Raw genomic sequence first — 72,089 nt, 5'->3', positions numbered from 1 at the left:
TGTTTTAACGTGTATTCAAAGAGGCCTTGTAAATTTTGGTGCTCAACAAAACTACAATATTTTAACTACCAGAGGTAGAGGTACTCCAACTATTGGAGTACCTCCAAGATTCTAATATTCCTCTTTTTTCAGAAACGCCATTGCTTAAAAAAAAATGCTTTTTTTGGCTGACTGTACGAGAGATAAAGACGCTTTTTCCTTAAAGGTAACTCACATATAGATTGCAACATCAGAATTTAAAACCATCTACAAAAGTCTTTAGAGGCATCTCGAAGTTTTCATTCGAAATTAACGATGATAGATTCTTTTTGTAGATCTAATGTCGAAGATGAAACCATTCCCTAATTATCTTTTTTGCTATTTTTTAATAGTAAGCGTACTTTTTACAGAATACAATACAGATCAAGATTACAAGGTAAACATATTTGAATAGTAATTTCTACTATTACTCCTGTGTCATTGTATTGCCATATGTATTGCGTTACAAGAAAGTGAAAATATACTCACAGTCTATCGCAATAGCTGTAAAAAGCGTAGATTTCCTCCCTGCCTTAGTGATAATTGATGTTGACCAGTATAATATCGAACATGACTGATGACAATTCTAACATGGTCTTTCCTCAAAGTGGCAAAGCGGGCGTGAAACAAAATAAACACCCAGGAGCAAAATTTCAACACAATTTACCATCGCGTTCAAGGCCTTCTTGATAGTTCCGTATCAGATCAATTGAGGCTTTTGTTGTAAGCTTCATTACCGAATCGTCAACATCTGATGAGATCCACGAGGCTGTGGTTCCGTATGATAGAAAATAATATAATTCAGCAACTTAAATGTTGGAGAATTGTTTGAGGTTAAGGTGTGTTGGAATCAGGAATTCTATCTTATCTTACTCTCCTTGCTTGACATGGAGCTTTGTAGAGGTATACGAGTGTCTCTATAGATCAGGATTTTAGCAGTCTACCAATAAAGCCAAGACCGAAATTTCCGTGATTCGGAATCCATCTAAACTGTAGAACTCATCGGTTGTCATTAGAAATTGGGGAGTTAATTTAAGTAATTACGGTATATTGTTAGAAAACGGCGACTTAGCAAGAAACAATAACGTTTCCTACTACTTAAGGTATTTATCATTAATGAAATCTATATTGAAGTATCTATTTGTGTAGGCTACTCCTGGAACTTACTGGTACTTACTTACTGGTACTGGAACTTACTTGGTAGACGATAAGACTGGCCTACAAGTATAAAGTCTTAATTATCTCTATTCTTTCAATTTCACTATCAATATCAGAACGTATTCAGATTTATCATAATCATAATTCGATATTATTCCTTAAAAATAGACCAAGCATTACTTAAATAATCAATTATTTAAGTTAATTTTTTGCGCCAATTAAATAATTTTGCCCATTTTGAACCAAAATGGTATTATCCATAAACAACTAACAATGCTGGGTTATACAGTAAATGAGTCATCTCTAAACTAAATTAATCTTGAGTATATACCACTAAAACCCTTTGGTCTCTGTATATTCTATTCTTTAGTATTTTTAATTGCGTGTGAATAAAATTTATATGAGTTTGGCTTCTGTAAGAGACAAAATTTTCATTCAAAAATACACCGAACGAAGAGAGCACATCTGATGAGGTCGAGATCAAGATAGATTTGACATTTGGGAAGTGGCTTTGAAGAATACTGCTTTTAAGTTATATACGTTTGTTTATATACCATAAATTTATATGCGTTTCATTTGAGCATTTAATAATCAACAGTCTTTAGGAAACTATTTCTTCTTTTAAACACTGGCATCGCATTGCTTTCTTGGTTCTTAGGCTACTATTTTATAGAATTGGAAAGGATGTCTTCAACGAGTTTTCGAAGGAATGAATCTATAATTTAGATCTATTTCAATTGAGCATTTTAAAAACTGCTTAGTGTAGCTTATATCAAAACTGACTTTGACAGTATATTGTTCATATCTACAGAAATCACTGTAGCGTCTATCGCCAGAAGCGTGAAGAATTTAAGAGCCCGAGGGGAGGTTCACTGTATAAGGAATCTCACCTTCACTACCGAACAATCTCGGCTGACAACCCTGTAAACAATGCGCACTGAACTAGTTGTTTACTTACGCAAGCACCCCTCGACTATATAAACAACCCTTGTAAACAGCCTCCACTTTACCTCCACCGCTTCACCATGCTATTCTCTCTGTCAATATTCGCTGTAAGTTAGCATCTGTATTGTTTAAATTTTTAGATAGTATAGATTATCATTACGTTTATATATTGTAGATAGGTCATAATATATCTACGATACAATATAATATAAGCGTATAAATTTTGACATTTTTTAAATTCTGTACTTTGATCGTTGTGAAGCCAATATTTAATTTTGATAAATATGTTTATACAGGTAGATCACATTTTTTATAGCTACATATAAACATTATTAATTCTTATAAGTGAATAATTTTGAGTTGACAAGCATCAGCAAATCATAAACTTGTCGACTATTTTGCCGACAGTGGCAACTACCAGTATCTTTATCTACTTGTCCGACTGCGATATAACTACTATTTAAGAGTCTGACAGTTGGTATTAATTTCGTTAAACTAAAAAAATTATATCTGAAAAAGGGTAGTTTGATATTCGTAACCATTTTAATAACCTCAAATTGTGACCACCTCCAACACTAATTCTACTAACGATCGAATTCTGTCTTTAGGTTCATTTTTCTTTTTTTTTAAGAAAAACTAGTTTGAGTAATCATACAATTAAATTGGCTCTCGTCTCTTAGTCTATAAGAAAAGATTATTCCGTAGGTTGTCGTAAACTTCGATTTCACGCGTGATAACGTATGGATTGACTAAGCTACATTTTTTTATATTGTTATATTATATCATAACATTTTTTTGTCACAGTAAAAATTACAAAAGGTTGTTTCTGTGCGTCCTGGTAACAGATGAGTTTAAAACACCAGACAATTTAATTATTAAAACCTTACTGGATTGCAACTCCTTTCGACCCTGTAGGATTCGATGCATTCGGACCTCATGGACAGTATCTTATTTCGGCACTGGCGGACTGTTATTCGACACAATGTTACACTCACAAAAATTCGACGTTATAGGAATATTTATTTTTGAATTTTATGCTGCTTTCAATTTTAGAGTCTGGTGGGGTATTATCGGTGATATCGGACGTCTTCATTTTCGGTGTTACGGGACGAAAATAGTTTTCTGTCCTGACGAATTCAGTCCTATCGAACTCACCCCTGGCCGGCGGCGGCCTGTTCTGTTTGTCTGTATATGGTAAAAGGTCAACAATTACCCCAGAATTGAAGGGTTGAGTGGAAGAAAGGGGTAAGTCACATTTTGCCACTTTTGAGAAAAATGGACCTAAAGTTTTTAAGTTATAACTTTTGTATTTTTTTTTTATTTAATTCAGCTCTGAAAACGGCATTGGGAGGGAAAGATACATACATTTTTTGTGGCAACTCCTGGTAAAAATTCAAATACTCCTTCCTACTAAATTTTCAACTTATCTACCACTTACCCCCCTTTTTCACTTAAAAAGGGGGTACTTAGGAATGGAAGAAGGGGTTAAGTACTGTAAAATAATACTAAGATATATTATGTAAAATACAGAACTTTATTTGAAATGTTACCTTATGGAATACCTTTAGATAAGATTGTTGCACAACACAAACAGTGTAAATACTCTTATGAAAAGGTTAACTTATCAGTCTTTTCGTGTTGGTAATAAAAACTGTAACTAAAATCTAGTTTTTAAAATACAAAAAGGCTCAATATCATTACTATTTAAAAGCTTAAATGAAACTTAAATGGAGAACACCCTTATCTCAATGATAAACTTTAAACTGTAACTAATAGGCTACTCTTATTAAAAGGTAATATCTAAGTCTTTCTTTTGGTATAAAACGGTAACTAAAATAAACTAAAACCTAGTCTCATTCAAAAAGGTACAATACTATTATTGTTTAATGCTTGAAAGAAGTTAAAAGAGAACAGTGTATTTTAAGTCGTCTTTCCTCAGCGATAAACTTTACACAGTAAAAAATACTGTTGTTAAATACATCTAAGTATTTATGCCTTCTCTTGTAAGCTATTTTAAAAACAATAACTTAAGTCTACTTATAAAAAATTACAATCTTATTATTATTTTTAAAGGCTTTGAAATAGGTTAAGAGATATTAGTCTATTTTATTAATTAATCAGTTTTTCTCATTGGTTCAATGTAAAACTCTTTGTCACTTTTCTTTACTCTGTTTCTTTCACTGGTCACTCTTTATTTTATCTGCCCTTCCTCATTTTCTTCTGATTCTTTCTCCCAGTACCTGTTTTCTTGTTCTTCGATTACTCTCTGATAAAACCACTTATATTCCTCCTTTAACATATTTAAGTTGTGTTTTCAAATTTTGAGTTTCTTTTTGGTTACAGTCCCATACCGTTTTTCCTTACTTTCAATGTAAACAATCTTAAAAACATTTTTAGACAATGTTCGATGATCATTCCCCTTCTTATTATTAGCTTTCGTGCCTTTTCTTTCCTGCTTTATCAGGGACACCTTTTTAAATGATGTGTTTTCATCATAGGGTCTCTTTGTATAAGTAACAACCGAATTCGTCAACCCTTATCCACTTTATTCCGTCACGGAATCTGACATTCTCTTCCAGAAAGATCCTTTTTACTTTGTTTTTAGGCCCAGTTTGTCAGAAAATCCTTCAAAATCTCTAAAATGAGATGACATGTCTACAACAAAGTTTTTCTTGGCTGATTTAGATATGATTTCTCGGTACTGATTTGGCACATATACATTTTCGTATTTTCTGAGTTCTTTTTCGATGCAACCAAAATCACAGTCCTGAATCCAGATAGCTATGGCCAACTTCCGGAAATTTATTTTTTTGGCCACCATGTACTGATAAAGTAGGATCAGTAAGAAGTTTTTATTTTGTCCTGTGCAAGAATCCGACCATATTAATTAAGTGGTCACAATATATTAAGCTTGTATCTAGTTCGAATAAGGTGAGCAAGGAGCTTGCCACTTCATTACTGCCCCGATTCGCAACATCTTCTGTCCAAGTGCAAAAGTCAGTTTTTTTCTGTCTCTTTAGTAATAATATGTACTCCTGACATTTCAGCTAAAATACTTCACTGCTTTACAAAAATTGGTGTTTACATTCACATCTAACCTCAGACCACAGATGATGACAAACCAACAATAATCATATGTTCTTAGTGGATAAAAGTACATAATTTATAGAGTACTGGATAAAAGGGGTAAGTTGCGCATAGAGTAATGGAAAAAAGGGGCAAGTGCGCAAAAGAGTAAGTGATGAAGGGGGTAAGTGCACTTTTAAGTGGAAAAAGGGGGCATGTGAAGCACTTACCTCCTTCATCCACAAACTTTGAGTTCAGTTTCTGCACTTACCCCCTTCATCCATACATCTAACTCAATTTCGAAAAAAATGTTACTTACCCCCTTCTTCCACTCAACCCTTCAATTCACAATTCCCTGACAAAGTATAAATATGAAACAAGGAAATGTTCGGCAGAAGAGAATAACGGGAATGTGAGGAGTAAAACAGAAGCGCAAAACTTCAAAGGTCAGTTTCTTTTACTCGTACTCAAAAACAATAATGTTTGGAGCTGAAAGATGTTGTGTGAATGAATTTCAGCACTCACACATTAGTTAATATTGTACTTGTATTTATTTATTAGATTGTTGTTTCTTAATCCAAAATTTTACAGAAAAGTCTAATTATAGTCTGTACTTTGTAGTAAAATACGTGTAAACACTTTAGTCTAGTTTATTGTTCTTTTATTCGTTCGTAATACGAGCAGTAAATTCATTGTAGATTTGATTCGAAATAATAACCAACTTAGCAAGCATCTGTAAGCAGGCTAGTTTCAAACTTGAAAACAAATTCGAAAGTAAAATACCTACCAGCTGGCTGGAAAGATGCCATCACGGTAGAGACGTTTATTGGACAACTTCTGTTTGTTCTCCTTTTATAATATTTGTTCAGTTTATACAGATAGTCGGTGTAATAACTGTACGTAAACAGCTGAAAGTGCTGTACAAATAGTTTGCTTACTGATAGCACCGAAAATATTTCCATTTTTGTTTGTATGAATGAGTATGTATGTAAGTAAGGGCCGTGGCCTAAAAGTTGGTCAATTTAGACCAGTTTTGGCATGAAGGTACTTATGGTTGGTGAAAACCTTGAGCAGTAATTTACTTGTTCACAATCTCCTATTTATGAACTCCTTAAACCATTACATTTTTGTTTAATATTTCTGTCCCATTAAATGATACAATCTGCATCTCTCTCTAAATATTTTTTACGATATAAGTAATTACAATTTATTTTTCAGTCAAAAGAAACTAAAACCGAGGTAAAGAACTATATGCAGTAGATACAACCAATAAAAATTAGCGCCAGTCAATTTGTTTAACTTCTGAAGATAAAATTTACATTTTTACATATTTTAAGGTAAATCAATCTTAACTTTTGTTTCAAAAATCCAATTTTTATTGAAAACACTGTTAAGCCTTTTGTCATTGACTAAATCTGTATCATTTATATAACCTATTAAATGGTTGAAATGGCATAAATCACGTGTACACGAAAATACGAGAATTTAACCTACGCCTATTCACTGCCATGTTTAGTCTCTCCCTTGTTTTAAACTGACGGTCAAGCACGGAAAATGAGTTCATGTGTTCAAACAAAAATTAAATCGTGATAAAACTCCAAATAGGAATCAAGAGTACGGATACTACGTGACCAAAACGCTCTTTGCAACTGTCTTCCTTGCCAGTACCACAGTGCAGCCCTTTTTAGAATACAAATCTTGTTTTAAAAGTAGGAACACAATATTTGTATACTACTCCAAAACTCAATCCTGATCTACTAATCCAAAATAAATAAAATTCCAAAATTCTCACTAAATTGAACATCTGCTAGACAGCTACAGAATTATTAATTTTAAATAAAATATTTTGCTGCACTGAGACAAGACATATAACATAAACAACAAGAGAGCGAAGATGGATCCCTCAGGTACTCTAGATCTGACAAACGAGAAATTAAACAGATTAATTCTTATTTCCTTTTGAATATGAACGGCTCTATAAAGACGGCCAGTTAGATGAGAGTGACACCTTTTAAATATTCTCACTAATACACTCTTTTTATAATTGTACGATAACATTATTAAAGGTCCTGGCTCATGTCGGGATCAGTTTAAATCGAAGGCTGTAGCATCTGAAGTATTGAGATCTGGTTGAAACCCGTACTGATGAAAATACAGCACTCAAATCTATTCAAAAAGCTATGGATTCTGTCATGGGCAGTTTTATCGTTTTATGTTTGAAAATACATATATGTATTAGGTGATGTAGAAATGTGTTATTCGTGGGTAAGATGCCTCAAAGAAACCGATGTTGAATAAAGTATGTCAATACAGTAGCTAGTTTTAATAATATCAGAAATATATTTTGAACACAATTTTAATAAAGAAACAAGTACGAAGGGTTGACTTATTTGAAGAAAGCTTTTGGTTTTGTTTTTACTATGAAGACTACATTGAAGTGAAAGACAGCCGGTCACTGAATTTGGCAATGATACACCTCAGTCTCTTTAAATTACGGAGTGTTCCTTAAGGTAGTTGCCTTGGACCAATCCTGGTTAACTTGTATACATCTGATTTCCCCAGCTATGTGCAATATTGATCCGCTCATTTTAATGTGGAATATTGCCAACTACACTTGTTCTTTGAGTCTGGACTGTAATGACCATTGATCGGGCCAACTCTGATCTTCAAAACGTCAGTAAATAATCGGTAAATAATGGCCTGAAGTTAAATGAGAGCTAGTGTTCAGTTATCCATATAGCCCCACACAATATGCTACAGGCAAGTCGTGGTCACGCTCGATGGTGGAAATCTGCCGTGGAAGTAGGGTTATTCCGATATAAGTAAAGTATCGATACTTTTGTTCCGATATCAAGTACATTTGTTACTCTTGTTTCAATACTTACTTGGTATCGGAAGACAGTACTTGGTATCGAATCATATGAGTACTTTTGCCTGTTGTTAAGTGTTGTTTTAAAATGTTTAAACACTTTCGCACTTGCAACTTGAATTTTTATTGTAGATTGCTTTAATTGAGTTGTTTACCAAAAATTAATTTTAAAAATGGCTCCAAGGAAATTTCTTAACAAACACTCTTGTACAATGGGAGGAGATGAGGTATGTTTTCCCGTGGTTGTACAAAGCCAGAAAATCTCTTTTGGTTACTGCACCCTCTGGGCCTTGTGAAAGTATATTCTCCAAAGCTTGTGGTTTACAGTAAAAAAGGAATAGGCTTTCAAGCAAGCACTTAGATATGCTTTTGTTTCTCGGAGGATTGTCAGCCGATGAATGGTTCAAGTAATTTATGTGTTTAAATGATTATACATACAATTTGTAACTTATGGGTGTTTTAAAGACACATCTATTAAATCTGTTTTGCCCCTCCTATTATACTGTCACTAATTATTAAGATGTTTTCCTCACAATAACATGCACTACACCAACTGTTAGTTGGATAAGTTAATGTCTTTAACCTAAAACTAATATTAATAATTCTTTGGGGTTGTTGTTTGATATAGTGTATGTATCAACAACAGTAAGAAGATAACTCTATAACACGAAATTTACCACTAATGACTACAGATGGACGTGGATTGACTCTTTGTACTCGATACTATCAGGTATCGATACTTTCCATCCAATACCTGAGTAGTATCGAGTACTTTTTACCGATACCGATACAAGTACTAGTATCGATACTTTCGTGTTATCAGAATAACCCTACGTGGAAGTCAAGATTAAGGTCCTTGAAGTCGCGCTTGATTGTAACCTTGTGTTTTCTGATATCACTATCGCCGCACAAAGTGCACTTGGCAGGCTGAGGTACGTGTTTAGACCACTGCTGCCAAAACTTCTGCTCATTCACTCTCTTGCCCTATCGGCATTCTATGCTTGTGGCCAATGGCGCATTGTAGTGGGTACAACGGTTATCGCAAGCAACGTCGAGCGTGGCTTCTGCTTGGATGGGTGACCGCTGAGCGACCCTGTCCTTGCGAGAAGCCCGCCTGCCCGGCCATTGGTGGTGGTTCGGAAGTCACCTTTAAGCCGTTGGTCCCCAGGTTAAGTGTTAGAGAGGGCTTCTTAGCCCTAACTTCGCCTGGTAAAATAAGACTTCTTTACTTTACTTTACATTCTATTACTGCTATACGGCCTATGAGAACAGCATCTCGACGGGAGACATTGTTCAAATTCACTACTGTAAAATTCTGCCGTCCTGTACCTTTTTAATTTCCACCTTTCTGATCACAAGTCTCCGCGATGTCACATAGTCCTAACGGAAGTGGTGTGTTGATTTTGACATAATGCTTGATCCATAAAGCTCTTATTCTGAGAGAGCCACATTACCTAAGTGAGATTCTCTTGTTTCGTGGTGAGGTTTCTCGTCGTAACACCATTCCTCAAGTTAGAGAGCTTCGCTTTCCTAAAATGATACTTGAAATAGAGGGAAGGGAATTGCATACTTAGGCCCCTAGCTATCTAATAATCTTCCCTTACAGATTAAAAGTATTCTTTCTGTTACAAATTCTAAAGCCAAATTGAAAGAATTGTTAGAACTAATACACATTTAGATGTAAGTTTCTGTATTGTAATTGTGTTGCTGTGATTTGACCGGACTTGACTCGAGAAGCAAATTGTAAACATTAAAATACGCTTCCGATAATAAATGGATTTATTTATTGAAATATTTGTGTAAATAAGTTGCTCTTTACAGGTTCACTTTCTGTTGGAAAAGAGAAAAATTTTAATTGACCTTGTCAGACAGGCAAGCGAACTGAATTTTAGATTTTAAGAAGCAAGCAGTAAGATTTGTTTTAATGTTACCAAAAATATCTTATTTCGTTAGATCTGCAAACATGCATTTGCCAGAAAAAAGTCGATTTGTATGATAATTTTGTGAAATTATATTTAAGTCTCTTGCCACAAGCTTTTTCATGAAGAGGGCAAAAGGCAATCGTATAATCTCAACATAAGACAACAGTAATGTTCAAATTAGGAATAGTGGCAGGCAACATAACATAATTTAGTGTAGAACTACGCTGCTTCGATGTCTTACTTAACTTTAATTTTCCAATTAAAATTGCTTCCTCCGAGGATCTTTGAAGTTCTTTAAAATGAACATTATATCTTGTTTCAGCCCTCTTACAATTCTGATGCAACAATCTATAAAATGATTTCTCATTATAATAAATTATGATTGTTAATAGCTGGAGTGCTGCAGATAAGAGCAGGAATGTTGAGCTTTAACCTGGGTTGGACCGAGTCACAATTGTATTTTAATACAATCTATGATCTAGCTCATTAAAATACTCACACATAGTGATGCCATTCACGTTTTTATATGTGTTCAAAAAACTACGCAAAATTCATTTCCTAAGAAACACAGACAGTTAACAATGTTTTTACAAAACACCTATCTCCCCCAAAGTGTGATTATTTTTATGTACCGTAAAAGTGGGTTACTTTGTCCCACTTTTTCCAAACTTTTTTCAGTTGTAAAAATATATATAATAGGTTTTGACATTTGAAGATAGTGTTTATATAGCTCAAACCTTTCTCTAAATATATATATATATATAACAAGAATTTGGAATAAAGTTGCCCCGGGTTATGATAAGTTTGTCCCACTCTTTATATTCCTATCTTATGACATAAGGAAACACAACTAGAGCAAAGTAAACGACCGATTTGTATAAATAAAGTTCTTTCGATGTCAGACCATTTGTAGAAAATTATGTCCTTTTACTTTGGCCACTTCCAATATCTTGGTGTAGGATGCATGCAATTCACAATACCACCCATTTCAAATACACTCACAACCAGTCCAGGATACTGTTTTTCATTCAAAATAACCACTACGAATTTTCCTTCTTCTATAACATTTTGTAGAGGCTGGGATTGCTCAGTCATATATGAAGTTGAAGTCGATGGTTCGTAGTTTTCCTCAAAAGTGTCTTTAGGATTATTGTCTAAACCAGAACTGCCGTTTATTGGCTCAAGCATTTTCCGCTGGCGAGTCTTTGTGGGTTGTGATATACTCGTATACACTTCCTCATCTAACTGAGTACTAAATCACTGTGCCCAGATGAGTGTGTGGTGACACGAACGCACACGGTAGTCTACATCTAACGGTTGTATTACAGTAGGGGCCACGAAAGAGTGCAGTTGGCACAACACGTCAATTGCGCTGTTGTCAACTTTGCAAACCTCAAACTAACGTAGTTAATTAGTTAGCTCAGTCCTCATTGGCTGCCCCAAGGCCACGCGCCAAATAGACTCCTCCCTCAACTGTACTCTGGTGCCTACTGTAGTTGTATTTACTTTTAAAATGTAACTGTAATTTTTTTAAGCCAGCATTGACGCGCATTGCCGAGCGCGGCAGCTCGCGCATTAGGTTGATCTAAACTGTTCTTAGTGAGGTGCCTGTGGACTCTTCTTTGTGTGACTGTTCTTTTTACAACCAACCGTTATTTGTTAATATGTTTTTATTTTATTAGAATAGTTTGTTGTTACTTAGTTTCTCAATGATTATTAGTTAATAGTGTTCATTAAAGAAAACTGTGGGCCTCGTAAAAAGCGGGCGCGCTCTGTCATTTACCATTTTTCCAAGAGCCAGCGCACATCCCTGTCGGGGTCATATAACAGAAATTACGCCCCATGATAGTTTATACTTCAAGCTGGTTTATACTTGCCAGTAGAACCTGTTCTGGGCACAGCAAAACTGATGTGTGCCTCAAAACTGAGCTATCTCTGGGTACGAAAGAGCGGCATATCACTAACCGCAAATGTTTGAGACAACATGACTGGTTTACAGGATTAATTTACTGCGGTGGGGGTGGATGTTGGAGTACGTTGAGCTGCCTTAATTTTAAAGAGTTTTCGAGCCTAAAAATGAGTGAGTATTGTCTCCCCTGCCCCTTCCTCTGGAAGAGGCTGTAACATAACTAGTCTCACTTCTTCCAAGATGATAAGACTGAGATATTACTCGTTATTCCTCTTTATGGAGCCCCTAGCACAAACCTTACTCTTCCTGATCGCCCTATCACTCCAGAAGCAGTACAGAAGTCCTATTTGGAATAAATGCAACTTCTCCTCATCTTCTCGTCCTTATGAAAAGATACATTACACGGAAAGCTCAATTCCTTTATAATTCAGTGGTTTCTATTGTATGTGTAATTTCATTCACGAAGTCGTTCGCTGGCTAATTTTCACTGACTTTTCTCTGATTTTAACGATTGAAATCAATCTTAAGCTCTAGAACATAGACACGAATGTTCTATCCAGAGGATCTGTGACACTCTCACATGTAATGTCTAGGTCGCTATGCTGTGTAGCACGACGACCGCACAGATCCCAGCGTCAGAATACGGCCTCCCAGGAACGAGAGTGGAAGAGAACTCTGACACACAACCCTCCAGCGAGGGTGGGGACATCTCGCCGGTGGTCATCCTACCAGAGAATACTCGAGTCTCGCTGGTAGACGACAAGGGACAATACTCCCATGGGTGAGCAAATACCCTAAAGTATGCAATTATTAATCATTAAGGACCTAACTCGTTGTTAATTAAAAGTCCTATAGCCTTTAAACTTGGTACATTACTGATTTTGGGGTTAAAAGTTCAAAAGGGTTTCGATAATCAATTTTTACTAATCTGGGGGAAAAACTGTGTTCAGTTTGGTATTCTGTTACATTTTATCGGATCCTTCGATACTCCATTTATTTATTTATTTATTTATTTAAGAATTCAATTGCATGAAAAAAGTTGCTTTTCTAAGGTACATTAAACTTTACTTAAAATCTGGGAACGGTGGGACCAATGTTACTGCTTGTAATCTCGTAACATTGAGCCAGGGTGGCCATTCGAATTATAACATGAAACTGTGTATTATAATTTCTCAGTGAGACTAGCAAGATAAAGTACTTCTACAGCGTAATAAATTGTTAAAACCATTGAATTGCCTATTCACAGACTAATATTTTCATTGTTTTCTCACTTTTCACTTTTAAAGGTTAAAAAACAACTGAATTTATTAATTGTTACAGGTTTTCAGACAAGGAAGGGACTCAGGTCAGCGAACAAGGAAGCCTCCTCTCGACTAACGATGGCTGGGAGTACGTTATAGTCAAGAAAGGCTTCTACTCATACAAGAGTCCTGAGGGAAGAACTATCAGGGTGAACTACATTGCTGACGAAAATGGTTTTCATGTCCTGGATGATTCTCAGCTGTAGATGCACAGTTATTAGTTCAATAAGAACAGATCTAAGGCTACCATCATCACTATAGTGATGAATCTTTCTTGCACTGGAAACGGAACGGTGCAGAACAGTATATGCATTCGTTGAATTCTTTTCAATTTTTATTCTAAGGATAGAAAAGTATGTGTTTGGTAATTCGTGAAGCTTTATCCTGCATGCTAGTACATGAATATGGCATAGCACGTTTCATTTTAACTATTTTTTTTGTTTTAATTAGAATTAGTAACTTTAGGTTATAAATGTATATGCTTAAGAGTGATAGAGTATAAGTCATTTCCTTTCCATTATTTTCATCATCATACAGTTTAGTACCTCATTACCAGTTCCTTCCTTTTAAAATTTTTGTTGTAAAATTAGTTGTTTTAAGTACATTACTGGTTTTGTAATTTTAAATTTATCTTGTATAATTATGATATAGTTGTTACCTTTTCTGGAGTATTGTTAATACTTTTTAATAATAAAACTTACTGTTACATTTTATTTTTTTAAAGTTCATTTCTTATTGTGTTTCTATTGTATATATATATATATATATATATATATATATATATATATAAACAAAATTAAAATATATTTATAAGGTTATAGAAGTCTATTAAATCAATTTTTTTAACCAGACTTTTTTCTGTTTTTTTATTTTTATATAATGATGTCTAGATGTGTATTAGAGTGACATTATGTGTGTATGTACCTCTTCACCTTTTCCCCAAACTGTTTGTTGTTTTCTCAGGCAAACATTATTTAACACTTTGTACACCTTAGTGTCAAATAAAATCAGAGATAAAGAATGCCCACTGTGACCACTTTTACCAATAGACCTACTTTTTCATCTTGGACTCTTACCATTAGTGTTTAATAAGATGAGCAAATCAAGGCAAAGAAGACGACTGGCTTTTATTTGTTTTGAAACAGAAATTTAAGGGAAGGCACTGTGTTATATCATGAGAAATAAACTGAAATAACTGTGTATCGAGGGATCCAACAAAATGTTATATGATAAACAGATGGACAGACTCTCTCACCTTTTGAACCCACAATTATTAATGGCATTCTAAATTGAACCATGAGGATCCTATATACCAAGCTTCATACTTTAGGACAGTTCTATCAAGAGTTACCTCATACATGGATGGACAGACAGACGGATTGCCCTTTGACCTAATAATCATAATCCCAATAATAGGCTTCTTTCTTGTACTAAGAGGATCCTATGTATAATAAGTTTCAAGTCTCTGGAACCTTTCTACTATAAGTTACCGCTCAGATGACACAATTTTAAGACATTTCTGCTGTTGTTGGGTCTTTAATAATATGATTAACCAATTGGAAGCTATAATTAGAATAACAATGTACTATTATTAGCTTATTGGCAATTTTACCACATTTTATTCATCAAACAATTCTATCTACCAATTATGAGTTATATCATCGATTAAACAATTTTTTCATTTCATATCTATAAAATGCTACTTCAACAGATACAGTTTTAATTTTTATCGTCTTCTAAGGGCAAAATACACGCTTAGACATACATAAATCAAAATCACTTAAATTGTTACTTCAAAATGATACCCTCAAAGCAGTGAAGTTTACTGGAATCACTTAAAGACATAATACCCCCAAGTTACAATCCCAAACTACAGTACATTAGCCCAATCTGAAAGCTGACAGTATGGATTGAATAAATCCCTGGATAAAAAATGGTAGGAGATTTTCAGCCAACTGACACTATAGATACAGATCTTAGGATGAGGCTGATCCGTGTTTTCCCTGGTCATAAGAACAATGGTATGATAGAAATCAACTTTACTCTAATTCATAAAAATGGCTTGTTTAAGGTATGACAGATTCAAATTGTCCATAAGTTAAAAGAGAATCCATCCTAGACTTAAAACAAAATCTACGGAATTAAAGGAGCACTCATCTTGTTTGTAACCTAGAGCATTAAATTCAAGAATCTTCAAAATGTATTTCATTAAGTGAATTTTCACAAACAGCATTTTTAGATATGTGTTGAGAATACAGGAAGAGAGAAGTATTCGAATAAAAGTACCTGTCTCCACGTACAAGAATCTCAATCCAGGCACTTTCAGAAAACACCTCCAGATCAGACCTCCTGGTGTAGTTGGTATAGTATTTCCTGCAGCCTTGTAAATAATTATCTGAGTGAAGGAGAGTGATACATGACCATCAATCTTAAAATTACTACACAATGAAATAGTAAAATTTTGGTTCTGTTTGTTTTTATTTTGGTACAATTTAACCTTCTAACCCCTGTAAACGAGTATACTCGCAAGCAGAGCACTTGCCATCAACGATACAATAGAGTATTCTCGCACCGTGCTATCGGCACTCTGGCAAAGTAACATGAGCTATCTTGCCGTGCCAGTCAGCTGTCTGATGTGACTGGAAGTGAGATCTTATACTATGTAGGGAGGGGGTGTTAGCTGGAGGGGGAGTGCCAAAACTTGAGAGGGAGGAGCAGGAATGACTTTGTCATTAAATCTGTCCTCTACATTGTTATTTTTTTCATGGCAATGGATCACAATATTGACAATGAGAATGAAATTGACCGTATATTGGTCATACAAGGTTTTGAGTTGGGAATTTATTATGATTTTTCAGAAGACGATGCAGATGTTGGTGATGAGTTTTATTGACTTAATTTATTTACTCAACAACACTTCCCAAGTTTTATCCCGCCAACTGAAAAAAGTAAACCCAACGAGATGTCTCGTATGCAGCACAACCACAAGGCGAGTAAAACGAAATGTGAATCCCGCTAACGTGTGTGAGATTTGCAAAGTCACTTTATGTTATGTTCCATGTTTTTCAGAATATCATAAACTAAAATACTTCTAGGATTGTATTCTAAAATTGCCATATAATAAAACAACTGTGGAATAAACTGTCTTATTTATATCCTGATAAAAATAGACCAATAAACTTTCGATGATTTCTTTAGGGGTTTAATTTAAATACACTAGACAATAATGAAAAAAAGTAAAAAAGTAATAAATAACATATATAGTTATCGAAGGTAAATTAAAAGACCTTGGTGCCATGGCCATCACCATGCCACATGCAGGTTCAGCTAAGGAAAACTCAGCGGCACTGGCACGGTCAGTTACACAATCTACAGCAGTCAAAGGGTTAAGAAGGTTTTGAGTATACAAAAATTGGATTACACATTTTTGTACAAAATAAGAAAAGAATTATACATTTTGACCAATAGAAAACAAAGTTATGACATTTTTTATCACAATATATAAATTGCTATTGGTATTTTAGGATAACACCTCAAAACACAATGGCACCAATAGAATTCCAAAAAAGGTCTGGCAGTAAATGGTCACTAAAGGGATTCGTGATGAAAATTACTTGACCAAAACCATTTCAAGACCTTAACTCAACTACCTTACTAGGAACATTCTATGAACCACAAATAATCATACCATCAGAAAGGTACTTATTCAGGTTTTAAAAAATTAATTCCTTGGAGCCACTCTTTTTTATTTGTTTAATAGACAAAATCAATAAAGCGTAACAATAAACTGTTTCACAACACAATCACTATCATCGATAGAACAACAAGCTAACACTAACTTATGTAAATCATGTTTGGTGTCAAATGCTTACACAGAGACATGGCTCGCATATGGCTGTATACGAAACCATTTCGTGTCAATATTAAAAATACTTTTGTGCAACTATATATATATTATATACAGTAAATAGTCTAGGAATGATTGTTAGCATTTACTTATACACTACAGTATTATGTTCCCATTATACCTATTGGTCCTCATAATAGTAACTTTACAAGAGGTTGAAAAAATATTGCACATGTTTTTCAAAGAGCAAAATAATTAGTAGCGATGGAAGTAAAAATTATTTAGTTAAATTAAATAAAAGTTAATATCACACATGACATTATCATGTCTAAACAATATCTGATCATAATTATATACTAATTATATATAAACCATTATTAATTATTTTTAAACTACTTAACATTTCAATAATATTTATTTTATCTACTGTAAGTATTGGTTAATGGAGAAAGAATCATAATAATTGTATATATATATATATATATATATATATATATATATATAATATTTTTTATTTAGTTTCATATATTTTACCTGACTTAACCCCTTAAGTTTCAATTTTTGTAGCTGTGTGTAGTAACTCTCTTCGAGTTTATTTTTTAATCATGTAAAATTATTTACAATGTTGGTAATGCTATTGTTTTATAGTTATAATGTAGTAGAAATGTTTGCTAAATTTTTGTGAATTTGCCATTAGAGATGTAGCAGTTAATTGGACCCATCCAAATCGTCAAACTATTCAAAACTGTTGTCATACTGCTTAATTAAAACACACAGTGAACACGCTATGAGTGTTTTCCCGTTACGAAAACTGACCATATATTTTGTTTATAGTTTCATACTTACCAACTGCAATGCAGTAGCAATTCAAATAATGATATTGTTGAGTTATTTCAGTTCAAGCTAGTCTCTGGTTTATTGAATTTCAGGCATAGCGTACAGATAGGTTATTGTTACATACAAAGCTGATTCACCGGTCTCAAACCTAGTATTGCAGTTAAGGGATTAAAATTGAAATCAACTCCTGCCCTCAACCTGAAGATAATAGTCTAAGATGTAACTAAATTATACCATTTTAATTTTAAATTAAACTTTATTCTTTCATTACGGTCTAGAATATTTGTTTCTCTAAATATTAAGCAATGACTTTGAAAATGTACTTACATTAAAATTTACACTTTATTTTAATTATTTATTTGAAAACAATATTTTTACATAAACAACGATACGGTTTTGAAAAAATTCAAAAAGTATGTGAATCATTGAGGTTTAATTTGAAGTGTAACCAGTCTTGAGTAGAGTAGAGTGTTGCAAAATACCAAGCGAATACGACACAGAAGGGTGGTAGGTTTAGTAAAGTAGTAAATGAACAAGAAAAAAAAGCAGAATTCATGACTGGAAAAGTAATAGGAAGCATAGTGAATAAGGATGTACCACTTGGACGTAAAAGTGATGAGATCTATACTATTGTATGAAACTGGCTCGGAAAATGGGACGAAGAGTGTGAGCACGTATTGACTTATTTGAGGAGCAGCACTGGATTGACAAGAACAGACAGAATAAGTAACAAAGTCACATGAAGAATAGTTGGTGAAGACCTAGTGATACAAAGGGTTGAAAGGAAGTGACTTGGTCCAAAGTATGGGAGAACAAAGGTGCTAAGGAAATATGATACATGTATATAAAGAGGGAGACCAAGAGAATGAACTAGGCATAGTTGGTTTAAGTTGGAGGTAAATGAAGGTATGCAGACGAAGGATCGGCTGAGGATGATAGAAAAGAAAATGATACTAAGTAGACCTTGTGCTATTAGATGATCCTTAGTTAGAAAAAGATGATGATGGCGTTAAAGCTCTGTGTTCAGGCTATCCCTACAGGTTGTATTTCCCTACTGTTATTGTCACCCATATTAAGTCAGCCTCAAGCCAGTATTAGAGCACATATTATTGCCTTTTTCGAGATACGTGTATGACACAAATACTACTCAGCAAGTAAGTTTTGATCTATATGAAGCTTAGATAGATGGGAGAATTAGCTAGGGTCAGAGAAGTTCAAAACTGTGATGATTGAAGGAATGTATCAAGCATGTCAAACTCATACATGGCAGAATTTTATAATGAAGGCATTGAAAAACTCGTGAGTCTCGATATGGCTTTAACTGTTTTATACAGGAGGCATATATGTAGGAAAGTGGATGATTGCTGTAACTTCAAGGTGTAATATAAAATGTCTTTATGTACTGGATTTTTTACAACTAACAGGAATGTACTCTCAGAGCAGTCTTAACTATATCAACCACTTGTTCACTAAACTATAATAATACTAAATGCTACAACTTATGTATAGTGACAGCACTGTAAAAAGAGTTATTATTACAAATCCAACCTGAAACTCAAATACGTGGTTAGAAATTATTGTCAGTTCATTAGTAGCATACATGATAAGAAGATCTTATGACAAAGAATAAATTTACATTCAAAAAAGTAATGTAAGACCAGCAAAAATTATTCTCCCTAATAATATTGCAATTACTTAGTACAACAACGTTTATTTGAAATCATAGTGTTAAAGTGATCAAATTTGTAATTTTTTAAACAAACTTATTAGTTTTTTCCAAAAACATGTATTTAGACATATAAGTGAACATTTTTGACATTTATTGAGTTTGATTCAACCTGATTTATTATCTATTAAGTCATCTCGCTCAATTCACCCAATTAGATGAAAACAAAACAATGTGACCAAAACGTTAATTACAATTTACCCGTTTGGCGTTTTTGAACAAAACTAGAAAAGCAAAACAAAGCTAATAGCTTAAAGATTCAATAGCGACCACTCTAATGACTAGAACTTTATTTTTGGCTGGTTAACGTATTAAAAATTCCTTACCCTGGACTAGCTCTACAACCTTCAAAAAAGAAAACAAATCAAACTTGGAAGATTGGAGAGTTCTATTTTGATCCCTCAGTTAACCTAGATTATCACATCAGTATAGTACAAATAGATGAGATATCACAACTGAGCACTCTAACCTTAATTATGATTGGGAGGGGGGGGTTCATTCGTTTATTTTGGCACTATGAATCCTAAATTAGGTGTTGCTAACACTAAAATGACACATCATTTTGATTAATTAATTTAAGTACAATAACAATTTATAAATCCGACCAAAACTTAAAATCCTAACCGAAAATATAACAAGTATAATACACTTTACTTACAATTTACAAACACTAAAATATGTTAATAATTAAAAACAAACAGAATCTACCAAATAAAATCTCCATCAAACTATACGATAAAATTTTAATCGTTGCAACTAATATATACTGTCGTTGAGGCACAACTTACTTACTCAATAATAAGGCAACACAAGAGTAATCAAGTGCATTTCCCGTCTCGTACTTACAAAAACGCAATACAAACTACACAACAATACAAGAGTAACGTACACTCATCGTAACAAAATATATTGTTACACTAAACAATAATCAATTAGATACCACAAACGTTCACAGAGTAATTTTGTAAAGTTATGAACTTCATTCAGTGATGCTTGAACACGATGACTGCGCAGACATCGCAGTGTGCGTGCTGTGATGTTAGACCACTCAGTACAGAGCTGCAGTCAAGGTGTTAAACAAAAATAAAGAGTAAAGTTACTGAGATAAGTCCTACCTTACTTAGTTTCCTACCTGTCTGTCTAAGTATTCAAAATCCAAACTCAATCGTTTAAGACCTAGTTTTACTAGTGATAACTTTGATTAACAATGGCAGCGCCATAAAAACAATTTTAAAATTAAAATCTTTTTATTATTCATAGTCGTAGAATTATGTAAAATGTTTCCAAACACATTTGGTTTTTTTTACATTTTTATTATTTTTTTAAATAAACATTTCAAACTTGTTTGCACTTTGTTTGAAAGTGAAAAAGTACACATTTCACAAAAAAACTGAATAGAGTTTGATTGTGTAACAATCATATCTTCAAATCACAATCATAATTTTGAAAATAAAAATAAAAAGAAGGTTTTAATACATGTTTGAGGGTTGAAAATGTTCTTACAAAATTCAAAGTCCACAGCTGACTTTTATATAATAAAGTGTAATATTCAATAGTTGCATAACAAAAATTTCAAATTTCAAAACATATCTTTACTGCTTTGAAAACTGCAACTGCCAAATAATTTTTCTGCCTTATTTCCCAAAAATGGCACTAGCAATAACAAAAATGACTAATGTTTTTAATATTCCACAAAAAACATTTTCATTTCTTACGTTTTTAAATCAAAACTCTGTACATGAATTTTCATGTTCTGGTACAACCACAATTATTTGGTGTATAATCGTAAAATATTTTGTTCCAATAAAAGTACACATTCAGTTGTTATGCACCTAATAAATAACGTCCAAACTTTTTGATGTTTTGTAGTTTATCTCTGTAACTCTAGTCATTTTATTACTGCAACATCATATTTAGTACAATTTCACAAATATATTTTTAAACGGCCATTTTAATACAAACAAAAGTTTTGCTCTCATTTCTAAGAGCTAAATTAGTTTAAGAGACAAATAATAATCATGAAAAGATAAAATACTGTACACAGAAAGAAAATTCATAAGAATATATAATATTGTTCATTAATTAACCACATACAGAAGTGTTTAACACAACCATAATGACAACCTAGAGTATACTGGACTAGAATACTAATTGCATTTTGGAATCTATCCCTCACACCGATTAAAATTATAGTTGTGAATGTTTTTCATTGTTACTGTACCATGTTACAACAAAATTGTAACACAAAGTTATGAGAACTGATATCTTATCTCTTCTTATAACACAAAATCCAAAACTCAACTTTTACACATGCAGAAAATGCAAGAAAGGTTTTTAAAACCACAGACTCGGTCTCAGAGTATTAGCCTACATGAAAAAGATGATCATCTATAAACATGTTTTTCTAAAATTCAGTAAATTGTATCAAATTAAATGTCATAAAATTAACTTTATACAATATACACCATAGATGTAAACTAATATGAGGTATACTTTTACAGTTGAATGTATTTTAAACGTAAATAAGGACATTTGTTTAACATTTTCTAGGAACAAGAAAGTTTTTAAAAAATCCGTGAATCTAATTTAAATTTTTTTTAAGTGGAAGTTATAATTTCAGATCAAGATAATTATGTACAAAAAATATTATTATAATTGATGTTGTGCTACATTACTGTGTTCAATATGGACCCTTTTATTTTAAAATAAATAAAACATTCTTTATTTTCGTGTAATAAGGTATCAGTTTTAACCTTAAACAGCACTATTATGACTATTAGGCCTCAAATTTCCAATATTTGAAAACAAATTTAACTAAGAAGAATTAAACAATTTATTTTACAGTTAAAAACAAAAAACAAGTGATAAAATAGATGAGCTCATGTTACATCATGATATGTAACTGATTCTCTATTCTTGTACTCGTGTTGTCTTGGTTCAAAATTGCATAATATACTTTACAAAGTGCCTACTTCAGATTCACTACCAACCACCACTTCCCAAGCAAAAATCTATCATTATACGAATTTTACACAAAATTAAGAATCAAATTTTTGAAAAGTGTCGAAGTCAAGCTTCACAACAAATAACATGTGTAACAAACTAAGATTATAAGATAAAACAAAACATTAACAAATTTCTTTACTCAACAACATAAAACAGAAACAACAACATTGTTTGATTTCAGGTTGTGGATTAGGCACATAAAATTTCTTTTGTGTGTTACTTTACTTTGGTGTATTTATTTGCTGATTTCTTTTGATTTACGTATTTTCTACATGTTTAACTTATATTTAGGCATTATTTCCTCGAAAAAGACCAGATATCAGTTCTCAAAATGAGAGTTCAGTCTAAGAAACATCACAATGTCACGTGTCATTTACAACTCTACAATCCTTTTACAATATATTAACTTATATATTATTAACAAAATAGTTTTAAAAATACTAAATTAAGAGCCAGCTTTAATGAAACGGCTTTGAATTTTATCCCATAAGAATAATCCTAAGACTCAAAACAAAACAGTATTATTTTGGTTGTAGAGTTATAGAATGTGTCTAATTTTTAAAATATGACAAACATGCATCCAAGCGCTTTTTTGTATTTCTTCTAAAATGTATACTTTTTGAATAACTAAACTTTAAAGTATACAAACATGTGAGGACTCTTTAATGAATAACCGATAATTTTTTTTTCATTCAAAAGCTTTTGGATGCGATTTAATATTATCTTTGAAAGGAGATACCTCTTATAATCCTACAATTAAAAATAAGGATGTGAAAATGTGTTTAATATCGTTCTTATGGGGTTAAAACCAAGCCAGAACAGCTACCTCTTAATATTACAGTGCTTCTTCCAATTGTTCTATATTATCTATAGGATAAGTACAAAGTCCAATATTAAATATTATCATAAGTACATACTCATGGTTGTACATATAAGTTCTTTTAATTTTCAGCAATTGAATTACCGGTGCTCTACTTTAACATATACTCGCAAGCCAACTCTAGCCTTAACACAGACAGCAGGTGGGACAACCATATTTATATTACATTACAAAATATTATTAATGATTTCAATAATATCGTATTATAAAATGTGAGTAATATCATACAGTAAAATACAACAAATTGAACGTTCAACTTATTCATTAATTAATACAACATTTAGTAACAATGTAACAAATTATTTACCAATTACAATGAAGTAAATAATGAGTTATAATATAAAACCCTCACGATGATGTTTAACTAACTAAAATCACATTATGTAGAACATTTTCTGTTTAAATCAAATAAGTGATATTTTGACTGTAGATTCAACAGAATGTTGTTGTTATTACAACGAACGAAGCTTGAAAGTATCCAGACTGTTATTTGAACAAAAAACCAACAAATACAGTAAGGCAAGTATTGGTGTGATATAGTTATGCTCCATTTAATTTTCAATTCAAATTTAACTTCTTTCCAACCTCACTCAGTCCATCTAGCACTTGGAACTACTTGGAATGTATGAGTACATTGTGATTTGATGGTGAACAAGAAAATGCTGAAAAATTGGATAAACAACAGCAAAATTTTCTTTATTAGTGCAATAAAGTTGTAATATCAAAGAGAGTGGAAAATTAAGTCTAATTGATAAGGAATATAGAGCATTAATTCCCTATTATCTTAAACAAAAACATACCAGATAAAATAAATCACAGTTTTATTTGTACACTGAGTGTCTACTACAAAATAACAATATATTGTCTTTTGTCTGATCTTAAGAAATAGTTATTAAAAGAGAGCTACAACATTTAAATATTTGTTAATAATTAGTTAAATCACCCTGAAGATTTACTAAGTAATGTTGTAATGTTCTAAAATGTTTTAAGACCATTAAAAAACTAATGCCTCAACTTTGTATGAAAATATTTATATAAAATCTAATGAAACTAAAAATACTATACTAAAGACTTAATACTATACTACAAATGAAGGAAACCTACAAAGGTCACTAAATTATCACAAAACCTTGTTTTTTAAGATGATAAATAGATACAATAATTGTATACTAATTAAAATTAGTAATTAATAATTGAAGTGAATAAATTCCTTACTTTTTTACATAAAATATTAGATGAAAATAAAATATAAGGCCACCTTGCAGACTGCTGGATATTCCGCCTCGTGGTAACTAAAATCCAAATAAAAACTTAAGGACATACATAAATGTCAGTTACTCTACTTGGTGGACTATTTATTGACTGCATTGTTCAATCTCAGTTAGAGTTTGAGTCTTTCTGTCCTTTTAAATCTCTTCCTTTGTTAATCTTTGTAGATCAAATCAACTGATTTGAGCTGTATAGATTGAGTAATGCGTTGTTTGTACAGTTGTTAAGTTTTGTACATAGTGCGGAATTTTGTTATCACTAAAGCAATTAGTTGTAAGTGGCTTAAGAATTATATACTGCAAGGCAAATAAACAGAAGAAGAAAAAATAAAAGTTAGTGATTGGTTTGGACAGGGTTGTTCAAAAGGGGGAGGGGGGAGAATTGTAGTTATGATAATCCCGGTGCCACCTGTTCTAGAAGCAACCCTGGGTCTGGATAAAGATTGTTCTTACCCATAAGAATTTAGTGAATGAATTAAAATACAAACCAAATGACAATCACAAATATAATAAGAATGGATCTAAAAAATTATAAAAATACAATAACACTATGTATATTAAAAAAAAAAACAAAGTACAGCAGTTAGCACTTCTAACCTAATCTCGTCGAAATGGTATCAAACCGGCTATGAGGCCTATTCATTACACTACCAGGCCACTGGATATATTTTTCAATCCGGTGGACTATATGGTCCTTATATTGTGTGCAGGAACCTTGACTATGAATAATATTAAATTTTTAACACAACAGTCCTCTATACAATTTTAAAATAGTGCAAGTTGAATTCAAGTTTTGTAACTAATAGTACATTAGGCAGGAAAGTACAGATTATTTAAATTTCAATCCTACAATAATTTATCAATTTTAAAAGTCATACTAGCTAAAAATATAAGATTCCTAATAATTATTTTACGATACAAAATATATAGATCTGTGTTATTTTCATGTAAAATAATTATACTAGCATACCAACATTTCAGTTCAATATATAAGACAGTATTTTAGTCCTATTAAAATATTTTGTAAGAGGCTTTGCCCACAACATCATTACGGTAGAACTTATTAGACTAACCGAATAAAACATACAAAACTTTGCTAAAACATAATTAAAAACTTCAATAGGATACTCAATAACTTATCAATCCTCAATTTAAGCCTATAGACCAAACATATAAATCATGTCTTAAATTTTTTATTGTTAGTACAGTAACTAGTTAAGAAAAATGTTATATTTACTCAGCCTTTTCCTAGAAGTTGTTCACAGGTACGAAAGGTTGTAGTAGGTTTAAGGGTAGGAAGTGGTGTTGCAGTAAGGCATGATACGACCATGGCTGCAGTGATCCTCCGTTTGACTAGTGACTACCATGTACAGCCCAGTCAGTGCTACCACCATTCCAAACACAGCCAGACCCAGGGCGGGCAACTTCTCACGAGACAAAAGGCTACCTGGGCACAGCTTCAGGTATGTGGCGGCAGGTAGCACAAAGGCTAGAGGCACTGCTGCCAACACGCCCTACAAATACCAGTTATCTAAAATATTTTAAAATAAAATCTATTAAACAATGTTTTCTTAACCCTTATAACGTCAGTATATCTTTTCACGACTTCCAGCAAACGGCACAATATTAAAAAAAAAAAAAATTAAATGTGTAAAGTTCATTTTTATTTTTACTTTCTATAATTATGGTAAGTATAAAAAAGTAAAAATTTTAAAATTATAAAGTCACTGTACTCAGGATCGTCAATGTTACGAGACATGTTATTTATCACTAATAATGAACACGGTACTTTGGAATTATACCGACCACACCCAGACATGAATCGTTATTTGACATTTTGCTTCTACTGATTACTAGATTAGCGTAGAACAATATTTGTCAATATAAAACAGGAATCATCTTATCGCAAACCCCTCCCCATCCTCAAACAGAGGTCAAAGTCGAGCGGTCTAGTAGATAACGTGATTGCAGAGTCTCGCCGCCCGTTCAGCTGGTGCGTCGCTTTGTTGTACTTCCGTGTTTTACCTCTACATTTCTCCAAACACAAAAATTCAATAAAAACAAACATGATCAAACTAAAACTAAACTCTTTATTGAAAAAACACTCAAAACTTGTTTTTATTCTTGATCATACTCCGCCACCCAAAATGCGAGTGCCATGCCTTCTCGTTGATGTCAACGAAAGAAAAACATCCCTCGAGATAGTACCTATCAGTAAAATATCAAATTCTAGAGGATCTGATCAGAAATATAAATTGAATTGTAATGGAAAGGCAATTATGTACTGCGCAAATCATGTGATGCCGCGTGGCCTGTCGTAATCGGGATTCTCGAGAAAGATAATATAACAGCGACAACAATATCGATCACAATGCATGGAAATGCTTGTAATTTTGTAATTAAAGAGTTGTTTTTTCGTTCTATCATGTTTGTTTAGCTATAAATTTATATTTTTGTGTTCTTCATACTGGTGTGGTCGGTATAATCCCAAAGTACCTGAACACTAAATAGGTGACACTAAACACTAAAATGACACTAAAAACACTAAATGAATACTAAAACTAAGATATCAATACTTTTAACAAATAAATAAAAACCATATAAACAGAAAACACAACGTAGGAAACCGACTCAGCGATGGTTAAACACGCACTACCTGAAGCCAAACTGCAAACAAAAGCGCGCGCGCTGTACGGCATCTGTGCCGTGTGGCGGGGAGAGTGTCTAGACACCGCGTCTATTGTTTCAAACAATGTAACGCGACAGCTATATTTTGACGTTTGACATAGGTCAATAACCCACACACATGGTTGACGCATACCGTTCGTTAGTGACATTGATCGGATTTAAAAGGAACTTAAATTTGCTATAGACGCAGTTTTGTGTCGATGCGCCGTACCGCGTCTTTGCCGTTTGGAGATAGTGACGTTATAAGGGTTAAAATAAAAATATGTCAAAACCTCAAAATTCAAATTTAAAAAATATGTAGTCAAAGTTCATTAAAAGGCCACTAGACTAATATTCAAAAAATTGTTTATTTTCCAGAATTGTATAATTTATTCTATTTAGCTATGTAAGAATTGTTAAACATAAAAATCTCTAAAGAATATCTGATGTAACATACAGCAGTTACGGTATATAATACTGCCCATACACCTCTTTTATAAATACAATTAAATTTGTTTCTTTCCATATGCGCCCATGACAATGGCAAAGGTAACAGTTGTATTTTCAACAAATTTTTAAAGTTTCTACAGTGGATTCCCACAACCCAATATAAGCCTCTGACTCACATTCAGCTCCAGCACGATCCCGAGACAATCAGTGCTAACAGAGAGGACATATGCGCCCATGACGATGGCAATGGTGACAGCTGTGTAACTACGTGGCGTATCCAACCGTTGCCACACCGCCTCCACCACAGCCCGTGTAACCAGACATTCGATGGGAAACGTCAGCAGAATGGTGGCACTGAATACAACTCTCGCGAGGTTCATCAGGTCATCGTTCCAGCAATAGTTTTCCAAGAGATCTCCTAAAATAAGACAAAAAATCTTACATAATACAATACAACATCATATCATTATCCACAATTATCCACAAAGATAAAAATAGTACTTACAATAATGCCATAAGAGTACTGTAATAGAACCTTATGTTACTGAACATGATCTTACATTATTATTATAGTTAAACTAGTCTCAGACGCATTACCACCACATGCTCTGGCACTACAGGACTGAATTGATATACTGTTCTGCCGCAGGAGAACAATTTTGTTTTTTATTACTCTAACTACTCTATTCAAAATTTATACATTGTTATAAAGATGATCTAATTCTCTATAATATGGTGGTATTTAAGGAATTATTTAACATATGACTAAATTCAAACAAAAAGAATAAATATTTGTTTATATTATCACATAAAAATAGTAATTACGTATTATACATTGTACATAAAACAAACAAAAAATATGTCAGTAAAGGAATAGTTGTACAAAATTACAAATTAATAATTGCAATAATTCTGTAAGACAGTGGCACAAGTTGGAAGGAATTGTAATGAGAAATAACTAAATCCCTGTGAACAAAATCGATTATATTACATAGTTTCATTTATAGTGTGTAGACAGGGATTTTGATTATCTGTTTACCCTTAGAGTGGTCTAGGAGTGACATATTATTCTCTACTTAAATGAAAACTAAGAAATATTCCTATACGATCTAATTGATTTCTCCATTTTATAGAATGATGATAACTGACCTTGAACATAGCCAGTGAAGGTGATATAGCCGACAAGTCCAAACGCAACAGTCACAATGAACGATGCAGAGACTGAGAAGTGAGTCACTTTGTCCCACTTCTCCTGAGATGCACCCTCTATAGATGAGTACAGCAGAAAGACATTGTGGTGACACATGAATGCTGTAATCACCAAACAATTGTTACCCCCTCCCTATTTTATTCAATGATCTTCTAAGATAGTTCTAAGTACATGTAAAGAGTAAGTATTTCAGGCTTAAAAGTTAATTTTAAGTGTTATACTATAATCACACAGAATATCTAGAATAATATAGCTATGGAGGGAAAGGTAGATTCAATGTGAATATTTAGGTTGCTCCAGTTTACTTTCCTCTTAGTGCAACACCTAAAATCTTAAGCTGTCAGAGACTTGACTCCTACAATCTGGAGTCATGTTTCCTCTGAAGAGATCCAAAAAAATCAATTGTGCACCTAAAGAGACAATGAGAATACCTCTTCACCTAAATTACACTATACTTTGTAGTCTAGGTGTCTCCGATATCAAAATAATGCAAAGAATTCGTTTTGAGTTTCTTTGTCACTGACTTTTTTTAGATTTCTTTACATGAACATGACTTCAGATTCCAAGAGTCGAGTCTATAACAGTGACAGATTTCAGATTCTGCACTAAGAGGAATGTGAATTAAAGCAAAAAAAAAGCAAACTTCACTGAGAAAGGATAAACATACAACTACTTTTGTAGTGTAAATCATGGTACAAGATGTTAAACACTTTTTCCTACCCACCTCCACACCAACTGTAAATAATGAATATTATACTATCAAATGCTTCAATTAATGTTTATTTGGTTAGCTTTGTTTTAAATAATAATACTTTACTTTTATGTTTTTCTTAATTCGAAGGTAAAAGAATAGTTTGTTTTTAAGACAATCCCAATTTATAACGAATCAATAAAAGAATTACTTGAAACTAAATCCACAGTAATTTACAGAAAGTGTCTACGAAATATATGAGAAATGAATATCAGTCCAGTCCCTGCTAGAACACTGTTTCACTCAGAGAGGCAAAATATGTAATAGTAAGCAGTTTTTAGCAATTACTACTATTGTATTAATTGCTCTGTGTCTCATTTTTTATTTTAGTACATTGCAACTGTATTGTTATAAATTAATTTGATGTCTCTTTGGAAGTGATTGTGATGTGTTTTTAATTAGCTGTGTTATAATGTTATTTACCTTTATGTTGTAAAATTCTATACTTACCTTTTTTATTTGCGTATTGATATGACGTAGTTTGCAACTTATTTTGTATTTATTTTCTGTTGATTGATTTTTGTATTGGCTCCTTACTACTAAAACTGTATTTTACAACAATATAAATTTATGTTTGCTTTCTGCTCATTTTGATTTTTGTATAAGCAAGGAACCCAAAACAGGTTTTTGTAGGTGTACTAAATTATTCACCATTCACTTATTTGTTGTTTGTTAGTGTATGTTATCTTTATATGTTTAATAGGTACTAATTTATAGCATGTGATACTTGTAAATTTATTTACACTCTTTTAGTGAATAAAGATTTAGTATTATTATAGGTTGTGATTTTCAATTTAACACACAATGTTATCAACCTCAAAAGGATTTCTCATTAGATTAACTATACATTTTGCGTTAAAATATTGTGATATAGAAACTTTAGTTGGGCTCAAAGATTTACAGGAAATTCAAAATTTTATAGGTAAAAACAACACACCAGTTCTGGTTTTATTTTACAAAACAAAACAAAAAAGCAGTAAAATGAACAAAGAATGTTTGCTTAATAATTTTGGTATTTATGGTAGTTCAAGTGTTTCCGTAATCAGTCTTATTGACAAAACAATGAAAGTAATATAACTCATATAACATACAGGAATTGAATATGTAGATTATTTTATTGAAGACTATCACTCACCAAAAGCCATGACGCCAATAGCAGGGATAACTCCAGAGTTATAAAACTGAAATGCATCCTCTGTTGGAGGTCTGGAAAACAACAAGTTATCTTTTTAAAGATGGTACTCTTAATGAAAGATTCAATTGTTAATACACCTAATTAAAAGAGAACTTCAAGAATAATCCTTATTTATAATATAAAGTCAAATCGACTTACAAGCTGAAGAATGTAAAGAACCTCAACAAGACAGCTGTAAGAATGAAGACTACAAAGAAGAGAGACACCAATGAAGCCCTCGCCAACCGAGCCATATCTTTCTGAAAATATATATAACACTCAATATTATAGGTAACTTCCTCAAAATATGTAACAATTAGTCTGATATTTAGCTAAATTTGGATTTATTGTAAATGGAAAAAATAAACTTGAATATTTCTACATCAACAGGACACACTTTTTGGTGATATGAAAATACAACTTTTATTTCTGATGGGGGTTAAACTTTCTGAAAAATATCCTATAGTTTAATCTAAAAAGGTAAAGTATTTTTCTCATTTAGTTCACCTTTTCCTAAATTCTTTGTTTGAAGTTTATTTTTGATGATGCAAGGATTGTGAAGGATACAGAACTTTTCCTTTTTCCCAAATATTCTAAATTTGATATTGTATCAAATTGAAATATTGATCTAAAGTATGTACAACATGAATAAAGTTAGATCTCTGATTTGTATCGAAACCCAGGAATTTCTGTTCCCAGCCCAGTGATGTTTCACAAAAGAGAGGTTTCTGTTTGGAAATGTTGAGTTGGTAAATGCCCAAATTTAGGTCTTATTAAAATAAAAGTATTCAAAAAAGTTCTTTATCTACCCAGATTGCAGGATTCAAGTCTGTAACAGCATCAGATTTCAGATGCTGCATCAAGAGGAAGGTGAACTGGAACTAAACTCAACATTCATATTAAATCAACCCTTCCCACCGTGGCTACGTTGGGTTCAAGAGTAACTTGTCAGGAATTGAATTAACACTCTGAGTGTTGTGGCTATTTCTTACGCATTGACCTATTATTTGTAGATTTGCATACTTTTAAAAGAAAAACTGTTGTAAAAAATCTATCCAACTAATTTTTTATATTTGTTTAGTTGTTATGTAATGTTGGTTTCTACAAGAAAAGTAAAGATGATGTTGTGAGAGCTAAACTAAATTTTTCTTGAAAATGCGAGTGTTCTAAAGAGTCATTGTAAAATAACTATTTAATTTATTTTTACAGAAACCTTAATTTCAAAGAAAAAGTCCACAAAAAATGGGAGATATATTGCTAAAAATAATGCAAATAACACTTAGTTACTTGGAAACAAGACAGACTAATTAACAACAATATTTTGTCTTTGTAAAACTCAGTCACATATTGTAATACAACAAATGGAATAACACTAATAAGAATTCACAGCTGTTAGTATTACATTGTACCAAAATATACAACTACCAGTACTTAAAAAAAACAAACACAGTATGGACTATACTTTGTTCAACCACTCAGTCAGCTAACAGAGAAGAAAACAGTTGTAATTATAAAGCTGTTTACAGACTAAGGAAGAGAAAAAATGAAGTAACACATATTAATTGAAGTTTAAAACCAATTGAATTTGGCATTTTTTGTTAAATGCCTCAAGTAACATTGCACTATATAAAATATAATCAAAATCGAAAACATCAAAATTAGTAACATTTTTTGCACTTTATGTGGAGTAAAAATTAGCAACGTTGAGCCTGAGTCAAATTTTGTTTTGTGAGAAATATGGTTTTACACTACTTTTCTATAAACAGAAGGTGAGACTTACCTGCAGACAAAGAGGGATGACTACAGTGAATGCACAGAGCAGCACGACAAAGTCTCTGCGAGCCAGGAGAGCCGTTGGAGACAGTCCAAACATCCGCACCAGTACCTTAGTGACAGTGTCTCCTACCACAACATTGTAGCTGACCATGGCTGTATCAGAGGGGGTGACTTAAGTCAATGCACAGAGCAGCACGACAAAGTTACTTTACTTATTACTTTACTAGCTTTTTCAACATTAATGCCCATTCATTTATGTTAGATAAGCAAGATTTAGCTGTACTTTTATAGTCTATTAATTTGCTATTTAACTCTAATATGTTTTCTCTTATGCAATCTTTTCACACAGCAAAATACTTATACCTACCAATAAACGGATACATGAACTGCAATGTTGATAGGAGATAGAAGCCTGTAGAGCCGAACGCAGCAGCCATGATGCCAGAGTAGGAGAAAGTCCCGCTGACGTGAGCCGATTGAACCATCAGTCTCAGGGAATAGTCTGTGACCCAGGCGACCAGGGCCAGCAGCAATATTCCTAACCCGAACCCTGCCTGCTGGAAGGCATAAGGGATACCTGCAAGAGGGAAGCCATTGTAGCAGAGCTATATTTCAAACATAAACAACATAGATACACATCTTTTGTAATATCAACAATACAAGAAAAATATTAAGAAAATCACTTATTACAAACCTAAATTTTGTTTTTTTTTTAATTTGAAATACAAAAATTTTATGATTTTAATTGATTTTTATCCACCTTTTCTGCCATTTCCTACATAAATAGGAACTTATATAAGTTTCAAGAAATTATGTACCTGTATAACTGAGTTTTGAATAATATTATTGAAACTGCACTCTTATTTATAAGTCGACTCATATACTTTTCACACAACCTAGCGTATAGCAAACTGTGGATACGTGCATTTTGTTGTAAATTGTATTGTTTTTGATTGGAGACTAAGTACAATGCCATGTCAACAATTAGTAACAGAATAATAAATATTAGAAAAGCTGATCTAGTCCACTCTTGATACTTTACAGAATTACTTAAGAGCCAACCAAAGCGGCTCTAAGAACCCAAAGGGTTAAACAGACAGAGAGACGGACTGTCCATTGACCCCAAAATCAATAAGGTTCTTCTTTAGACCAAAAGGAACCTATATACCAAGTTTGAAATTTCTGGGACTTTTCTATCAAGACAGACGGACAGACTGACAGATAATATAGATTTATCCTTCTCAATTGTTGACTTCCAAACAATAGCATTCTTCCTTGAATCAATATGAATAGCTTCAGGTTTTTTTTTTTTTTTTTTTTTTTTTTTTTTTTTTTTTTTTTTTTTTTTTTTTTTTTACGTAGGGGGAATGCATTTGCGCACGGAGTGTGGGACTCCCTTGCGGACTACCCACTAAACCCCCTACGGGCCACGGAGAGCCCAGGCCGGAACCCTTTCGGATGACATCTTGCCTGGTCCGTGTGTTCTTATGTCTCAACCAGGACAAAACTACTTGTTTCGGAAGCTAGTGGTCAGCCAGGCATCCGTCTTCACGCTTCTGATGAAGGATCGCATGTACGTGAGTGGTGACTGCATTCCAGGCGTCCTCATTCTGCAGCATCATCTCCACAATGGTCCTCTGCCGTAACATCACCAACTGTGGTGGCGAGCGTTTGCCTGGCCCTCGGTGAAGCGCCCGCAAGCGAAGAAGGTGTGATGAACATCATCATCTTCCTCCGGGCAGTAAGCACACCGAGGCGGACCTGACTTTTTCCCATCCTGTAGAGGTACTTCCTAAAGTAACCGTGCCCCGTCAGGAACTGACACAGGTAGAAATCTATCTCCCCGTGGCCACGATCTATCCAGGATTGAAGCTCTCGAATGAGACGGAAGGTCCAGCGGCCGTCCAATCCTTCCGTCCACCTCCGCTGCCAAACCTGCAGAGTCTCCGCCCTGGCAGCAGCCAAGGCATCCTTTCTACCCCGCTCGGCAGCCTCCCGGAAGACGGTTCTGTCTCTCGATGGCCAGCAGGTCAATAGGAATCACCCCAGCCACGACCGCCACGGCTGAACCGGAAAACGGTGCGATAGGCGCAGGCGACCCTAAGTGCCGCTCTTCTCTGTACCGATAACAGCTTTTGACTGTATCGCCTTATCCTCATGACACCCGCCCAAACCTCTGCGCCATACAGAAGGGTTGAGTTTACAGTAGACATGAGGACGGCGTCTCTTACTTGACCTAGGGCTTCCTACGTTAGCCATCAGCCTGCGAGAGACATAACCACCTTAGAGGCTTTGTCACACACCGCCTGAATGTGCTCCCAATTACCGAAGACGGCAGTCGAGTAACACACCCAGGTACTTCGCCGCAGTCCTTGTCCGAACCTCGACACCCCCCACATTCATAGAGATCAGAGTGGGGATTTCTCCGTCGAGTGAGCATAAACGATTTCGGTCTTGGAGACCGCCAGCTCAAGTCCATGGCTCGTCATCCAGGCATTGACCCGAATCATTACCTGATTAAGGCCCCATCACCATCTATGGTGGCAGCAGCCTCTACCACGGCTGGGAAAAGAGCGGCCGGAAGTCCCCCTGAACATCCAAGGGAGGAAAAGCGGCAGAGAGACGCCGGAGAGCCTGCTTCTGTCAACGAGACAGAAGAGAGCGAGTTTCGCCCGGTAGTCTCTAAAAAGGAAAAAAAGGAAAGCGAAGGCCGTAGATAAGAGCGGGAAGAGGCAAGACCTACCTCCACCTCCTCCCCCCACAAGTAAAGAAGCCGGAGAAACTCCCGCGTTCCAGGCCTGGGGGAGGCAGGTGGTGATTGTCAAGCCTAAAGCTGGCAAGTCATACGCCGAGATTCTTGGTGCAATGAGGGCTGGAGTTACTCCCGAAGAGTCAGGCACCGTGGTACGCCACATAAGGAAGACTGTCACGGGAGGAGTATTACTGGAAATCGCAAAATGCGACGACAGAAGGAAACTCCAGGAGGCGATACAGAAGGCGGTGGGCGACAGGGGCGATGTTCGCTCCATTGTTCCTAAGGCAAGGCTAGAGATCCTAGATCTGGATGCCTTGACCACCGAAGCCCGACATCTCGGACGCCCTAAGCAGGGAGTTTCCTGTCCTTGGTGGCGAAATTAGGGTTACCTCTTCAAGCCTAACCGGCAAGAACAGAGGAAGGCCGTGGTTGAGCTGCTCGAGAGTGACTCCTTGACAGTACTCCAAAAGGGGAAGATCAAGGTCGGGTGGGTCGTCTGCCGGATTCGGGGCCGTGTGGAGGTGGACAGATGCTTCCGCTGTCTCGGCTACGGTCACACTAGGAGGAACTGTTCCGGACCGGATAGGAGCAGTAACTGCTGGAAAATGCGGCAGCGCCGAACACAAGGCGGCGGTTTGCACGGGGGCTCCTTCTTGCGTCTTATGTACCGGAAAACCCTGGATCAAAGACAGATCATGTTCCAGGATCAGGTGCCTGCGGGGTTTTCAAGAAAGCCCTGGACGACAGGAAAGCCCGTGCTAGGCCACGAAAAATGATCCGATTTATCCAGGCCAATCTGCAGAGATGTCACGCTGCGGACGCAATCCTTGAACAGCTGGCCTGTGAGACCAAAGCCCAGATAGTGATCGTCAGTGAACCCGTCCGAACCAAAACCAGCTCATCTTGGTTTTACGATGGACTCGGCACTGCGGCTGTTTGGATCGCAGACAGTCGTGGGGTCCGCGTACTGAGTCATGGTTCCGGTGACGGTTATGTCTGGGTTAAGTTGAACAGCGTTACCATTTACAGTGTGTACCTCTCCCCCAATTACTCCGCGCGAGAGTACCTGGAAAGGTTGGAAAGCGCTGGAAGACAGTCTCCGAAGCGTCCCTGGGCGTGTTATAGTGGCGGGTGACTTCAACGCCCGTGCGGTCGAATGGGGTATGCCCGTGACTAACGTGAGGGGAAGACATATTTTTGGAGATGGTCTCGAGACTCGATTTGGAAGTCGCGAAATAGAGGGACAAGGCCGACCTTCCGAAGCACTCTCGGTGAGTCAATACCAGACATTACGATGGTATCGGCCGATTTGTTTCCTTTAGTAGCGGAATGGCGAGTGATGGACGTCTACATGCTAGTGACCACGAGTTCATCGCTTTCCATCTCATCGATAATCGGCTGCCGCGGCTAGCGAATACCCGAAACACTCTTGGGCTGGAATCTGGCTAAGCTGGACAGGGGAAAACTTGTCGAGCAGCTAGATCGTAGTATCGAGGCTGGTGTTCTGGGGTTTCCCGAGTCCACTGAAACAGCTGAGGTTGAGGCTTATATCGACTCTTCCATGAAACTGATAGAACACGCTTGCAATTCGTCAATGCCTCGGAAACGACCTTACCGGGGCCGTCGCCAAGCCTTCTGGTGGACGGACGAAATTGGCGAGCTCAGGAGAACTGCAACTAATGTGCAGACGTAGAGCGCAGCGAGCTCGAAACCGGCCTGAAGCTATAACTAGGTCGGCAGAGCACAAGGCTGCCTAAGAAAGCTCTGAGTGCAGCAATTCGTTTGAGCAAAGCACGATGCTGGCGTGAGCTCTGCCAGGAAGTGGACTCGGACCCTTGGGGAAGAGGATACATAACTTGTGCGAAAAAAAGCTAGGAGGAATAGGGAAAAAGCACGGAAATGCCTGCTGGAATGATTTCGACGATCGTGGAAGCTCTCTTCCCAAGTCACCCTGTAATGGCGGGAGGAGAGAGTAGCGAGACCGGTACCAGACGTTCCCATTTTTACGGAGCAGGAGCTTGTAGCGGCGGTGTCTACCATGCGACAAAACAAGAAGGCTCCGGGACCTGATGGCATTCCAGCTGAGGTTTTGAAGATTGTGGCGGCGAGTTATCCGCTCTTGCTGCTGAACATGTTTAATGCATGTTTGGTAGCGGGTGTGTTCCCGTCGCGCTGGAAGGTTGCTAGGTTGGCGCTGATCAGCAAAGGCAAAAGTGATCCGAACTCCCCGTCGGCATACAGGCCCACTTTGTATGCTTGACACCGCGGGGAAAGCTCTATGAAAGGTTGCTGAAACCAGGTTTGCTGTCGTCCATCGAAGCCGCCGGAGATCTCTCTCCCCGGCAGCATGGCTTTCGAAAGCGACACTCAACTCTGAACGCCATTTCAGAGGTGATCAGTGCCGTCCAGCAGGCCGAAACAGCCTGTCACCAGGCTCGGCCGATTGTGCTGTTGGTTACACTTGACGTAAAAAACGCGTTTAACTCTGCTCGGTGGGAGGACATGCTAGAGGCGTTGCAGCGGGACTTCAGTGTGCCCGACTATCTCCTGGTCCATTGTGCAGGACTACCTGAAGAAAACCGACGGCTATTGTATGAAACCAAAGACGGAAGGAGAACAAAAGAGGTCACTGCCGGTGCGGCTCAAGGGTCTATTCTCGGCCCAGACCTATGGAATGTTTCATACGATGGTTTGCTTCGCCTCGAGATGCCCCACGACGTCTACCTCGTGGGTTATGCTGATGACGTGGCTGCAGTCATCACGGCGAGGACGCCGGACTTGGCACAGTTACGCCTTAATCAGGTAATGATTCGGGGTCAATGCCTGGATGACGAGCCATGGACTTGAGCTGGCGGTCTCCAAGACCCGAAATCGTTATGCTCACTCGACGGAGAATCCCCACTCTGATCTCTATGAATGTGGGGGGTGTCGAGGTTCGGACAAGGACTGCGGCGAAGTACCTGGGTGTGTTACTCGACTGCCGTCTTCGGTATTGGGAGCACATTCAGGCGGTGTGTGACAAAGCCTCTAAGGTGGTTATGTCTCTCGGCAGGCTGATGGCTAACGTAGGAAGCCCTAGGTCAAGTAAGAGACGCCTCTGGTGATGTTACGGCAGAGAGACCATTGTGGAGATGATGCTGCAGAATGAGGACGCCTGGAATGCAGTCACCACTCACGTACATGCGATCCTTCAATCAGAAGCGTGAAGACGGATGCCTGGCTGACCACTAGCTTCCGAAACAAGTAGTTTTGTCCTGGTTGAGACATAAGACACACGGACCAGGCAAGATGTCATCCGAAAGGGTTCCGGCCTGGGCTCTCCGTGGCCCGTAGGGGGTTTAGTGGGTAGTCCGCCAAGGGAGTCCCACACTCCGTGCGCAAATGCATTCCCCCTACGTAAAAAAAAAAAAAAAAAAAAAAAAAAAAAAAAAAAAAAAAAAAAAAAAAAAAAAAAAAGGCGTAACTGTGCCAAGTCCGGCGTCCTCGCCGTGATGACTGCAGCCACGTCATCAGCATAACCCACGAGGTAGACGTCGTGGGGCATCTCGAGGCGAAGCAAACCATCGTATGAAACATTCCATAGGTCTGGGGCCGAGAATAGACCCTTGAGCCGCACCGGCAGTGACCTCTTTTGTTCTCCTTCCGTCTTTGGTTTCATACAATAGCCGTCGGTTCTTCAGGTAGTCCTGCACAAATGACCAAGGAGATAGTCGGGCACACTGAAGTCCCGCTGCAACGCCTCTAGCATGTCCTCCCACCGAGCAGAGTTAAACGCGTTTTTTACGTCAAGTGTAACCAACAGCACAATCGGCCGAGCCTGGTGAACAGGCTGTTTCGGCCTGCTGGACGGCACTGATCACCTCTGAAATGGCGTTCAGAGTTGAGTGTCGCTTTCGAAAGCCATGCTGCCGGGGAGAGAGATCTCCGGCGGCTTCGATGGACGACAGCAACCTGGGTTTCAGCAACCTTTCATAGAGCTTCCCCGCGGTGTCAAGCATACAAAGTGGCCTGTATGCCGACGGGGAGTTCGGATCACTTTTGCCTTTGCTGATCAGCGCCAACCTAGCAACCTTCCAGCGCGACGGGAACACACCCGCTACCAAACATGCATTAAACATGTTCAGCAGCAAGAGCGGATAACTCGCCGCCACAATCTTCAAAACCTCAGCTGGAATGCCATCAGGTCCGGAGCCTTCTTGTTTCGCATGGTAGACACCGCCGCTACAAGCTCCTGCTCCGTAAAAATGGGAACGTCTGGTACCGGTCCTCGCTACTCTCTCCTCCCGCCTTACAGGGTGACTTGGGAAGAGAGCTTCCACGATCGTCGAAATCATTCCAGCAGGCATTTCCGTGCTTTTCCCTATTCCTCCTAGCTTTTTTTCGCACAAGGTTTGTATCCTCTTCCCCAAGGGTCCGAGTCCACTTCCTGGCAGAGCTCACGCCAGCATCGTGCTTTGCTCAAACGAATTGCTGCACTCAGAGCTTTCTTAGCAGCCTTGTGCTCTGCCCGACCTAGTTATAGCTTCAGGCCGGTTTCGAGCTCGCTGCGCTCTACGTCTGCACATTAGTGCAGTTCTCCTGAGCTCGCCAATTTCGTCCGTCCCACCAGAAGGCTTGGTCGACGGCCCCGGTAAGGTCGTTTCCGAGGCATTGACGAATTGCAAGCGTGTTCTATCAGTTTTCATGGAAGAGTCGATATAAGCCTCAACCTCAGCTGTTTCAGTGGACTCGGGAAACCCCAGAACACCAGCCTCGATACTACGATCTAGCTGCTCGACAAAGTTTTCCCCTGTCCAGCTTAGCCAGATTCCAGCCAAGAGTGTTTCGGGTATTCGCTAGCCGCGGCAGCCGATTATCGATGAGATGGAAAGCGATGAACTCGTGGTCACTAGCAGTGTAGACGTCCATCACTCGCCATTCCGCTACTAAAGGAAACAAATCGGCCGATACCATCGTAATGTTCTGGTATTGACTCACCGAGAGTGCTTCGGAAGGTCGGCCTTGTCCCTCTATTCGCGACTTCCAAATCGAGTCTCGAGACCATCTCCAAAATATGTCTTCCCCTCACGTTAGTCACGGGCATACCCCATTCGACCGCACGGGCGTTGAAGTCACCGCCACTATAACACGCCCAGGGACGCTTCGGAGACTGTCTTCCAGCGCTTCCAACCTTTCCAGGTACTCTCGCGCGGAGTAATTGGGGGAGAGGTACACACTGTAAATGGTAACGCTGTTCAAAACTTAACCCAGACATAACCGTCCACCGGAACCATGACTCAGTACGCGGACCCCACGACTGTCTGCGATCCAAACAGCCGCAGTGCCGAGTCCATCGTAAAACCAAGATGAGCTGGTTTTGGTTCGGACGGGTTCACTGACGATCACTATCTGGGCTTTGGTCTCACAGGCCAGCTGTTCAAGGATTGCGTCCGCAGCGTGACATCTCTGCAGATTGGCCTGGATAAATCGGATCATTTTCGTGGCCTAGCACGGGCTTTCCTGTCGTCCAGGGCTTTCTTGAAAACCCCGCAGGCACCTGATCCTGGAACATGATCTGTCTTTGATCCAGGGTTTCCGGTACATAAGACGCAAGAAGGAGCCCCGTGCAAACCGCCGCCTTGTGTTCGGCGCTGCCGCATTTCCAGCAGTTACTGCTCCTATTCCGGTCCGGAACAGTTCCTCCTAGTGTGACCGTAGCCGAGACAGCGGAAGCATCTGTCCACCTCCACACGGCCCCGAATCCGGCAGACGACCCACCCGACCTTGATCTTCCCCTTTTGGAGTACTGTCAAGGAGTCACTCTCGAGCAGCTCAACCACGGCCTTCCTCTGTTCTTGCCGGTTAGGCTTGAAGAGGGTAACCCTAATTTCGCCACCAAGGACAGGAAACTCCCTGCTTAGGGCGTCCGAGATGTCGGCTTCGGTGGTCAAGGCATCCAGATCTAGGATCTCTAGCCTTGCCTTAGGAACAATGGAGCGAACATCGCCCCTGTCGCCCACCGCCTTCTGTATCGCCTCCTGGAGTTTCCTTCTGTCGTCGCATTTTGCGATTTCCAGTAATACTCCTCCCGTGACAGTCTTCCTTATGTGGCGTACCACGGTGCCTGACTCTTCGGGAGTAACTCCAGCCCTCATTGCACCAAGAATCTCGGCGTATGACTTGCCAGCTTTAGGCTTGACAATCACCACTGCCTCCCAGGCCTGGAACGCGGGAGTTTCTCCGGCTTCTTTACTTGTGGGGGAGGAGGTGGAGGTAGGTCTTGCCTCTTCCCGCTCTTATCTACGGCCTTCGCTTTCCTTTTTTTCTTTTTAGAGACTACCGGGCGAAACTCGCTCTCTTCTGTCTCGTTGACAGAAGCAGGCTCTCCGGCGTCTCTTCTGCCGCTTTTCCTCCCTTGGATGTTCAGGGGGACTTCCGGCCGCTCTTTTCCCAGCCGTGGTAGAGGCTGCTGCCACCATAGATGGTGATGGGGCCTGAGTCTCTTTTCGCAACTTTCTCTCTGCAGTCTCTCCATCGATATCTTCCAGACCTGCCAAAATGTACCGATCAGATCTAGAGACGACTCCAGGAGAGACCATGCCGTTCCTGACTGCCGTGCTTAGGCTCTTTTGTCTCGACGTAGCTGCTCGCATGTCGAGAAGGGACGTCTTTCATCCTCTTTACCTCGTGAAGATGGTGTCCGCCGCATACTCCATGTTCTTCCCATCGGGGGAAGCCAAGGGAAAAAAATATTTCCTGACTTCTGACTGGTGTCTCCTCCGACTGAAACTCATCAGAGACAACCGGTGTACCCGTGTCTTGTGAGGCACAGGAAGCCATGGCCTGCAGAGATGCCGAAGTCGGAGTCTCGCTATGAGGTCGCGAAGGAGGGGACCTTAATAAACGACTACTCTTAGCAAACGGGTCTGCAGTACACGAAGGGAGAGGGGGGGGAATTCCTTCTCCAACCTTTCTGTATCGTTGTCGATGGGTTTTTGCAATTCCATACTTTAGGTTTACCAGCGCATCGTGCGACAAGGGCGGCCCGGAAAAATCGGGAACGGGTGTACCCTCGAGGACTGAGGCCTCTACCCCAGTTCCCTGGGGCCCGACCTCCGTTACTCCCAGCACCGGAAACCAGACGTGCCGGGGGGCCCGACCGTAGCAATGCAGAGTCCGACCTCTGCATCCATGGCGCACTTCCTGACTAGGGCCCGAAGGGGCTGGCTCCTGGCGTCATACGGAGAAAACACCATCGGCAGTGCAAAGCACACATCAGTCCCTGCGACAATTCAGGGACACTCCCCGGGTTCTCCGGTATGCGCCGGTCGAAAAGAAGGAGGAAGTGACACCCACGTGGGGTCGAAGAAAAGAAGAGGTGGGTGAGATTTGCCCAGAAAAGATAAAAGATGTAGAGCTAAGATCCGAAAGAGAGAAGAAAGACCTTAGCTCTAGAAGGACTGTGAGGAGAGTCTCACAGCTAGGCTCAGGTAGCCCCGGGGTCGCCAGCCTCCCCGAAGAAAGGGGAGGCCTCCCGTGTAGTCGAAAGCCGACTACCCCTGAGGGGGAATAGCTTCAGGTAATTTAACAATTATTTATGTGTCTGACGATTGGTTTAAAGTTTATAAAGCCTAGAAAATAAGAAAAAATTTCAATTTTTAACCCATTCGATACCCTGCAATTTCAATCTCCACCAAAAACTATTGCTAACAATCAATTCTTCTAGGGGAAATTTCTTTACCATTTCCAAGAAAAACCAAGTTGTGTGTTTACACAATGCAACTGGCTCCCAGTTCCTGGTCTATAACAAATAATACAATTCAGAGGTGCCCACTTCTTATTAAATTGTTGGAACGATTAATTCTGAACATTTTCCTGCAATTTCCTGAAGAAGATCATTCTCCTCCAGACTTCCAGCGCAGTATCAGAGGAAGATAGTGTTAGCTATTTTTTTCCGAGTATCATCCCATTAATAATCCTTATTCAACAGTATATCTGAGTATTGAACTCAAAATTTTCTTTTGATAATATTTACCACTTGATAATTAATGATATTAACCACTTTGATAATTATTCAATCCCGCTTTGAAGCCTTGAGATGCCATTATGGCAGAAGAAAATATCTTTTTTCTTAACAGAATTTCTCCACTTATACATCATCAGAATGGATAACTGTTTCTAGTACATTTAAGATGTACATTTGACCACATTGACACTCTCTCTAGGAGACTGAATTCATGCTGTAAAGTAACAATAAAAATAGCCAACCATACACTATTTGAATCAAACCTAAGGTATGGCCTAATAGTCTGGAGGGAGGAGACAACAGGAGGAAACATCAACTGAATGCTGCTGCTTCAAAACAGAGCCATCAGAATAATATCAGAGCTAAACCCTATAGAGAGCTGCAGAGATTTTTTCCAACCCTAGACATTTTAACAATGGTTGGCTTATACATAAAGGATGTAATCATGTATGCCAACAAGGAACTCCTACAACGAAAGCTACAATATATATAGACATAATACTTGCCACACATAAAATTTCCACCTACCTCTTCACCATACCACACAATATGAAAAGAAACGATATTACATGGGCAGAAAGATATTCAACTATCTACCAGAATTCAAGGAGACTACTAGGGAAGAAGCGGAAGACAGCCCTGATGAGATTGCTGACTCGCTGACCATTCTACTCCCTAGAGGAATTTTGAACTGGAGAAGAGAAACAAACACAACTTGACTTTGTATTTATAATTTAAGAATCATGAAACATGTACATTTCTCAAAGAAATTGTAATAAAGACTATTGACTGTTGACTATTAAAGAAGCTCAACATTTTAATATATCATAAAAAGTTACTTTCAAATAGTGGGAACATTCAAAGATGACATTAGTGAACAGAATAATTTGTAACTCTACATGGCATGAACAGAATGAAATTCAAACATTGGATAGTGGCAACAAATTTAAACAAGTATTTCCCAGTGTTGCCAGCAAAGCTCTTGGAACTTGTTCAGTGACTTTTTAGTAAAAAAGTGAGTTTAATGTTACAGCATTAGTTAAAAACAAACACAGATTCTTGTACATATATCAGATCATCCATCATATAGGATTCAAGTGAAATAGGGTTGCACATTTCTTTAATATTACAAGAACAATTTGATAATGTTCAACAGGAATTTTATTTTGACGTGACAACGTCTTAAATTAGGTTGCGGCTCGGAGTCACTCATGAAAAAGTGTAACGCCCGGTAACGTTACGATGCCCGTCCAGTGGGTCCGCCGCACGGGATCCGCACGGGATAAAGCAGATAACTGTGGGTCCGCCGCACGGGATAAAGCAGATAACTATGTTTATTCGTGAAAATGTGGAGTGCTTAGATTCGTCATTTACAACAACTACAACAATAAAGGTAAATAATTGTACACTGATATTTCATTATCGTAAACTATGATTGATTGATTAATTGTTAGATTGAAACAAAAGTTGAGAAACTGAGTTTATAGGTTATGTCATACTATTGACAAATGTTGATAGTGTTAAGTAAATTATTAGTTTAAATCACTCTGCAATCAATCGTAATTCAGTCGATTGAGAAGAAACAGCGCGTATTGCTAGTCAAACATTTAAAATAACAAATTATAACCTCTAACCAGTCATAACAGTGCGACCAAACAAACGAACTAAACCGACCAATCACCACGCGCGGAGTTAGAATTTAACTGTGTTTAGCAAGAATTTCAAATTCCAATTTTAGTAAATGTTTTATTCAACTTTACCATTTACAATAACAAATTTTAATTAATTTCAAATTATGTACAATGTTTTTTTTTTTTTTTGTAATATGCTCTTGGTGATATGGTGGTCTAATGTGTACAGACTAGTAGAATGATGCCCACAGCAAATGCACAAAGAGAGTGGGAGGGAAGGGGGTCCAAGAAACAAATTTGTATAAATTTCTCCACTTTTTTAACATGTGATAGATATTATCAAACCAGTAAGACTTTTTAAAATGAAAATTAAATAAAATTCAAATACAGTAAAATGTAGAAATCTTATACAAAAGTTAGAAAATAAGTGTAAAATGTTAAATAGATATGAATAATTGATATATGCTACGGTACTCAGAATTACAGACAACTCACCGATAATTCCACTGCCTACAATGGAATTAATATAGTTGAAACTTGCTTGTTTGAGCCCTGTCTTCTCCCTGCTATCCAGCTGGTCAAAGAAAGAGAAATAAAAGAGTATTAGTATTTTTTTATAAATACTTGTACTCTTTGCACCAATAAGTGGTGTTTATTTTAGTGCTTAAACAATGTTAATTTTAAAGCAGTTATACTAAATTATCAGTGATGAATTGTACTATATTTACTGAGTGAAGTGTATTTTACCTGGAGCACAGTTAAATATAACTTATTTTTACTGCAGACTACATAATATTTTGATTATTTAAACACTCATTATTTTCTCTACTATAGCACATGTTTTTCAACCACTCATAAATAGCCTTTTTTAAGTGTAAATAGCACATAACAAATCACTTTCATGATATAACAGTTATTTTATATATGTGGGATTTAAGACTTTGACAGTTTGGAATTTATAGAACAAAAGAAAAATTAATTAAAATTGTAAATAACTGGTGCATTTGTCTGACTGGAGCAGTTATTTCCTGTTCAGTACTGCCAACCCCCCACCATTTACCTGCACTACTCAGCTTGTACTCTGCCAGCTGCTTGTCCACTTATCAGTTGCCTAATTGATAGCAGCAGTTTGTTCACATTATCAGCTGTCAAGTCCATCTGCTGTACAACTTGTCTGCTTACAGTGTAAACAGTTGATGGTTAAACTCCCACAACTGACATAATATCTTTTTGCATGAATTAATAATTTGTGAACAATTATACAATGACTTATTAATTGAATTTTATATTTTTTTGACAATCCAATATAAATTCTAATTTTACACATACACAAAGTATTTATCTACTCATTTTATTCTAGTGTAATCTTAATGTGATTTATCTTAAGAATGATTTCTCTTGAAATGGCACTGGCTTCTGAGGAAGTTGAACATTTAGCAATTGAGCTTTATGGAGAATTTAACAAGATTACAGAGGAATGCGATCCACTCATGTTCAACAATGTATTTAAATTATTGACAAATATGCTTCAAAGCTTTGACAAAAGCGTTATTGAAAATAAATCACTTCAAGAAACACTGTCATTATTGGATTTAGAAAAGGAAGACATTCTTTCAAGTTTAAATGAAACCAAGAAAAATTGCAGCAAAAAAGATGAAAAAATTTGGAAATTACAGGAAGAAGTTGACATATTAAGGCTGGACTCTAAAGAGAAAATTTGGAAGAACGAAATAGAACGGATATCTAAACAAAGAGCAAATGCAGAAGAACAACTTATACAAAAAAAGAAGAAACTTGAAAATATATTAGAAGAAAATAAATTAAAAGAAATGAAATGCCAAAATCTTGAACACCTTTATTCAGAATTAATGCTAGATCATAGGAACCTAATTGAAGTAACCAAACTACTTGAAGAGGACTTAAAATCCCTCTCTAATACCCATAAAGAAAATTCATCTGGACGAATCAGGGAAAACATTCTGTGAAGTAATCAGAAAAGGTAAACATATTAATACAAAGTCTTTGAATGAGTGGCCAACCCTCCCAAATACTTCTATCACACTTTCAAACAAATATGACATTTTATCAGGGCTGATAACAGATGAACCTTTGCAAAACCAGACTGAAATCAACACACTAAACAGTGACTACAAGAATGAAAGTAAATTAAAGCAGAAAAGGCCTATTATTAAATCTAAAACATACACAAAACAAGAAACAATTAAAAAACAGTTTTATACCCAAAAAAAATCCAAATTTTTGCTGACAGTCATGGTAAAAATCTGTATGACGCAGTGCAAACCACTAGTACCAGATTCTGAGGTTTTTGTCAATGCCTGTCCTGGAGCCCCAATAACCCACATACTGCAGAACACTAACGCAATGTGTACAGACCTCACAGACCAGGACGTGGTTGTAATAATCGGAGGGGCTAATGATATGAGCCGTGTTACCTACAGAAACCGTCGAGCTGCACAAGTAATTCCAGGTCAAATACATCGGTTTTGTCAGCAAAATAACCATACCAACTTTATTTTTGTACCATTGTTTCAAAGACACGACCTGGAGAAAAAAACATTTCATTAACAAAGAAATTGCAATTTTAAACGGTAAACTGGAGGAAATGGAGAGCTTCAATGTTATTGATGGGACTGAACTGAGAGGACAGCATTTTACTCGCCATGGAATGCATTCTGAACAAGATGGGAAAAAAATTGCTTGGCAGGAAGATAGTTCAGGCTATTGGTAGAACTTCAGCGACATCAAAGTCTGATCCTGACCTCTGCGTGAGAAATACCTACTCAAGAGCAAACCACCAGCCCATCTGTGATAGAGGTCAGCCCAAGGATAAGCTTGGAGTCAACTCTGGAGGAGCAGTCCATCTCAGCAGTATTTCAACAGACATCACCAGTGAAGCTGACTACTGACCCTACCGTGACTGAGTCCCTACAGACACCACCACCTGGACACTCCACCAGCCCTCACCTGTCGGGAGACAATGGGACTTGTCTACAGTCTCCAAACTCAAGTGAAGCATAGCTCTTTTTCTATTTCTTCACCTTTTCAGGGTTTTGAAACGCCCAAAACAGACAAAAGAGTGGTGTCTCAACAATTAGTGGATGAATGTAAAAGAAATATTACAGTTAGAACCCCAAGGTAGAAACAGTTATTTTTTTAAGAAAAAAAGTACAAAATGTAAAAAAACCTTAGTTGAAAATAATGGAAAAACCCCTTGTCTGTTTGTTTCAAAATTTAACAACCTTTAACAATGAATCTAGTTCACTCATTGAATCAAACTTGCACATCGGTCTTAACATTTTACAAATTAATATCCAATGTCTCCGTAATAAATTATTAGAATTAGAAACACTTGTCTAAACTTAAGCATATAGATATTATAAGCATTTTGTGAGCACTGGTTACTAGAAGAGCAGATATCTTTTATTTACACCTCAGGGCTACAAAGCTGCAAGTATGGTGTGTCGCAAAGCCTCAAAAAATGGGGGTGCTGGTATTTTTATAAGAGATTCGCTTGAATATAGTGAACTAGACTAAGCAAATTTAATCTAGGAGCAAAAATTTAGAAATTTCAGGAATAAAATTGGCAATTTAGAAGTAGCAATAGTTTCTCTGTATAGATCACCTTGTGGTAATATGGACTTATTTTTTGATAACTTTTGAACAAGCTATTAAAAAGGTTTTGCAGCATACCTCTAAGTTAGTCATTGGAGGTGACTTCAATATAACATTCCATAAAAACCACTGACACAGTGACAACCACCTTTGTAAAACATCTTACGCTCTCTTAACTTGGTAGCTATAAATAAGGCTCCTACAAGAAATGATTCGTGTCTCGATAACATCCTCGTAAATTTTTCAAGGGATTGTTATGAATTAAAAGTTTTGAATGACTGCATTTCCGATCATAATCCTCTTCTATTAAATCTAAAACTTGATAGATCATGTAGACCAAATGAGACAGTCACATCCTCAAAAAAATGTATGCGTAAGCAAAATGAGACACAAATTAAATTGTTTGCAGAAAGTTTGGAGAGTGAAAGGTGGGAAATAATTGATACCTATAAAAGAAAAGAGATTGACATTGAAACTTTATTTAACAGTTTTCTAAAAACATATAACAATATTTGGTATTTATCATCTCCATTAGTTAAAATTGGTGTTAAAAGCAAGCAGACAAAGAAACTTTTGTGGTACAATGAAGATTTAAAAAGAGGTAGAGAAATAATGCTAGGTTATTTTGATGTTTTTAAGATTCTTTAGAAAAACTGGGTCTCAGCATATGGAAGCCGCATATAACCTTTATAAATTCTTCAAAAAAGAGTATAGAAAAAAGCTCAACCTAGCAAAAAGGGCTTGTTTTGAAAATCATATAAAGGGGAGCTAGTAATAAATGTAAGGCTGCCTGGGAGGTAATTTCACTCAGAAACACAAAACAACACAGGTGTGTGACACCAACAACACTTGATCCACACCTAACTAACCAGTATTTCATACAGTCGGTGGCAGGACATTCAAAACTAACATTGATAACACTGACATATTGGCAACCAACCTACTGGGTTAACACTTTAACTAACTGTGTACCTCAATTTACTTGGTCATTAATCACCCCAACTGATGTAACTGGGGTAGCTGCTAAATTGTCAAACTCTAAAACTTCCGACTTTTATGGTATATCTAATTATATTGTCAAGAACACAATAAAACACATCAGTTCACCATTAGCTTTCATCTTCAATCAATGCTTATTACATGGATATTTTCCTGATCTTCTAAAAATTTCCAAGGTATTGCCAGTCTACAAAAAAGGGGACAGATCTCTGCCCCAAAGCTATCGCCCAATTTCTATAGTCCCCATCTTATCAAAAGTTTTTGAATCTATAATGTATCATCAACTTAATCAACATTTTGAGTCCAATAATATAATCAGTAATAAACCAACATGGCTTTCGTACCAATAAATCTACAATTTCTGCCGTTACAGAAATAGTCGTTGAAGCACTTCATGCTTTTGAACAAAAGGAGGTCAGTTGCTTTAACACTCATTGATTTGAGTAAGGCGTTCGATTGCGTGAATCATGGCATCCTCCTCGACAAAACTTAAGATCTATGGTATATCAGAAAATTCCATTAATTATTGCAGTCATATCTATCGAATAGAGTACAATATGTTTCTGTTCAAGCTCAGCAGTCTACCACTCTTTCTGTGGCCACAGGTGTACCACAGGGTTCAGTTTTAGGACCATTCTTATTCATCATTTTTATAAATGATCTGCCCTCTAATGTGTTGTCTAACATTGTTATTTATGCTGATGACACCACTCTTTTTTCATCTAATAAGCAGTTGAATACTCTGAAAGAAAACATGGATGCATCTCACAGCTTGGCTTTAAATTGGTTCATTTCTAATAGACTGATATGTAATCAGGAGAAAACGCAAAATCTGCTTCTCAGCTTATTCTGAAAATTATGAAGATTCAATCTGTAAAATTGTTGGGTTTTCATCTTGACAGCAAGCTTAATTGGAAATCACACATTGACCATGTATGTAGAAAAATATCTAGAGTCTTTGTATCTAATGTGGAAACTGAGGGATTTTGTTAGCTGTGAATATTTGAGAGTGGCATATTTTGCCTTTTTTCAATCACACATTTCCTATGGCATTGTTTTGTGGGGTCACTCCAATGCTGTGAATGATATTCTTCTCATTCAAAAAAAAGTAGTTAGAACCATCAGTAGAAGCAGCTCTCTAGAACATTTGCAAACCACTTTTTATCAATCTCAAATTCATGACAGTTATTAACCTTTACATTTTTCATATACTAGTCTATACAAAATTACATATTACAGATTTCAATACCAGACAAGATTTTCATCAACACAATACCAGGGGTTAAAAACAAATTAGATCTCCCTCAGCACAGGCTAGTCAAAACCGGCAACTCTTTTAAATTCAATTGCATAACTTTTTATAATAAGCTGCCTGCATCTGCTACAATGAGTCCTTTCAATATTTTTAAACTAAAGATAAGTAACTGGCTCATATGCAATCCATTCTACACTTTAAAAGAATTTTTAGATTCTGACATAAATATCATTTTTGATTAGTTTTGATTTGTAGATTTCTGATTTTTCTATACTGTATTAGCTATAACGTAATTAACAAACCATGTGCACACTCTTCATAGATTATATTAAACCTGTTACTTGGTCATAAAATTAGTATAATTATAGTACAATATTGTAATAACTAATTTTGTTGTTGTAAATATCAGTGCTGTATATTTTGACGATGCCTATTTCATATTGTTGTGACCAATGGCTAATAAACTTCTTGATTCTTGATTCTTGATTCTTGCAAATTGATTCAATCCTAATTTGATTTCCTGTCTATTAAAACAAGGTTAAAATATTGCAGTAAGTTTTTGGTTGGGTTACTTTTTTCTATTTTTAATCACAACCCTTTCAAATAACTTTTCTGCAGGCAGGGAAGATGATATTTTTTAAATTATGAGAAATTGTAAGTATTTAAATTAGTAATTTGAACAATCTTAAATTAGGCATACTGATTTATAAAAAGAAGTTTATAAAAATCAATCCACGAAAAAAATGACTGCACCATCTTAAACACATGTTTTTATAAATAGTATTAATGATTGTTCCAAATGAAAAAATGTTGTCTCTGATGGATTTTATTATCAGCAAAAATTTTAAGATTATAAAGTAATAATAAAAATAGCTAAAGGAGGTTGTAGGGGGTGGGACACAGCCAAAAATGTGTTATTTAATGCTGACTATCTACAATGACTTGCAACTTACTTTCTCTGCCAGAAGTTGCCATTTATTCACTGCAGTAGCAATAATGCATCTTCTCACTTATATAGTACGAGACATAACATAGTGAGCCTGGGTTGTCACTAATAAACTGATATTCAATGCACCTAAGCCTGAGATATATTAATTAAACTTCGCAAACATACAAGATACTCATAGAAGATTAGTTTCTTGTGACAACATCAGTATTAATACTATCAATTTTGATATATTTATATTATTAATAAATAATAGAGCCAAACGTCCAGGCTTGCAATGATATGTCTTGTACTATCTTAGTACTAGTATGTTACAGGATCTCATGAGATTTTCATGCATTGTAGGGGCATGTTGCAAAATACAAAAAGAGCATCCTAAAGTTTGCTTTCCAAAATACAGGTTACTGATTAATGAGTATTATTTCAGATAGAATATAGATGTAAATAAATACAGCCTCAGGATCTTATGATGCATTAAAGTAAAATTAATAATTCAAGAATATTCCACTTAGAATTGTTTGAAAACAAAACCACATTTTGCCTTTTCAATAGTATACTAGTTGATTCATATTTGCAGGGGAAATAGTTCTTAAATTCCTTCTTTTAACATCTATTTATTTGTCCATTATATTTTTTACTAAATAATAAAATTAATATCTCTATAAACCCCAATTTGCTCCAATATTTCATTTTTAAATGTTACTTGATAAACTGGAAATTTCACTTAAATTGGTTAAGTTGCTATATATACTAATTATTTAATAAAATAACTGAATGGCAAATGGCTCATAAAAAGCATCTTTGGACATACCTTTATAGGAAAACGTTCCTAACATCTCCTAGCTACCAGCACTTTTCTACTTTTTGAATTTCATTGATCGTACTTTCCCTTTCCACAATTCCTAAAGAAAAACATGAATTACAAAGCAGTAATCGCATAATTACAACTTACCTCAAACAACTGGTCCGTGTCTCTGTCAACTCCATTTTGAGCAAAACTCTCTGAACTGGCCTTCAACAAACATTATAATATACAGATGAGTAAAGAAAATTAATTAACATCAACTTGGTGTAATTAAATTTGAGATACAAATATACTCATATTTTTAATCCTTGTATAAGCTACGACCAAGAAGATCTGACAAATAGTTATGAATAACTATCTCCCAAACTGTCTGTTGGTTTATCAATAAAGTAGTAGTTGTAGTAGTATTAGGGTTAAACTACAAATTCTCTTTAGTAAACTACAAAAACTCCCCCTCTGTCCATGAATTTTTGAAGCACATATTTTGAAAGACAACCAGCCAAAATAAATCAAAAATTTTAAGCTAAATGCCATATTATGCTGAAGGCACCTTGTTTACTACAACCTTACAATGCAAGAACTCTACACCCTCTGTAAAATACTTATATAAAAACCTATCCACATTTTACCTTTATGGATTAATTAGCAGTTATCCATGGCTTTGCACGCAATTTCCTGCTGAATAACAGGCACAGGTACATCACGAGCATCGTCTTTATATATCATACAAAGCACTCCTAAGCTAAGTGTTAGCCCCTAGGACATAGTCCAATCTCCATGTGGACGCAGCAGTCATCACACCAATGATGTTACGCCATTCCCTCAACGCCTTACTCCAAAACTCTTTATCGGTCATTCAACATTGATGTCCCCACCACTTCTGTTATGTTGTAACTTGTCTTCAAAATATTTTCTTTGCACGTTACATTTTTTTCAATGTAAGATTTCACATAGTCACTGTTGGTAATAGGCGGCATGTAAGTCGGTCCTCAATTTTCAAACAACGTGTTAACTTTTTGTAGTAAAGGCGTTTACTATTGAATGTGTCAGTGTTACAAAGTTCGGTTTTGAATACACATCATTCTGTTATTTTCATCAATGTTTATTCTGTCTCACTACCGGAGTGATAGATTCATGGAAACATAACTTAGGTTGATTTTTACTGAATATAATATTGCAGGAATAAAGTGGAAAAGGTTAACACGTTCATGACGATGTGTACCACATCAGGTACATGCGATCTTTCACAACTGTCATCATGTACCCGATGAGGTATTCGCTGGGCTTTCTTAAAGCACGTTTTGCGCCCGATGGAGTACATGTTGCTTTACATTTCCTTATTGGTTTTTATTTCCAAACCATTTTTTATTTCCCACACAATTGTTTAATTATAAGGTGAAATCAATTTTTTAGATACCCCTTGGGGTACATGGAGAAACATTGAAAAAACTTACTGACATAATTTTTTGTGTGCCGAATTGTGAAGCCTACATACATTTCTCATTATACTTAGGCGTTTAACGTAAAAAAAGATAACAGTTTTTTGCCATTATTGGAAAATTTTACTTGGTCAAAACTAATATAATGAGCAACCATAATGACAGAAGCATTAGGCTGCTGAAAGTAGGAGGTCAAGAAAAAATACTACAAATAAGTGTTATTTCAAGAAAAAACGTGTTAGATTTTCTTTAGAAGTAATTGAACAGATCTCGTGGATTTAGTGCAGGCAGACGGACATACAGGTAATGGACTTGGTCTGCCACGTGGGTCCGAGGAAAATTAAGGACAGAAGAGCTGATTTGGATGTCTGCACATTGCTGAAACGCTAATGTCACATGTACTTTTCTTCTGTCTCATGGTTGTATCCTATCCACCTACCTCCTTCTTCCCAAATCTCCCTTCAGTAATATCTTGTCTAGATCAGTTTCAAGTTAAGATATGTTCAAGTGAACAGGTGTCTTGTCTTAACAACCATTTATTTGTCTTGTCAGAAATCACCTTTGATTTCCTATTTCAGGAAAAGAAATACATCAATGTTTTCATAGAAATTTTGAATTTGTATACAGCAACTAACATGAGGAAATTTATCTTGGAGTATATAATGGAAACTTAAATTTAACATTGATCTCAGCTAAATCAAATTAAAATCTTTTTCATTGCAAAAAAATCACAAAGATTATTGACAAATTCACATTTGCAGCTACAGCCAAATATGTCTCTAGTTTAAAATACTAGCTAAAAACTTTAATAAAATTAACTCTAAGTACAAATTCATATTGCAATACAGTATCTTTTATAGGAGTATAAAAATACTTAAAATAAATTTAATAAATAGTAACTTGATTGATTTAACTATTTTGACTCATTTTTTTGATTTTTTTGATTCATATTTTTTAATTAAACCTGTCCACCAAAAATCGACAGACAGGCAGCCAAAGCCTATAAAACTGACTTTTAAAATGTCCAAAATTAAAACTAGTGGCTCTAAATACCCCTGTGGTGCCTGTGACATCGGAGTCAAATACTCATCTATTAAGTGCACTGGCTCATGTCAACTATGGTACCATGGAGGCTGTGTTAACATTAAGGACAAACAACTAAAAAAACTAACAACCAAATGAAATTAAAAACTGGATGTGCAAGAAATGCCTTAACATTCCAAAATCACCTGTGAACCAATTATCTGAAAACACCCCATGCGACATCTTAGAGACGGAAGAAAGAAATAACACGAGCCTAAATATCCCTAAAATCCATGATACTGAAATAGAGGAAATTACAACCAAAGTAAAAAACTTTGAAAACCAAGAAAACGCTGACCTCGAAACATCGCTCACCTTAGCTGCAGAGGTAGGGAGTGCGCTACTTTGCTGAAAACCAGAAACTTAAACAAGACCTATACCAAACTAGCCTACAGAACTGTAAGCTAAATGCAAAAATCTTAGAACTAGAAAACAAAAAATGAACTAATCTATGAAGAACAAATAGCACAACTAGAAACTGAAAAGGAGCGCATTCTGAACAGAAATAACTTCTTGGAAAATCTGGCTTACGAACTGGAAAAGCAGCTAGTGAAAGAAAAAGAAATGCAAGAACAGCTGAAGAAGAACTTTGAAGAGCATGACAAAGAAAAAGAAGTAACAATTACCAAATTAGAAAAAAGGGCTCAAAAAATGCAACGCAAATCTCACTTTGAAAAGGGAAACACAATGGACAAATACACAATATCTGAAAAAATACTGAAAAACTCAGAAACACAGACAAGCAATAATGAAACGCCGGCCATGAATACAAACATGTATGTACTAACACAATTAGCCGAACTGAAATTACGACTTAATAAGCAGGAGAACCTGAGTGTTACAACACAAAAACAGGATATGACATTTAACAAAACTGAAGATATGACATTTGACAAAACTGACATTTGACAAAACTGAAGAACCTGAGAACAGCCACACTTCCGACTCCAATGACTTCCAGAACACCTAAACAAACAAAGCAAGGACAGGAAGAAGAATTTCCAATCCCACACAAAAAATCAAAGACACAGAAAACGAGAAATGTTTACAGCGCATCACACTGCAAATAACAAAAGTACAGATCGAACCAAGGCTTAAATACAGAGTCACATACAACAGACCACACCATTAAAAAGCTCCGAACCGAAAATTCTACACACGAAAATGAAACTTACAAAAATAATTTCAAAGTGACAATAGCCCCTCCTATCACAGCCACAAAACTCAACTCTGGTGAAACCATAGCTGACTTCTACTATAAGCAAACTAAAAAAATTAAAACTGGAAAATGTAAAACAAAAATCGCTACATCCTCCACCACCTCTGAACAGTATTTTAAACCCTGAAACAAACAGACAATTACCATCCCCTGAAAAAACCCTAAATACACCACACTACCAAATAACAGCCCTTTTTTAGAAGCGAGCCTGAAGGGAAAAGAACACACATAACAATAGCTACAACCAACAGAACAAAACACAAATCTTAATCAATTCACTCTCCTTCACCAGAATATTAACTGGCTGTCAAACAAAATTGAAAGGCTAAATCATTTTTTAAGCCACAATAAACCAGACTTTATTATATTAACAGAGCATGGACTTAATCAAGAAAAACTAGAAAGAACAAACATAGAAGGCTACTCTCTCGTTGGAGGCTTTACGAGAAAGAACCACATTAAGGGAGGAGTGGCAGGCTATGTTAAACAAGACCTACAAAAATTTGTAAAACTACTAGAAACCAGCTCAGATGAAACTGAACTTATCTGTGAGTCAGCCCTTTTCGAAATCAAACTTAGAAAGGAAACAATAAATGTCCTCGGGGTCTACAGACCGCCAAGCACAAAGATAGACAATGCCATCGATATACTATTAAATGTACTGGACAAAGCACTTAGCACATACAAAAAAATCATAGTCATGGGTGATATTAATGCCGACAATCTGCAGGAGAACAGTGATAACACTAAATTAAAAGAACTTCTCGCTGCATTTGACTTTGGTAAGGATGCAGCTCCCACCCACAAGAAATCACCCATGAAAACTTCAAAAATCAATAGACTGGGTGTGCACTAACATAAACCCAGAATTAGTAAAAACATCAGTAATCCAAAGCGGCCTCTCTGACCACACAGCACAATTAACCCACACTAACCATAGTAAAACACTGTCCCACCAAAATTAAAACAAAGAAGAGAAATTTCAACAAAAAATTAATAGAGAAAACTTCAAATCAACTCTAGCCAAACAAAAAATGGGATGCTGTGTACCACTCCAACAACACTGACGCAGCTTACAACATATTCCACAATATCATCCAAGCAACCCTTGACAACACCTGCCCACTGAAGACCTTCAAAAATAAACATAACAAAACCCAGACCTGGGACATTGAATGCACAAGACTATAAGGAACAGTACATCCGAGCCCTAGAAAAAGAGCAGTGCACAGGCCGAATAGAAGACAAAACAGAGACAATAGCCAGGAAAAAGGACTACGACTTAAAGCTCAAAAAAGAGTCGGTAGCAGCACATATAAGTAACTCCGAAAATAAGCCCAGAGCCCTATGGCAAATAATAAACAAAGAGAAGACAGCCAGACACAAAACGAACAACCAAATACACCTTCAAATCAATGGAAAAAATACTTCACAACCCTGCAGAAGTAGCAGACTGCTTTAACAAATTTTTCTCCTCAATAGCACAAAGAACTCTCCAAAACAGCCACTTAAATGCCACAAATACTACAAGCCAAAATCCCCCGCCACTCACTAACAACACTTTTCAGTTCGAACCAACAACAAAAGAAGAAGTGAAGAAAACAATAGACTCCATGAAAACAAAAACCTCATCTGGCCTAGATAACATCTCATCAAAACTAGCAAAAATCTGTAAAGAAGAAATTTCTGATCCCCTAACACACATCATAAACATATCCTTACAACAAGGGATTTACCCTGAAAAAACTAAAAACAGCAAAAGTATACCCGAAATACAAAAAAGGACCAACCACCGACATGACTAGCTACCGACCAATATCACTCATATCCACCTTCTCCAAAATTATTGAAAAAATAGTACTGGAAAGACTTTTACAATATCTTGAGCACAATAGCCTACTAACTAAACAAACATCAGCATGGTTTCATGAAAGGACGATCCACAACCACGGCCTTGATTCAACTTATAGAGCATGTCATAGACAAACTGGAAGAGGGCCACACTGCTACTAGTTTATTCTTAGACTTTACAAAAGCATCTGACTGCTTAAATCATAAACGCCTTCTTCAAAAACTAAAAAGCATGGGTGTAAAAGATAAAACTGCAGATTGGTTCTGGAACTACCTAAACAACAGGAAACAACTGGTGGAAATCCAATACACTAAAAACAATTTATTAGAAAAAGTTCAGTCAAAAACTGCCGACATGCAGATGGGAGTGCCACAAGGATCAGTGCAGGGCCCGGTCCTGTTCCTACTGCTTACGAACGACCTACCTGACTACCTAGAGCGCATCTGCCACACAACCATGTACGCAGATGACACTGTCATAACCATATCTAACAAAACCACGCAACACCTTGCCAGAAGTCTAAGCAGCGCCCTTAATCACAACAAAACAATACTGCATCTCGAACAACTTAGTGCTAAATGACAATAAAACTGTTCAAAGATAAAAACTTCTCCACCAGCAAAAAAAATACACATCTTCCAATCACTGACCTAGAAACAAAAAACCAAACATATCACCTTGGTATATTAATTGACGAACATATAACCTGGAAAGCACACACTGAACAGCTTTGCAAAAAATTAAGCACCAGCATATTTGTAAAACGCAGAATTAAACAGATTAGCAATAAAGGACGCAGCTAAAACAGCCTACTTTTCACTATTTGAGACACATCTCAGATATGGTTATAGCACTATGGGGAAGGAACAGCTAACTGCAACATGGAGAAGATCCTCAGGCAGCAAAAACTAGCAATAAGAGCTCTAGAAGGACTCCAATACCAAGAAAGCTGCCGGGAAGCATTTAGAAAATTGAAGATCCTCACAGTAGTAAACTTGTACATCCTAGAAGTAATTCTGCATGCGGTACACTCAAGAAAAACTAGAAACAGAGACCTTCACCAGTATCACACACGCCATGTCCTTTACTTCACACTGCCTGTACACCACCTGAGCCTCACAGCCAGGAAACCATCATATAAGGGAGCAGCCTACTTCAATAAACTTCCAGAATCCCTAAAGAATGAACCACCCAAACGTTTTAAAAAAAGCATTAACTGCCTGGCTACAAGAGAGAGACCGTTTTACTCAGAAAGTGAATTTTTAAAACTTGTAACTTAGATTAAGCTATGTAATTTTTATACAACCATGAAATCTGTACCAATGACGCATGTACTGTTCTCAACGAACATGTCAATAAAGTGTATTGCCTATTGCCTATACTCTGATCAAACTGATATTCATTGGGTAGAATCACAATTACTCATGCTTTAACGCCTCACAGTAAGTAACAGGTATGATTTATATTTTGGCTTGATGCCACAGGTATGGGCTGAACAGCGGTCGGTGATGCCTCAGTTGTTATTGACAAGAACTTTGTTGTCTCCATATCTGCTACACAATTAGTAGTTGTTGTTGGACTAACCTCATTGAGGGATTTTTCATTTCTTTTATAAAGTCTTCATTACCAAATTCTTTCCTTGACAAGTTGTATGAATTGGCAGAATACAATACAATAGTAATTCTAGCTGACTTCAACTGTATATCAGATACCGCCAATGGGTGAATATAAATTAAATGGTTTAGGCATCTCATTTTTAAATCCTCAGTTAGATCATAAAAAGCTGTATGGTAGTCCTGTTGGTTTGGTTTTTCAAAATATTTTCCTCTTGTAATAAACTGTACACATACGGTCTGTCATGGAAATATTGTAGAGCTAAGTGGCTGGTTAGGCATTCTGGTATTTTTTGTTTTCCTAATTGTTCTCTGAAAACAACTGCTAACCCTAAAGACATGTGACGTGAATGAAAAAAACACAGGAGATACAAATCCTATTTTTGTGTTATGCCTGTAACACTTAATTACTTCAGTCGTGTGTCCATTGATGCTGCTTATGGTGTCTTTGATAGGTGAATTGTTAGGTTTAGATTAATAGTTAAACTTAGCAATTTTGATACCACAAATGAATGTGGAAAAGAAATATAAACTTTCACCAAATGCATCGATTTATACAGCTGAGCTTTTTGCTCTATACATGTGTTCTCAGCTTATGAATAACCTCCCCAACCGTGACATATTAATCTGCACTGATTCTCTTTCTTCCATCAAATCACTTCAAAGTATATGTGATGGCATAATAGAAGATAACATGTCTCTTGAAATAATAAAAAACTGTGTAGACTCCAAGAATAGAATGACCTTTCAGTGGATACCTAGCCACGTGGGTTTGAAATATAATGAAATGGTTGACAAGCTCGCAAAAGAGGCAGTGGTGAATGGAATATCTGTTCAAGACATCACCCTTCCATTAACTGACCTCAAATCTTTTCAAAAGAGGAAGATACTTGAAGAAAAAAACAACTTTTTGCTATATACAACAAAGGCCAGGTGGTATAGGAGTGTACAACCTATCAGTCCTTTACTACCATGGTACCAAGATATGAGACTTAGGAGAAGGGAAATAGTAAATATAATCAGACTAAGAATAGGACATGTCACAGTTAACAAAACTCTTCATCTAATGAAACTTTATTTCACTCCTCTGTGCTTAAATTGCACTGCAGGAGTAAATGAGACAGCGGATCATCTTCTAATGAAATGTCCACAATTTGAATATGCAAGAAACTCATGTTTCCAACAAATTAGAAGAATACCTAATGATGATACCTCAGAAAAACTCAAAGAAAAATTTTATCTAGTTTTGATGAAAGATTATATAAGGAAATAAATCGATTTCTGACAACCATAAAAAGAAACATATAGCATAATAGTGAAATAGTGATCGAAGGCAATCGCAGATGAAACCAGTGCAAAACATTCTTTTAAGTGAAAATTGACTTCATGGTGTAATGCCAAGTCAGCCGTAAGGCATTTAGATAAAAAAAAATAAAATAAACTTGGATCAACTATTAAAATACTATTTTTATCTTCTTTGAGTGGCACCAAATGTTCATAAAATTTATTATTATAAAGAAAATTTCCTTTTTTCTTTGTAATTCAAATAGATTTCATGGTTTGTGAAATAAGACCTTCTGACTGAGTCACTGTCTATATGACTGGCATTGCTCATGCTTGAAGCTAACTCCCTGATGTAGTTGTTGGCCAGCACTATTTCATAATATATTACTTTATTTATTAGAACATCAAAGCAAGGGGGATAGTTGTGATACATAAAGTCCTAGACTTACAAAGAGTTAGCAGTTTTTCTTCTGTTGTATTTAAATTTTGATGATCTTTTCAACATATTGTTAGTTCAGACTATTAAAATAATGAGTCTAAGCTGTTACTTAGACTTGATTATAAACATGTTCAATATCAGCACCACACTTTGCCATTCCATATATGATGATTCTCCTAATGCTACATAAACCAACCATCTCTGGGATATCCTATCCATGGATATCGGTACAAAATTTTATTTTTATTATTATTTTCATTTATGTGACAGCTTACAAGATTATGATATCCTTAATTTCTTATGCCTTTATTTTTTTATTTTCTTAATTTCTGTTTTTTCTGACTGACTTGTTTCTATTTTTTCATCTTGTTTTTTTTCCGAAAGAGTTAAATCTGTTAGATGTTACTACGAGTACATCAACATTTCCTTTAAGTTCAGTTTTAACTAATATTTTAGCTTTCTTTTGTCTTTTACCTTTCTTTATCCATTAGTTTTATCACAAGTGCAAACTGAAGAAAAACCTTTGTTGAGATGTGATTGGATTTTGCTTCAATAATGGTATTTAAACACTTTAACATCAAACCAGAGATAAACTAATTGGAGAACTTGCTCGCTTTCGGTACACATCTGTCTGAATTATTATGCACGGTAAGCTGCTGTCAGTTACACCTAAAGTGTCTACATTACCATACTTTATCAGATATGCGAGATATCAGTGAAGATTGCTAGATACACGCCACAGTCAACAGGATTGGGTTGCTAAGAAACTGTGAGGAAAGATAATTTCTGCTCTCACCTTAGGTACTTGTGAACTTTATTAGCAACTTGTAGGTCATGTTTTTGGTTATATGTTCCACTTGAGTCAAAGTGTAAGAATTTTTGTAAGATCTTTACAAACACCATAGGACTCAAATGAGAGCCTTGTTTTGTAAATATTTGGTATGTATCTTAAAAACAAATTGATGACACAAAATTAAACACATACAACATCACTTAACCCTGGAAGTGTCTACCAGAACTTCTGAAATGTCGGCACTTTTCATGCAGTTTGCAGGCTCTCACGGTAAAATTCATAAAAAATGTTTTTTTTATTTAAGTATAAAGTGTTATACATCAATGTTTTTGTTATAAAACAGAGAATAAAACTAAATAAGTTTTAATAGGAAATTTTTAAAAATTAAAAAATTATGCTATGTATCATGACTATAATTTTGTGTGAAAAAATTATGTTACATAAAACTATCCTCATCTTACAAAAATTTAAGATGAATAGAACATGTAGGATAGCCAAATTGTAGCAAATTTAGTTATAAACAACAACAAAAAGTGATAACAATTATGTTTATACAGAAAAGTGCAAATTTTCCATTTTTCAGTTGCTAGGCAACACAATGAAATAAGTACTATCAAACAAATATTCAATATGTTTCTTACCTTTTTTTATGTTTGATGATATAGAGCAATATATAAAACAGTTTTAACATTTTAGAATTGAAGAAAAAAAAACAAAATATATTTACACTATATTTTTGGTTTTGCGACATTTTCCACTTCAGATTCGACGTAATCACTCACATCAGATTCCATGAGAATATTATAAATATCACTAGACCCACATGGATCAGCCATTTTATTTATTTATTTATTTTTTTTTTTGTTGGACAAGAAGCTTTTAAATTGCACTTAGTCCTGTAAGAACCTTTGCACTGCTTCCGGAGTGATAGGATATTCAGGATGGGCAAGGTTAGGGAGTAGGGGCCGCCTCCTATCGAAATCCATGAGGAAGAATTAGGGCACTACATCTCAGTCAGAAGGGGAGGCCAGCTCTGAACCAGCCTCTCCAGTCAAAGTAGGTAGGGGGTGGCACACCCATGTTGAGGTTAACAAGAACCTCTGAGGTAAGGGAACAAACCCCACCAACTCCAATAGTCATCTTGCACAGTAGACTAGACCTATCGAATTGCCCATGAACCCCAGAATCTCAACATTTGCGGTTAGTGATGTGCCGCTACTGGACATCCATAAGGTTGCCCAGATTGAAGTGGCACATCGGTTTTTGCTGTGCCCAGTGGTGGGTTCAACTGGTAGGTATAAACCAGCCAGAAGTGATCCCTGCTGGGTTTGGATCAGCCATTACTAGTTTTAAAATGAAACTAATTATATTAAAACTGGACACATATCAGGTATACGCACTCCCGAACAAACAAGAAATGATTTGTTTACAACCGGCAATCTCTGCTACACATATACGATCGAGCACAATGACAGCTTATAAAGTTAAGCTGGTTGCCATCTAGATACAGCACAAAAGATAATCAAAGATCACTAACATTAAAAGCAACTCATAAGCAATAGATTGATATATAATTTAAAGGTCTGTGACTGGTAATATGCATTTTATCGGTATATTACGAATCGACCCCGTTAGTGTCGATTTCACTTTAGAAGTGACCTCATCGACACCAAATATGTCGACCGACACTTCCAGGGTTAAATGATGTTTTACTATTCATTCTATCTTGTATGTATAATTTATATTTTAATTTGTCAATTATATAGCACTTCCAAGTTTTTTTAAAAATCTTTAAAAATTAGTCTACAAAACAGAACTTTTTAATATTTACAGAACATTTACATACAGGGTGTCAATTAAGTCTGGAACCTCTTTTTTAATTTTTGAACCATAATAGAAAGAAATACCAAAGTTCACACGTGCTTACTGGTGATAGTAACGCACACATCTGCCCAATTACTGACCGGATAATCCCCTTTGGGGGACGGTCCACAAGGAGTCAGACAAAATTCTTAAATAGCAGCATAGGTCAAGTTTGGTATCAAATTAAAGGTCTTACTTATCAGAGTACAATGCCGCAAACCGGACTTAAAAAGGTGAATTAATTCAGTAGTTATAGCTATTTGAATTTTAAAACAATTGAACAATGTAAATTATTAAGTATTACAAGTAAACACCAATTTTTAAGTACCTGTGATCAAAGTAAGTGTTCAAAATGTTCCCCTCCCATCATCTGACAATGTAGTAATCGAAGCCAGGAATCAGTAATTATTACCAATAACACAACTACTGTTAGAATGTGAAAGTGGCAGATTGAGTCATTCACAGCATCCACAGAAACTTAACGTTTGGGCAGGTATTATAGGGAATCAAATTATGGGCCCATTATTTATCAATGGTAATTTAAATGGTGACTCGTATCTAGCAATGCTCCAAAATGAGTTAATCCTTGCACTACAAGCTGCTCTTGGCCGACAATTTCAAAGAATTTATTTCCAACAAGATGGCGCGCCACCACAATTTGCTCTCCTTGTTAGAGAATACTTGGATACAATATTCCTTCACAGATGGATTGGAAGACGTAGTGCAGTAGAGTGGTCTGCTCGTTCCCCTGATTTATCTTCGCTGGATTTTTTTTCTCTGGGGATACCTCAAAGATAAAGTTTATCGTACTAAGCCTCGAGATTTGGAGCACCTAAGAAATCTCATAGTCCAAGAAGCTCAAGATATTCCTCGTGACTACCTTCAAAATGCAGTGGATGGCTTTTACAACCGCCTAGGAGATTGCCAGACGATGGTAGGGGAACATTTTGAACACTTACTTTGATCACAGGTACTTAAAAATTGGTGTTTACTTGTAATACTTAATAATTTACAATGTTCAATTGTTTTCAAATTCGAATAGCTATAACTACTGAATGAATCCACCTTTTTAAGTCAGGTTTGTGGCATTGTACTCTGCTAAGTAAGACCTTTAATTTGATACCAAATTTGACCTATGCTGCTATTTAAGAATTTTGTCTGACTCCTTGTGGACCGTCGCCCAAAGGGATTATCTGGTCGGTAGTTGGGCGGATATGTGCGTTACTATGACCAGTAAGCACGTGTGAACTTTGGTATTTTTTTAAATTGTGGTTTAAAAATTAAAAAAGAGGTTCCAAACTTAATTGACACCCTGTATATAAGAGAACAGCTGACAAAGTAAGTTGACTTTCATGGTCTGTTCACATTACAAATAAAATATTTTTGTATTTGATATGATCCAATTAAAACACAGTTCTTTACCTTTAATTTCATTCCATAAACATACAAATACTGTATAATGTAATCTTTGAAAGCTACTAATTTATAAACATAATGCTGTTGAGAGTGGTGGTTGACATTTCTCACATATAAGAGCAATGGTAACGAAAACGGTTCATGGCATTTTTAGCATACATTGGTGATGACAATAGAATCAATTCTTGCCACACAAAGGGTTAACAATCTTACAAATCTAGGATTAACTCTTTTGATATCTTGCCCTAATTTCAGTTAAAAACAAGGATGATGTTTACTCAAGCCACGGTACTCAAAATCTATCTAAAACCACTTTCTAAAATAGTTTACTTTCAATTGCAGAGATCCTTTTTAGTGGGTTGCATACAATATAAATATTATACAAAAATGATTAGTGTTTTAATTTTAAGTTATATCTCAATTAGTTAATTAATCGTTGTAACCGGGAGGAGTCCATGTTTCTGGGTGGGGGAGGGATAACAAACTAAGGAGGAGTAAGTATAAGAGGAGAGGGGATAATAAGGGTGGAAACATCAAACAAGAATTTGAGTAGAAAGATTAGTTCTATGAAGTGCATCTGAAGATAATTTAGGCTGTTTGGTACTTTTTATATTTATTGTCATTTTGGTCACAGCTTCTACCTCCATGTGTTCTTTCGGTCCTGTTAGCTATTCAACAACTTGTTGAGCATCTCGACGTTGCTTTTCCCGGTTGGTTAGATTTTTGTTGCGTAGTCATTTACAGTAATAGTCATTGTTGAAGTTATTTCCTTTGTTATATAAGTACACTTTAACTCAATCAGTAAACTTCAAATATTTTGTTGTGCAAGTGGGTGATTTTTTTCTGCATATTCAATGTTAGTGTTGTTAGTGCACATTAAAATATACTATTATAATGTCAGAAAGGGTTTTCCTTGTTTCATTTTACTTCATAATGTGAATTTAAATTGTTTGCGCATTTCTACAGCAGCAGCCATTATCACCCATTACCCTGGTACTGGTACATAAAATATACATTTTTTGTACATGTTTAGCTTTCAAGCATTACTAATCACCCTTTTGGGATTAAATACTTTACTGATCGGTACTATCTCAAGGGATGTTTTACTTTCGTCACCAAAGGTGCTGCCCTGCGCTGATGGTCGAGGCATTACTGTTAACCCGTTCAACTACTAGTACATTTAACAAGATTTAAAAAAATTTGTCAACTTTTACAAAATTTAATTGTTTTTATTGGTCTTTTAATTTAATTTTTAAACACTTTCCTTTTGAAAAAACAACAAATATTGTAAAGTGACTAAATTAAACATTTACCAAAAGTAGCGTGGCTGATGATCAAATCCTAAGGGAAGGTTCATCTTTTGATTTCAAGAAAAACTAGAATTTGTTCATATAATGTATAAATTAATTCTCACCTCCCAAACTAGCAATATGAATATTTTATTATAGCCAACTCTTTTCGAAATCTTTGTTCAACAATGGTCAGACTCCTTCCAAAACCACCAGGTTGATGATGGTCAAATATAGAAAAACTTGCTTATTTTATTAATGCAATTTACTTTTTGAACCCTTTTAACCCTAAAGTCTGTATAGGATAGTGTAGACATTCAATTTTTATTATTTTACTAGCCACTAATTTTATCAAATAATTTTTTACATTTTACATACTTGCGTACAATGGTGTATTGCATAGAAAAATATTAGTTCGTAAAGCATTGACTCCATATTTTGTCAGTCTGTGATTGAAAAATTGCAGTTCATCTGAGCTGACTGCTCACTGATTTTTGCAGACAGTTGTATTTCACTTCGTTGTGAATATTCCACCTCGTTTAATGTTTATAGGTTAAAACGGTATAAAGTACAGTAATTAAATTTTAGTTTGTTATTTGTTTGATTAAAAAATGAGTAAAAGGAATCACTCAAATTGTCCTGGAAACAAAAATACACCAATTAGTAAAGTTGCAAGTGGCGTAGATGTGGGTAGTGACGACAATTTGAGTGATAGCTATCTTGACATTTCTGAAAACATTTTATAGTGATGTAAATATTGTATTTATAAGCTTATAAGTTTTTTAAATACATGCTATAAACAGTTTTAACTATTTTATCAGAAATAACTTTGTTTTTTGTTAAGTAGAACGAATTTCAAAAATCGTGTTACATTAACTCGCACAGAAATGGTATAGAAAGGAAAAATGATGTGTCCTTACAAAAATTTATGTTACTCAACTTTTAAATAAAGTAGGCCTATAACTTTTGTTTCCTTGGATTAAGAATTAAATTTAACACAAAATGAATAGATATTTGTGTCAAACTTGTTTAACCACATGGTTTTCAACAACAAACTTGAAATATAATTTTTTTTAATTTATTTTATATAGCCTATATACAGTATATATTAAAAATTATTTCTGTACACTAAATTTGATAAGTAAACAAAAAACTTAGCTTGAAAACATAAAAAATAGCCTAGGCCTAGTTTCTTTTACAAAACTCGTACATTTTATCTAAAAATGGCTTGGGATTTTTGGGACATCATCTATAGGCTATAATGACCGGGGTTAATTTAAATATTTACTAATTAAAAACTGTTGTGTAACATTTTTCCTTTCCCACCCATTTTACACTTAATTTTAGCTTATTTTAAAACATAGTACCACTATACAATAAATAAAAATCGTTATTTTTTTCAATCAGTTTATAAATTAATAAACGTAATATCAATGTTGTTGTTAATACTGTAATCTGTAATTATTTTACAAAAATTACTCAATAATGACAGAGCGCAGCTGATTTATGGAGTTAGCAGACGATACCTGTTGCTGTAAAACAGCTCTGTGTGTTTCCAGTATACAGCTTTTCTCGTTTGGCTTTGAATTACTCATGTTATACAATTTATTATTCTAAACAGGCAGGCTCAAAGTCAAATATTTGTTTTATATTAATTAATTTTTACAGAGGATAAATGACTAAAACTAGCATCCTAATCCTATGGAAGACACAACGTAAAATTAAAATGAACTTATGAGAAAAAAGTAGTATGAAATAAAAAAAAAAACCATAGAGGAAGAGAGTGACAAATGAAAACTACAGTTCAGCTAAATACTACTCCGAAAATTTCCATTTAATTATTCAGAAATATTACGTTAAGACACGAACATTTTAAAATGTTATCCGTAAACATTGAAACATTTTACTATGTTTCAACTTAAATCAATTTATTTAGTACTACTCCTATTCCCCAAAGCTTTTTCTTAGAGGATTCTTAAAAACAATTTTAAGATAAGATTTTATAACTATAAGATGATCTTGAGATATTTTTTTGTTATGGTAAGAAACGTATTTTTTAACGCTTGAATGTGATAAAAATATCGTCCGAATATGGGGAAAACCCACCCTTTAATGTTTTATTTTGAAATGTTTATCTAATCTCACAAATCAATATAACATTTTATTCATGAAATCCCCAATTCTTAAAATACCGTTTAAAGAGGCTATATGTGCAAATTTAATTCACTGAGAACATCAAAAGATAAACAATAACAGTATAACAACAGGATCAATACAGAATCAAGAAATCTGCAACAGTAAAAGATTAAAAAAATTAATATAAAATTTAAAAAAGTAGCACTATAACTGAAACAGTATTGGCCTTGATTATGGATTCTTCTAAGGATCTATAATCAAGGGTATTGGCCCTTTAAAGGCACTAGCAAAGTACCAATTGTGCATTCCAAGTATTGCTACAACATAATGGCAATGTTTTATTCTCTACGCAATAAATCATAACCCTAGAAATTACGTAATCATTCGTAATTAGACTTCTGGAATTTTGTTATATAACCTGATACTATCTTGAGGAAGTTCGTCAAGTAGCAGGAATGAAATAATCCGAAGTTGTCGGCAGTTGGTAAAAAGAGAAAAAACGGAATTTTGGCCATGGACCACGTATCCTACTATATTTAGAGTATATATTAGGAATGCATGATACACAACCATTTTCTCTATAAATGTAAACGTAATATGATAGTAGTTGGAATAAGGAATATTTGAGTATTCGTTTCTGGGGGTTTGTGTTCATCAGGGGCTCAACCCCACTTCGAATTAGAAAGTAGTTTAGTCGTGAATAACGCACTTTCTTTACCTAGTACAACAATGCTAATCATCGTTTACTTATAACCAAGCTTGCGAGGTACCCATCTGTGGGTCATTGTTTCAGTAGATGGAGAGTTATCTTCTGAATCGTACACTTGTTAAGTGTGAAGGTGCTAAATCATTTCCAGTGCTTGCTAGTGTCACTCAAGGCTCACACTTGGACCCTACAATCTTCCTCGCATTCATAAATAATATTAAGTAAGCAATTATCGCGAATTTTCTGTTGCTTGCTGATGATATCAATATTTTATTAAAAGTTGATTGCACCCATAACCAAGAAGTACTTCAGCACACACTTGACAATGTCTCGACTTGGTATACAGACAATGCAATGGAATTACATTTAATCAAGTGCTTCACCACGTCTTTTTACGGGGTAAAGCCCCACTCTCCTTTGCCTATCATATTGATTATTATGTTTTTACAAGAGTAGATATAAGTTGAATGATTTGTATCCATATCCCTACACATAATCCTCTACAACAAATTGTCTCATGTTACCATGAAATATTTTCCACTGCCTTAGGCTTTATCATGGCCTATTTAAAGGAGTTCAAGTCTCATCAAATTTTGGTTACCCTTTAAAGACTCAGATTTGCCCTTTATAGAGTACAATGTGATATTATGGTCACCTCACCAACACGGACATGTTGAACTGCTTGAAAGGGTTTAAACTATTTTTTTTCGAATACTAAGTCTAAGGCTTGGCTATGGTTACCTAGATTCATCAGTTTTCTACTATGGGGTACCGGTTTGAACTATCAGATTTCAACAAGTTATTAGAATTTTAAACTGTAAGTTATTTGGATCTTTTTTTTTGTTTCGATTTTTAAACGATTGATTGGCATGTGCAGAGTGGTATAGACCTCACGGCATCTATTTGTCACCCGTTCAACGGGGAGAGATGCGGATGTGTTGGACTTCTTCGGATCATTCTCGGCTGGTTTCAAAGTCTAAACTTCTTGTCTCGTTAGAGTAACAGCTCTTATGGAATGCCTCAATACGTAAAATGTTACGTTCCTTTCAATTATTTAATCGTCATATCCTCACTGTAGTTGATGAGTATTCTCGTTTCACGCTTTTCTCTGCCCTGATCTTAATTCTGCTACAGTGATAAAATGCCTCACTGAGTTGTTGATCACCTACAACCTCCTTGCCTTTATTCACTCAGACAGATTATGTTCCTTCCTATCTTACGAATTGACCTCCTTCTTCCAATCAAACGGAATTGCTTACCGCTATACAACTCGAGAGAGAACGTTCAAGTATAAATGTGCAATGGGTAAATTTGGAATACTGTCACTCTTGGACTGAAAAGTAAACAGCTCTTTACCACTCACTGGTAATGTTTGCTTGGCGAAGCTCTGCGTTCCATTCGATCCCTTATAGTACTTTAAACCAACTGTACTCCATCATAAAAGATTCTTGTCTACTTACCCACGTCTCACTTTAAACGGATCTACCATGCCCTCTTAGCTCTTAATTCAAAGAAAGGTTCTCTCCAAGGCTTAGGAAGTACGTTGACCTAGTAAAAAGAGCATAACTACTGTATTTGTTAGAAAGAAGGATGACACTGAAACAATTATATCTCTTAGGCATGTTGCTCCAGGAGAAAATTCAAGCTGTCGGAGGAAGGTACACCAGAAGAAGAATAAGAACTTTAGGATCGAATTCCTAAAGGTGAAAGGGAAATAATTTGTCAAGATAAAAAACTCAACACAAATGTTACCGTAGAACCTTCTTTAAGGTAAACAAGAGTACGTCCTTAGCGTGAGCGCAGGATGCTTGTTCGCTTCCAGGACTACGTCTTACCTAATATATTTGGTGGGGGAGAATGAGATGAGTTTAACATGTAATTTAAAAGACATATGTTTAATTTTTACCTATTGTTTACCTTTGGTGATTTTTGTCACAGTTAGTTTCCATGTTCATTGTTAAATAATTAAAAGCCTAATTTTTACGTTTTATAGTTTTTCTTTATTTTGCCACACTGTGATTATTCATTATTTTTATATTAAGTCTTTATATTATTCAATTGTCAGTAATTGTGTTGTTACATCTCCGTATGCTCCATAAATTACTTTTACAGGTTTACTCACTATTATCATGTCAATACTGTTATTTT

General features: G+C 35.8%; 2 protein-coding genes across 2 annotated transcripts; one reads left to right on the top strand and one right to left on the bottom strand.

Annotated features, from left to right (window-relative positions):
* Positions 1-8,268: 8,268 nt before the first annotated feature.
* LOC124355693 (endocuticle structural glycoprotein SgAbd-8-like) lies at positions 8,269-13,394 on the top strand. The gene is made up of 3 exons (XM_046806854.1): positions 8,269-8,283; positions 12,481-12,668; positions 13,208-13,394. The coding sequence occupies exons 1-3, from the start codon at positions 8,269-8,271 to the stop codon at positions 13,392-13,394; spliced, it is 390 nt and encodes a 129-aa protein (XP_046662810.1).
* Positions 13,395-16,927: 3,533 nt separating this feature from the next.
* LOC124354255 (putative sodium-coupled neutral amino acid transporter 11) lies at positions 16,928-68,820 on the bottom strand. Its single transcript, XM_046804575.1, has 10 exons — positions 68,626-68,820; positions 52,957-53,016; positions 45,667-45,745; positions 33,148-33,357; positions 32,785-32,933; positions 31,164-31,264; positions 30,966-31,036; positions 29,019-29,180; positions 28,046-28,287; positions 16,928-26,266 (listed from the first exon to the last, which is right to left on the bottom strand). Exons 1-10 carry the CDS (start codon positions 68,692-68,694, stop codon positions 26,039-26,041), a joined length of 1,371 nt encoding a protein of 456 aa, XP_046660531.1. The 5' UTR covers positions 68,695-68,820; the 3' UTR covers positions 16,928-26,038.
* Positions 68,821-72,089: the final 3,269 nt, after the last annotated feature.

This window comes from Homalodisca vitripennis, chromosome 2 (genome assembly GCF_021130785.1).
Source record: "Homalodisca vitripennis isolate AUS2020 chromosome 2, UT_GWSS_2.1, whole genome shotgun sequence".
Taxonomy (NCBI): Eukaryota; Metazoa; Arthropoda; class Insecta; order Hemiptera; family Cicadellidae; genus Homalodisca; species Homalodisca vitripennis.
This window is presented reverse-complemented; position numbering and strand designations above follow the sequence as displayed.

Excerpts from the sequence above, each read along its gene's own strand:
- LOC124355693 (XM_046806854.1), top strand. Across the intron at positions 12,669-13,207 it reads AAGGGACAATACTCCCATGG|GTTTTCAGACAAGGAAGGGA; the intron begins GTGAGCAAATAC and ends TAATTGTTACAG.
- LOC124354255 (XM_046804575.1), bottom strand. The coding sequence starts at position 68,694 with ATGAGTAATTCAAAGCCAAACGAGAAAAGCTGTATACTGGAAACACAC. Across the intron at positions 32,934-33,147 it reads GTTCATGTATCCGTTTATTG|CCATGGTCAGCTACAATGTT; the intron begins GTAGGTATAAGT and ends CCTCTGATACAG. Across the intron at positions 28,288-29,018 it reads CTTCACTGGCTATGTTCAAG|GAGATCTCTTGGAAAACTAT; the intron begins GTCAGTTATCAT and ends GTCTTATTTTAG.